The sequence below is a fragment of the Diabrotica virgifera genome, chromosome 4 (genome assembly GCF_917563875.1).
Source record: "Diabrotica virgifera virgifera chromosome 4, PGI_DIABVI_V3a".
NCBI classification, from domain to species: Eukaryota; Metazoa; Arthropoda; class Insecta; order Coleoptera; family Chrysomelidae; genus Diabrotica; species Diabrotica virgifera.
The window spans coordinates 203229139-203301227 of NC_065446.1; the positions used below are offsets into that span (position 1 = coordinate 203229139).

The 72089-nt window shown below is 33.1% G+C and overlaps 1 protein-coding gene across 1 annotated transcript; it reads right to left on the reverse strand.

Annotated features, from left to right (window-relative positions):
- Nucleotides 1–19642: 19642 nt before the first annotated feature.
- Nucleotides 19643–51909, reverse strand: LOC114345982 (uncharacterized). Its single transcript, XM_028296786.2, has 3 exons — nucleotides 51779–51909; nucleotides 35157–35362; nucleotides 19643–19804 (listed from the first exon to the last, which is right to left on the reverse strand). The coding sequence occupies exons 1-3, from the start codon at nucleotides 51782–51784 to the stop codon at nucleotides 19699–19701; spliced, it is 318 nt and encodes a 105-aa protein (XP_028152587.1). The 5' UTR covers nucleotides 51785–51909; the 3' UTR covers nucleotides 19643–19698.
- Nucleotides 51910–72089: the final 20180 nt, after the last annotated feature.

The following is a 72089-nucleotide window of genomic DNA, read 5'->3' on the forward strand; positions in this document are numbered from 1 at the left end:
TTGCTGGCGCCTGTGTGCGCCGCACACATTGCACACGTGGATGGCGCGGCCCTGCTACGGCACCAGAGTGCTGAAATCGGTTAGCCTTTGATATTATACACTATTACGCTACAAACCCTCATTGATTTAGGCACCTATTAAATTATAAGTCATCTGTTAAATGATGGTGCCTAGTTTTTGTTGCAATTAATAATACTTATAGTAAGTATTGTATATTTCACTTTATTGCTTGAAAAACAGTAATAGAAATGTCGAAACTGCAATAAACCCAGCATACTTAAGAATGTGTTTTTTGACCTTAACCCAAGAAACAAATAAAACAAAAATTATATAAAATTATAAAAACGCCAATAAATAAAAATGAATAAATATTTTTTTTTATTTATTTAATACAAATACAGATAATATTTAACAAGTACAGATATAATTATTACTCGTATACAGTGCGTCCATAAAGTAATACATAAATTCATTACTAGCTAAATAAACAACATTATTCAAAATTACCGAAACAGGTCGATTGTTTATTTTAATTGATGGTTTTTTGGCATATATATCATACGAGTAACGTTATCCGCCTGGACGTAATGACGATTTTTTTAATAAGAATAGGTATCGTGTGATAGCTTATTTGAAAGGAAATTCAATTCTCTATTCAGTAATATAAACCTTAACATAATAATTATTTATACAGCGTGTCCAATTTTTTTAAATTAAATTAATTGACACAAAAAGAAGAATGTGCGTAGTTTATTTATTTCAAAATACATTTTGCTGCTGTCAAGAAACAGAAATAAAAGTTTATTCCAAAAATTAACATTGTTTTTCGCTTAAATTCAATGTTAAAGCTGCTAACCACCTGTTTCTTGACAGTTGAAACACTAAATTTAAGCGAAAAGCAATGTTTATTTGTCAAATGAACATTTTATTTATGTTTTTTGACAGCAGTAAAATGTATTTTGAATTAAATAAATTATGCACATTGGTCTTTTTGTGTCAACTAATTTAATTAAAAAAAATGTTTTCGGACACAATGTATAAACCATTACCTATGTTAATGTTTATATTACTGGAAATATAATTACATTACCTTCCAAATGAGCTAGTACATGACCCCTATTCCCAATTAAAAAAAATCATCGATTACGTCATCACGTCCAGACGGATGACGTCACTAGTATAATATATATGCCAAAAAAGCATTAATTAAAATGAAAAATCGACCTGTTTCGGTAATTTCTAGTAATGTTGTTTTTTAGCTAATAATGAATTAATGCGTCACTTTATACTGCGAACTGTATACGAGTAATAATTATTATTATATGGTTCACTCCACCAACATACGTCTGTTTTGGATTATCGCGACAACGAATATTTCAGTGTGCAACATAAGAAGTACGAAAGTAAATGGCTCTAATTATTCCAGTAAACAGCAATGTAACTTGCAATTTATTTTCGTTCTTCATATTTTGCACAATAAAATATTCGTTATCGAAATAATCCAAAACAGAAGTATATTCGTGGAGTAGGTTATATCATCATCATCATCATCATCAGGGCTTTTCATTCCAGGTGAATGGCAGAATGTTTGCCGCTCTTACTTAGAGCTCTCAGATTCGCTTATTGCGGTGAATCACTGCGCATTCCACTTGTATGTTGTCAAAGTTTGTTGTATGACTTGGCTTTCGTTACTATTTTCTTCCACTCATTTCGATATGTGCATAGTTCCCTCCAGTTTCTCACTTCCAGAATTTTGATATCTCTCATGACCTGGTCCTCCCATCTCTCTCTGGGTCTTCTTCTTGGTCTTTCAGTTGCCGGTTTCCATTTGGTGATCTTCTTAATCAGTCGGTCGTTTTTCCTTCTTTCTATGTGTCCCAGCCATCTCAGCCTCTGTGATTTAATAAATCTAACTATATCTTCTCCCTTCATTATATCTCTTAGTTCATGGTTCATTCTTCTTCTCATTTCTCCGTTGTCCATTCTTATCGGGCCCATAATGCGTCTGAGGATTTTCCTTTCGAATATTCTCAATTTTTCTTCATCTTTTTCCGTGAGGCACATTGTCTCAGCTGCGTACTTAACTACTGGTCTGATTGCAACTCTGTATATTTTCAGTTTTGTATTTCTGGATAATTTCTTGTCCTTCATAAGCCTATGATATCTCCAGTATGTTTTGTTGCCTGTTAGTATTCGTTCCGTTACTTCTTCACTTCTCTTGTTTTGGTCATTCACTATTACTCCCAAATATTTAAATTGTTGGACTCTTTCAAAATTGCAATTTTCTATTTTGATTTCTCTCATCCTGTTATCTTCTCTTCTAGAGCAGAGTAGATATTTTGTTTTTCCTTCGTTAATTTCTAGACCTCTTTTCCGTGCTTCTTTTGCCAGGATTGTTACTGCTTCTTTTAATCTTTCCTTGTCTCTTCCCATAAGAACTAAATCATCTGCATATGCAACTATTTGTGTTGAGGAGTGGGCTATAGTTCCTTTAATTTTGCTGGCCTTGACTGTTCCTTCTACTGCTATGTTGAATAATGTGGTTGACAGGAAGTCGCCTTGTCGCACTCCTGTTTCTATTGCAATTGATTTTGTGCTACCTTCTTCTGTTGTTACTTTGGCTCGAGCTCCATCCATGGTCATTTTTGTTAATCTGATTAATTTTGCTGCTATATCTTGATTTTTCATTTCAATAAATAATTTATTTCTTCCAATACAGTCAAAGGCTTGTCTGAAGTCTACGAAGAGGATGTTCTATGTTGTGTTCGTGGCATTTTTCGATTTTTTGTGTAACTATGTGGATCGCATCTGTAGTGGATCTGCCTTCTCTGAATCCTTGCTGGTAGTCTCCAATTTTTTTCTCTGTGAATTTTATAACCTCTGTGAAGGTTATATCGGTACTTATAAATAAATAAAAATAAAAACTATTTATTTGTTTTTATTCATTGGCGTTTTTTATAATTTTTGTTTTATTTGTTACTTGGGTTAGGGTCAAAAAATACATTCTTAAGTATGCTCTGTTTATTGCAGTTTCGACATTTCTATTCCTTCTTTTTCAAGCAATAAATTGAAATATAATACAATATTTACAATAATATCTATTAATTGCAATAAAAACTTAGGCACCATAACATAATAGATGTCTTATAATTTAATAGGTGCCTAAATCAATGAGGGTTTGTAGTGTTATAGTGTATATCAAAGGCTAACCGATTGCAGCACTATGGTGCCGTAGTAATGGGAGCATCTGTAAATATGCCTACCTGGTTTCCAAGGTCAATGAAAGGCGCTCCTGGAGTTTTGAGGATATTTGGTACTACATTAATGCAAACGGATTAGTTATAGGTTTTTGGGCTGGCTGAATACGAATACGTGATCAGCACAGACACAAGAGCATCTGGTGCCTAAGACAGGTTATCTTTTGGAGTTAAAAACCTAAGAGTAATCCATTTGATTCCTCCATTTGATTCTTCCGAAACTCCAGAAAATAACCTGTCATAGGCACCAGGTGCTCCTGTGTCTATGCTGATCACGTATTCGTGTTCAGCAACCCCAATAATCTATAATTAATCCGTTCGCATTACTGTAGTACCAAAGACCCTCGAAACTCCAGGAGCCCCTTTCACTGACCTTAGAAGCAAGGTGCTGCGGGAGTCGGTTTTGGTGGCATATTCGTGTTTAGCGACCTCAAAAAACCCTCCAGTAATTCATTTGCATCAATTAAATGCCGAAAACCGTCGTAACTCTAGAAGATGCCGTCCATTGCAGTGGCCTTGGTCACCACGTCCTCCGGAGGTCAATTCTGATGGCATATTCGTGTTTAGCGATCCCAAAAACCCATGAATAATCTGTTTATATCAATTTAATGCCGAAAACCCTCGAAACTCTAGAAGATGACGTCCGTTGAAGGTCAAGGTCAAAGTAAAGGGCGCCATTGGATAGCCAGGAAAAAATCTTAGGCTACTAGTACTTTTTATTGATCCAAACTTCTACATGTTGCCAGATAACCAGTAACTCAGGGAATTGGAATACCCAGTAAATCTGATAATTTTCAGAGTTTGTGCCTCTATATGCTGAAAATCCTTCGTACGATTGAGTTGTGCTCGTAAGAACTTTTTATCAGGATGATTCAAAGGGTATTTTCCCAAAGTATGAACGAAATACACTGGGACCTAATTTCCATAAGGTTTGTGCGGGGTACTTTTTCATTTTTTGGTATTCTTTTTGGTGTCTCTACAGCATTTCTACGTCTCTACAATAAAACTGGTTTTTAATGAAAAAGAGACCGAATTAATGTACGGCGATAGAAGAAGTCGCCGTACAGTATAACCGTATATATAGCCGTATAGTCTTCTTCTTCTTAGAGCAGGCAAGACTCGATAGCCTCTGGCACTTAGTGGTAAGGCGTTTATACCATACCTTGTTTTTTCCCCTAAACTCTAATAAGTTCTGTGGCGTCAACGAAGGCCAACAGTTTTCTTATTGGTAGTCTCTTTTAGAATCTCTTTAGATTTTGCCCTTGCGTGGCTCTCCATTTCTTCTGATGATTCCTTTTCAGTAATTTTTTCATATTTTACAATCTTTTTGACCATCTGCCAGTTAATTGTGAGGATCTCTGCAAAACCTTATTGCCTGCTAATTCCCAATCAATTGGTTATTCAACCATTTGTGAACCAGAAAAGTGCAATCTGAAGAGCTCTACATCCATATGCCTTCCTGGTGGTTTTAATATACTCACCCTTATCATTTGGAGTGAGTTAATTGGTTGAGAGCATCTATTAAAGTATAGCACAACATACGTGCTTTCAATTTCCTCACACTGCTACCCATGTGTTTTCCTTGGCGCTTCTATTACACCTGTATAATGTTCCGACCGTGTGGTTTTGTATTCTCTCCATTTCCAGGTTACTTTGGTTTTGATGAATAGATTCCTCGTCCTTTTCCTCTACATAGACAGTTGTTTATTTTACCACGACGTATCCTTGGTGTAACTCTTCTCTGTCATAGGACAGATTTCTAGGAATGGTTTAATTACACCGTCATTTAGAGAAATTTGGTAAGTTTAGTACAATTAGCACAAATTCTAAAATAGACAAAAGGGACTTAAGAATAATAACAAACCTTTACTAAAATAAAAGAGCACAAATTATAGGTAAAGAACCCAGTCCGGAAATTATTGTCTCCAGATGTATTATGTCTCCAGTACTATTTAATGTATAATAGTAAAGCCATTTTTGAAGAAGCCTTACTAGCTCAAAGTGAAAGATTGGAGGAATAATAATTAACGGATGATCTATTAACAACATAAGATATGCAGTTGACACCGTGATTATGGCAAGCTCTCAAATACTGAACAACTCCAATTACTACTAAACAAAACAAACAGGTTCTGTGAAGAATTTTGACTAAAAATTAATATAAAAAAGACCAAATACATTATAGTAACTAAGAAAACAAACATACAAACAAGCATATATTTGGGAAATGTACTGATAGAAAGGGATGATAAATACAAATACCTAGGAATCTGGATTTTAGACAATAATGATCAAACAACCGAAATAATGGTTTAGTCGAGGAAATAAAGCATTTTGGCTCGCAATTTTTTCGTCAAGCATGGATTTACTTCAAATTTTCACAGAAGGTAGGGAATAGTCCAAGGATCATTTTCTATATCATGCCGCTGTACGCTAAAACCTTGGGGGTGGTTGCCACCCCATCTCGGGGGCGGGAATTTTTTAATACATTTTAACCATGTAAATTGATGTAAAAAGTATTTCTTAGAAAAAAATGTGTTCCACATTTTCTTCGTAAAACTAATATTTTTCGAGTTATTCGCGCTTGAAAGTAACAGTTTTTCGATGAAAAAATCGACTTTTTTTAGAGGGTTTTTTAAGAATACCTCGAAAAGTATCGGTACATGCTTTTCTCTATGAAAAAATCAGTGAAAACAACCCCATAACTACCCTCCTAATTAAAAATTGGTCTTCACCTTTCTGTAATTCCTTTTATATTTGTATTATCAATACACCCAAGAAGTTTGACCTATTCAAAAGGCCTAGTTGTAGAAAAATGGGAGTTTAAATAAAAATTAATTTTAGGGAGTTTCCCATTTTTCACCATTTACTTCAGAATATCTCCGAAAATACTGGAGATACGAAAAAAATCATGGATTACTAAATTGCAGTTTTTTAATAGCTAAAATTTCTTTGAAAATAGATTTTCATTACAGTGGACAGTTAGCGAGATATAGCTGTTTAAAACCTGTATTTACGATCAAACAGTAAACACCCCCTTATTCGAGCCCTTTAAACCCACCCTAATTAAAAACTAAGGGATCTTACGGAATTTAGTTTACATAGTCTGATAACTCTTTAAAAATCCTACGAAGTTATTTTTGAAAAAAAATTTTATCGCCAAAAATGAAGGAGCTATATTTATAAAACCATTTTTTTTTCGAAAATTCGGATAGTCCGCTTATGGATAATTTTCAATGTAGGTATGTATAATACCCACAGAACCGGTTCGTATACTGGAAGATGACTAAAAAACTATTTGTATTTGTATTTGTACATATTTGTAATTTCGCATTTTTGTGTAAATAAATGTTTTTGTAATTCTTAAATTCTACTTTTTTTGCTGTATAGATCTATTAAAATATCTACATAAAAATTGTAATCTTATTATGGGTGGTTTTTAAGGGTTGAAATATTATGATATTATATCCTAAAGTATAAAACAATCATTATTTATTCAATTAAAACCAAATTTTACCCATATTAAAGTTTACAATGTTTTATATAATTTTTGACAACAAGGGGTAGTTTAGACTACTAAAAATAATCAACGCCCTTAAGCATGATATAGAATATGAAATACAGGGTGAAATGATCCTAATCCCAAATTTTTATGTAAATCGATGCAAGCCGAAATTATTCTTTTAGGATAAGTAAATTTTTTATATATAACTCCAACAAGGTTGGTTTTAAGGGTTGAAATATTAAGATAGTATATCTTAAAGCATAAAACAATCATTATGTAACTAATAAGAACCAAATGTTGACAATATTAAAGTTTAAAATGTTGATAGAAATAGCAAGAAATGCGTTTAAAAAATACCTTAAATTAGAACTGAGAGTAAGAGCTTTGATATGCTACGTGTTCTCGATACTGCAATATGGGATTTAAAGCTGTACATTAAACCAAGAACACACAAATAAACTACGGTCATTTGAAACGAGGTGTTACAGAAGAATGCTTAGACACATGCTCAGATGAGCATGAACACGGAAAAAAACGAACACGGCAGTATTGTGAGGAATGAGCAAAGAATACGAAATAATAAACACAATAAACATAAGAAAGTTAGAATATCTGGGGCACGTAAAGATGGGACAGCGATATGCAATACCAAGACTGACAATATATGGCCGAAGGAGTATAGGAAGAAGGAGAGTTTCATGGCTTAAGAATTTAAGGGACTGGTTTAAATGCAGCTCTATAGAACTCTTCAGATCAACGGTAGACAGAATAAAGATTTTTTTTATTACTCCATTTTATTTAACAATCTGTTCCGTTAGGAACAATCACTTAAAGATATGGCTTTCTTAGGTTATGACATGTAGGTGAGAATTCCAATGATTATTTCATTCGTAGGAGATTCTGACCAATAGAAAGCTACAGAAATCTGAATTAAAACGATAATTTTTAATAATCTCCCGTCGTTAAGTATATTACGTCAGATGCCCTTCGTTGCAACGAAAAAATACATTCAGTGACATTAATGACAATTAGGGCCGGTTGTTCGAACGCTAATCAACAATGATCACTATCAAATATTTGTCAACTTTTATTGGGTTGCTGAAAAATAATTGATTATAATTATGAGATTAGTTAATCAATTAACATAACAATTATTAACATAATTGATTAAGTAATTTCATAATTGTAATCAATAATTATGATTTCAGCAACCCAATCAAAGTTGATATTGACAGTTGGTGACAGTAATTAAATATTTGATAATGATCATTGTTGATTAGCTTTCGAACAACCGGCCCTAAGTGTTTTAAAAATTATAAAAGTGATGACTTTCAATCATCAAATATTTATAAAAACTGTGTGTTTAATGGTACTTACATAAATAAATTACAATAAAATTTTGGTTTTGAACAGTTTTATTCATGAAATAATCGCAACAAATTGCACTCGACCTCTGAAATTAATATAGAATTTCAGAGCTCTTGTGCAATTACTACTGAAAACTTTTCTTTCTAAATTATCAACTAATGTATAGATAGTACTACTAGTAAAATAAATTAATATATATAATATATAATAGTTGTAATTTTTCGAAAATCCATTTGGTAGGTCAGTTGGTTTATAACGCTTCAGTTTGCGAACTTCACCCTCCGTGTTTAATAATTCGTTCTCGAAATCATTTGGATGTGCACTAAGTTTTTTTTCATACTTTTCACTGTATTTGCTGATTTCTTCTTTGATGCCCGGAACTTTCAGGTCTCTCTCTATTATTGCGTTGGGGACACACCATGGAGCTTTTACCTTAGTTCTTGATGCCTTATTTTGAAAACGTTTTATGATTGCCAAGTAAGAGTTGCTGGCTGATCCCCATAGCTGTATGCCATAGGTCCATATGGTTTTAAATATGGCTTTGTATACCATTAATTTATTTTCAATTGACAGTCACGAATGTCTGCCCAAGATACAGTACATTTGTTGAAGTTTGAGTCCAAGTTGCTTTTTTTGTGAAGATGTGTTTTCTCCATGTTAGTCTTTTATCTAGATGTATGGCCAGGTATTTGGTTGTGTCTACTTATACTAATTATTTGTTGTTTATCTATACTGGTGGACAGCCCTCTCTTCGCATGGTAAATGTAATGTGGGTAGATTTTGTTTCATTATCTTTTAGTTTCCATTTTTTTAACCATTTTTTTATTTTATTGAACTGGGAATGTTGTGAGAAGCTCTTTGGGGGTCTGTGTGAGATGCGATAATACCTGTGTCATCTGCGAATATTGCGACTGTTGTCAACTAGTTGTAAGTAGGTCAGCAGTAAATAACATGATTGTATAATAAGGGACCCAGTACACTACCTTGTTGGACACCGGATTATCTTTTAAATAGTTCTGATCGAGCATCTTGTTGTTTCTCTAATGAAAAGCGTAGCTGTCAGATACGATTTTATAATAAAATAATATTGATTCGGAAGTTTTTTCTTGAGCTTATGGAGGAGTCCTGTATGCCACACTTTGTGGAATACTTGGCTTATATCTTAGTCGAGGCATTGAATGATTGAGTTGTGGATTTTTTTGCGGTAAGACGGATTTTACTGCGGATTGGTGCGTTGGATTCGTGAGAATGTCAGGAAATTTTGTGAACGAATGCAATGAATAAGAAATCTCAAATTACATTTGTGCATAAGAAAAATGCATTTCAAAAGTGCATTTTGAAATAGGCAATTATTATGTGCAGGCACCTACCTACATGATTTTGTGTTTACGAATGTTTTGTATAAATGAACCTATTCAAGAATGTTTCTTCTAAAACTTAGGAATATATTAATTTTATAATACATTTGTTTATGTAGTAATTTTTTTTACAATTTTTACTTACCTATTTGTTTTTGTATACCCACTATCGCCCGCGTATAGCAAGTGTCTGCGTAGGCTAGCGATATGTGTATCTAGTTACGGACGGGTTAGTACTTGGTTCCATTCCCCATAAGGAAAATTTTTTTGTTTATTGGCCTTTTTTTGTGCTTCAATGCCTCGACTATCTAGAAAAACTGCACTACAGTTAGGAGGAATGGCGGTTTTTGACAAAACACCGGTTTTCGGTTATACCGGTTTTTTTTTGCTTACGGTTTAACCTGGTGATTATAACCGGCCTAAAAAACCGGTTTTTCCAAAAACCGGTTTTTGGTTTTTTAATCCAATAGGTTACAATGTTACATTTACAATGCACTTTAGTTTGCGATACTCCACTCGACTCGATACTCGATATCAATAATATGATCAAAATTAGTACTATCGAAAGAATATCAATATCAATATAAATAAAACACAATTTTAAATAAAACCATGTTATTCTATTAATTATTATATTTATTTATTATTTTATTATTTGGTTATTATTAAATATAATATAGCGTAAGATTAATATATACATATTGCAATAATATACAATTTAACCCAACCATTTCAACTTATACAAAATTTCCCAGACTCTTTCAAATGGGATTTAAAAAAAATAATATCAACATAAATATTTTACTTAAAAATAAATTGGATAATGCAATCTATCTTTTATTTTTACTACCATCAAAAAAAATTTATGATGTATTTCTTTTAACACGTTTGTATATTTGTATAATAGGTACATTTTAACTCATTTAATACTTCCTGTATGGGTGTATCGTTTGGAAAAAGTAGGGAAATCCTTGGACATTCCTATTCGTAATCGGTAATTCGATATTCATAGTCAGACATTATTTTTGGTAATCAGAAAAAGTCATTCACCCACTTTCAATATCAAGAGTTAAGTATGAAAAATAGATGATGTTTGCCTCTACTTCACCAGATCACTTCTTATAGTTCTTATGTAAATATTATGATTACAAGTACCTTTTCAACGAAATATTATAATAAAACTAAATTGTTCCTGGCTGATCTGAGTTTGCGCTTTCAGTTTGCTTCTGTATTTATAAAATAAAATTTGAATTATGGTTTTGTTTGGAATAATTACTTGAGAATAATAATTATGATTGGGATCCAAAATAACACCTAACCTAACCTTATCACCGTAAAAACCTAATAACCGGTTTTTACTTTAAAAAGAAAAAACCGGTTATAACCGGGACAAAAAAACAACCGGTAAAACCGGTTATTGCGAAGTAAAAAAACCGGTGTTCGGTTAAAACCGGTAGGTTTTTCTCATCCCTAACAGTTAGTACCTTTTGGTTTCTAGATCATTACTGATTTGTTTGACCACACGATATGCTTGTTCTAATGTTCCATGTTTGCTACGAAAACCAAATTGGTGTTTTGAAATTAATCTTGTTTCTTCTATTATTGGTTCTAATTGACGTAGAAACAGTTTTTCAAATAGCTTAGATAATATAGGTAAGAGACTAATTGGTCTATATGAATTCAGTTCTTTAGGGTGTTTTCCTGGTTTTTGTAACATTATGATCTCTGCTACTTTCCACTTACTGGAAAAATGTGCATACGTAAATATTGCCTTAAATATAAATATATGTATTATTGCCATGATTGTTTTCTCAGTTAGGTTTTGCATGGATTTTTCCAATGACGAGGTCATATCCACGAGCCTTTTTTTGGATTGATTTTATTCACGATTACCATTCGTATTTCTTTAGGCTTAAATTTTTTGATTGGAGAGTAAAGATAGTGATAATGATATTCAACCTCCGATTGGGAGATGGCACTTAAAGAAATTTAATGAGTACTTATACAGGGTGGGGTATTAGTGAGGCAAAGTCCAATTACTCGATTGTCGTAAGAGATACGAAAAAAGTTATTCATGTAAAAGTTGGGGCACGTATAGTACCCTAATTTAAAAATATTTTCAAATATACAGGTACGGCCGTACTGACAGGGTGACACAAACTTATTTTTTTTTAAACGGAAAACCCTGTATATTTTAACATTTTTGGATTCCCCTCAATGTTTTTTTTTTCTTAAAATATAGGGTTTTATCCTATTATACGAGGTGGTTTAAAAGATAATTACGAATTTTTTGTTAATTTCGTAGCAATATTTACACCCTGTAGAATTGTATTGATTCGACATCAAATTTTTATTCTATGTTCAAACAATTTTTAATACAGTCAAACCCGCTTATTGGAATAGTCTTCGTGCCGAGTAAAATTATTCCTATAACCGGGATATTCTAATAACCGGTCACTGATGGCTAGTAGAAAAGTTTTGGGACCTTAAATTTCTATTCCTTAAACCTGGACATTCCTTTAACCGGTATTCTAATAAGCGGGTTCGACTATATAGTATACTATTGTTAAATATATAGCGAAATGTTTAATTTTAGTATGCAGGGTGGGTCGAAACTCGGAATGAGTATTCTCTGAGTTTTCTTAAATGGAACACCCTGTATTTAAGTATTGTAATGAAATGATATTTTATGGTACTTTTTTATTTCTTAAGCATTTCCTATACATAAGTGCTTTAATTTGTAAGTTATTCGTGATTCTTTAAGCCAAACATTAATTGCAGCAAAAATTACGTGAAATTTTATTAGGTGGCCGTGAAAATATCCAATCAAAAATAAATTTTTGAGAAAAATTAGATAATAATCTAGCCTGATGCTTAATTTATTAATATTGGATGAGATATCCAAATACATTCGTAGTTAAGGTTGTTGGTGCTTAAAATATTAATCAAACATACAAAATTCTCCCTAGTTGACTATGACACAAAATTTGCTTAGAAAATTGACATTATACTATTTATATATTTTCTGTTGATTTGTTTCCATTACTAATATTAATTTTTCTAATGAGGAACTGATTAAAATGGCTTTGTGTTAGTTGAGTCTAACAAAAATTAGCTACTTGCAATAAAAATTTATCATCAGAAATTCCCTGATAGACGACAACCAAGAAGAGAAACTTTGAAAGTATACTAAAACGGTCTCAACAGACTAGATATTTGATTGTAAGAACGGTTGTACTAATATGTAGATCCTCAGTGGCACTAAGGATTACATTTAATACCTGTTTTCTTCATTTACAATAGTTTTTGTTTTATCAGATTTATCATAATTTAAGTGTCGAGTTCGTTGAAACCGTTCTAGTATATTTTCAAACGTTTCTCTTCTTGGTTGTCGTCGCACATTGCTAGTAACACATTTTTTCATTTCATATAGAATATTTTCACGGCCACCTAATAAAATTTCACGTAATTTTTGTTGCAATTAATGTTTAGTATAAATAATCACGAATAACTTACAAATTAAAGCACTTGGGTAAAGGGAATGCTCAGAAATAAAAAAGTACAATAAAATATCATTTTATTATAATACTAAAATACAGGATGTTTCATTAAAAAAAACTCAGAAAATACAAATTCCTAGTTTCGACCAACCCTGTATGCAAAAATTCAACATTTCGCTATACTGCTAATGTTTAACAATAGTAAACTATATTAAAAATCGTTTAAATATAAAACAAAAATTTGATGTCAACTCACTACAATTCCACAGGGTGTGAATATTGCTACGAAATTAACAAAAAAGTGTAATTATCTTTTAATCTACCTTGTATAATATTACAAACTCCTATATTTTAAGAAAGGAAACATTGAGGAGAATCCAAAAATGTAAAGATATACATGGTGTTCCATTTAAAAAAACATAAGTTTGTGTCACCCCGTCAATACGCACGCCCCTGCATATTTGAAAATATTTTAAATTATGGTCCTATCTGTGCCCCAACGTTTAACTACATAACTTTTTTTCGTACCTCTTACGACAAACAAGTAATTGGAGTTTGTCACACTAATGCCCCACCCTGTATATAATATTTATGTAGCTGAGACATGGGTTAAAAAAACTAAACCGAACTACGTAATTTACCTGGAAAAGTCTATGAATACAGAGCAGTTTCATAAAGATTTGCCATGGAAGATGTAGTACAAAAATTTTGGTTATACAAGTTATATTTATATCAATTTGAAATTCAGGATCTCTCCCAAGTCAGGTTATTAATAAGACATTATTTGAACGAAAAATCGTTATATAAACTGTGTATTTTTTCTTGGTAAATTTCTCCTAACTGTCATCTCCCAAGTCAGGTTATTAATAAGGCATTATATGAACGAAAAATCGTTATGTATTTGTTCTTAGTAAAGTTCTCTTAACTGTCAACTACGCCCTTTTAAACAACCCTTTTCATATGGCACTAATAGAGCCTTTTTACTTTCATCCAAATATTATGATTATCTTCCAGGATGCTCACTAATGTATAAAGTCGGTAAGTATAATTAAACATGCAACGGGAAGGTGGTGCAGGATGGATTACATGGTTATTTTCTATTTTAATAAAATTCCGAGGTTTGACTTTGGCAAGAAAATGTAAAATCGTGCAGCTTTAATGTAAATTTTTCCATGAACATGGCAACGTAAAAATTGATGATGCGTCTGCGGAGTAACTTCCATTAAAGTTGTAAAATAGGAAAAATAAGTTACAAAAAACTAATAGCCCTTTCAGAAACTAGAAGCAGAAGATAGATTTTTCTTATTATAAATATTTAATAAGGGGTCTATATTTGTAATAAAGAATTTTGTCGCCAATGGTAGAATATTCTCAATATTTCTTCTTCTTTTTTTCTTAATGTTTTTGTGTAGATTACATGTCTACTTTTCAATGTTCAGTAAGTCGTTGTTTTCGTAGTCTTCCTACTCATCGTCTTCCTATTGGGGACTGTCTCTGGCCTTCTTTACTAACGTATTTATTGTCATTCAGCATACATGATCATTCCATTCTACTCTTTCTTACCCTGTCCTTGCTTTTCTCCACATTCGTACCATAGCTTTTTCTAAAGGTTTTCGTCTCTGGCTGTTTCTAGCATTCTTTTTTGTTCTTTTTGTGTCAGGTTGTATTTCTGCCGCATATTATGTCATTATTGGTCTGATGAGTTTTTTGTAAATTCTGCCATTCATTTCTTTCCCGACATTTTTATTGATCCATTTTTTGACGAATTGCAAGTAGTAGACCAGAATTATAAGTAGTAGACCAAGTCAGAGGGAAAATGATAATACATGGGGGATTTTAACGCTCAAGTAGGCCACCAAGAAATAACGGAAATAAAGCAAAAACGAGAATGATAAAAACGAAAATAGAGAATTGATGATAACGTGCACGAATAAGGAACTTAGAATAAACAGCACATATTTTGACTACACAGCCTTACACCTAACGATAGAAAGGCTTAGGATTAAATATTAAATAAGTAAGTAATTTTGACTACAAAGGCCAAAATAAACAGGTAATTGGACTTCGTAAGTCCTAGGTTTTCACCCAAAGTAATCTAAAGTAGAACTGAAAGTCGATATTTGAACGCTTCGTGTAACTTTGCGTCGATCGATATACGATTTTGCTAATTTTGAGTCATTTTGACCAAACTTTGGGTCATCATTGTTTAAACAGAAATGACTTCAAACCAGGAATTAAATATTTAAACTCAACATTTCAATACGCTTCGATTGATGTGTTACATGTACTATTTCTGCGACTATAACGGCACTTCGAGTTAGAAATTTTTAAGCGGAAAAACCAAAATCAAAATTCATTCTCATCTTGCTAAGGCATGTCGAATGATATATCGCTTATACTATTTCGGTGACTTTAGAACAGTTTATACGGTTGCAACTCTAAAACCGAAAGTCCGATGTCAAATTTCTCATCTTTAATACCATCCTTGGGTTACAAGCTTTCATTCGACACCTTATTTGTCATTCTATCTGTATTAATAATGGAGGAGTTGTATTCGCGGAGGGAAAGACAGATGAACAGACAGTCATGAAATCGGAAGTATATATTTGTTCTCTTCTTGCGAAGTAGCGTCGAATAATATATCACGTGTACTATTCCGGTGTCCTAGGTCAAATATCTCACCTTCAGTACCATTCTTGGATTATAAGCTTTCATTTGATACCTCATTTGTCATTCTACCTGGTATAATGACGGAAGAGTTATTCGCGATCGGGCAGACCGACGGACAGACAGACTAGATCAAATTTATCACCATAAGTACCATCCTTGGATTATAAGCTTTCATTTGACACCTCATTTGTCATTCTATCTGGTATAATGACGGATTAGTTATATTCGCGGTCGGACAGACCGACGGAAAGACAGCCTAGGTCAAATATCTCACCTTCAGTACCATTCTTGGATTATAAGCTTTCATTTGACACCTCATTTGTCATTCTAGCTGGTATATTGACGGAGGAGTTGTGATTACAGACAAACAGACGGACAGACGGACGTGGATAATTCAAAGTTTTCACATTTTTTCAAAATTGGGTGAAAACAATATACATTCAGTAACACTCGTGGACAAAGACCAATGATATTATGTTAAAATCAATAGACAAATAAATATGTACACCCATCAAAAATAATCGCCGTAAGAGATGCCTCAACTCAATAGATGAATGTAGTTAGCGACTATAGCCTAGTATTATGTAAAATAAGAATTTTCATGAAATAAATTACACCCAAGAGAGCGACGCTAACACCCATAAAAATCAAAATCAAGGGACTAAATAAATAATTCACTGAATATTTTTATAGAAAAATAATATCACATAAGATTGCTGAGAATGAGATATTTTAAAATGAAAACATCGAGGAAAGCTGGGAAAAACTGAAAAATAACATATCTAATGCAGCGATGGGGGCACTTGAAGAGAGGAAAGTAACAAACACTAAAATATCAAAAAAGAAAACTACAGGGTTTAGAGGGGAAGTGAAGACAAAAACCCGAAGAAAAGAAGAAAGACGTTTTACAATAAGGAGCACGATAAACACAACAGGCATACAAGCAAACACTATACACGAATGCGAAAAGAAACGAAAACATTAGCCAGAAAAGTAAAATGGGAATACTGGCAGACCTTCTCAAAACATATTGAACACAACGTAAAACGAAGATATTGTTCTGAAGCTATTTTCTTGTGGCATTCAATGTATGTATGTGTCTTGACGAAATATATTTTATTTGGGAATAAGCCACAATTTTACTTTAAAATTAAGTTTATTTTCATAAATTTTATTTTAAAGTAAAATTGTGGCTTATTTCCAACAAAAATAGCAAAGAAGACAGAGATAAATATGGGATCAGAGGACAAAGGGAAGAGATGAGCGAACTAAAAACGAGACACATTTATAAGAAAACATGGGTAGACTACTTTCGATTTCGATGTGCTGAAGGTGATTCTAATGAACCACCAATACGACCAATAAAAACGTAAAAATAAATATTGAGGAGAGAGAGGTGAAGGAAGCACTAAGAACAGTGTGAAGAGTCATTCCGTAGTTGATGTAAAAAATAAATACAGTGATATAAGACAAATTCGTATTGAGAACAAACGAGAATAGGCAACGGTATGACATACCGCATGTCAGTGTCTACGTTCTGAAACATCTAACTCAGTAGCTAAGGGTTAAAAACGTAGCTCAGAGAAACAAAGTGAGGACTCTTTAAAATCAATATAGTGGATCTGGGACAATTGCCCGAAAACATTTTCCCGACAGACAATTCCCCGAAAGCAATTCCCCGAATGTACAATTTCCCGAGACACGAATGGATCGAATGGACAATTGTGCGAATAGGCAATTGACAGAAAAACAATTGCTGGAAAAGAGAATTTACCGAAAAATATTTTTAAATAGATATTGCTTTACTTATAATGTATTTTCTATATACTAATACGGTAACTTACTTGCTATTTAAATAGTTATTAGTTATTACTGCTTAGATTGTGTATAAGGCAAGACTATCCCGACTCAAGACATCGTGGGTGCTTTTTTCATTTCACGCAATGTCTCTTTAGAAGAATCCAGTCAGATGGTTTAAAAAGAAAGTATGAAACCGATTCAAATTTTGCTTTAAAACTCCGATTATTGGCGGCCGTAGCATTCGTTCCTACTTCAGACATAGTGGAGGCATTGTGTGAAACGATTTGCGAGCAAGATGTGTTGCCAGCAGAAGCCCAGTCAGTAATTGATTATTTTGAAGATACCAGGATCAGGCGTCCACAAAGATGTGACAACGTCGTTTGGCCTTATTTTCACATGATCTGTGGAATTGTTATGGTGGGGTCCAAGAAAGTTTACCGAAAACAAACAATTCCATAGAAGGATTGCATCGAGGGTTTGAACAACAGATTTCCGCAAATCATCCAAACGTTTGGAGATTTATTAAAGGCATTCAGCTGGAGCAGAGCTTACATGAACTTCATATTGAACAGTATATAGGAGCCGTGGAAGGCCCACCTACACGTAAAAATACAGAGATTGTGCAGAGTGGATTGCAAGTCTGGTAAACAATTACGACCCTGCGAGCACTTACGAATTTTTGCGGGAATAGCACATAATTTATCGTATTTAGTATAGGAAATACATATAGAAATCATAGCATACCTACCTAAATTTTAAAAATTAATAAAAATTAAAATAAACTGTAAAAAAATTCAAAATAATAAACAATTTAAAAAAATTAATAAAAAATAAAATAAACTGTAAAAAGAATTCAAAAAAATAAAAATTATCAAAAAAGTGACAAATTGGATGTTTATTCAAAGTTGTTAATACTCGAGCAGTACCATGCCAGTCCTAAGCCTGAGTCAAGTGTGAAGGGAACATGGAATAAATAATATATTATAATAATAAATTAATTAACGGGATAGCTAGGTCGAACACAATCTAAGCAGTAATAACTATTTAAATAGCACGTAAGTTACCTATGAATATATAAGAAGTACATATAAAGCATAATCATTTAAATATATTTTCGTTCAATTCTTTTTCGGGTAATTGTTTACCTGCCAATTGTCTATTCGGGAAATTGTCCATTCGGGGAATTGTCCATTCGGGGAATTGCTTTCGGGGAATTGTCTTTCGGGAGTTTATAATTGAAATATCACGTTTTGTAAATGATTTTTGGTCTTAAGGGGGGGAGGGTATAGTATTTTTGATTTTTTTTTTCGATTTTTTTATTGGCTTATTCGATTTTAAATATTTTCAAGAGTATACCATTAAAATTTCAAGTTAATTTGAGCAAAATTAACGGAGATATGGATATATACAAAAATTTTCTTAGTATTATTGACAAAACTACATTTTTTTAAAACTCGTTTTCTGAAAAACATGTTTTTTTGAGGCGGTGTACATCATAACTCAAAAAAAGTAATGCACCGATCTTTCTGAAATTTTGCACACTTCTTTTTTAGATATTTTACTAGGTAGTGACGTCGAGTTTTTGCTTATGTTAACAATTTTTTTGTCTATATTACCATTTTTCTCTTTACCAAACACACTTTTTTTTGTTTTTTTCGAATTTTTCACTTTAAAGTTATACCAATATAATCATAAAAAGTCGACGTCACTACCTCAAGAAACCTAACCTAAAATAATCTTTTTGGTTTATATGTTTCAAATGATTCTGTCCGAAGGTATAGTGTACACCGCAAATCATCTTCTTTTTTGGATCGTCTACTTAAAAATGACGCCACTGCTTCATTGTTTAATATTTTTGAATAAAAATTCCACTGAATCATCTTCAAGTGTTTTCTTCAAGATATCCTTTTACCCATTACATTTAACCCCACCACTTTCAAGGGAAAACGCTTTAAATTTATGCAAAAAGACGCATAATTAACTATACCCCCCTTAAAGGCAAAAGGTTACCAAATATAGAGTTTAATTAATGACGTGTGATACTATTATATATGACATTGTCATCTATATATTATTATCTATACATTATTATCTATACTATATCCGAGAAAAAATCTTGGCAGGAACAATTGATTTAATCTTACAATTAAGATTTTAAAAGGAGTGAAAATTGATAATAACGAATATTTAAAATTTAATTTATTATTTTCATTTACTTCACATCGAGACAAGAATGTATCTTAAATGGTTCCTGGAGCTGGAGCCGTATTGATGTGGTGACTAAAAGCGAGAGGTCCTTCTGGTAGAGGAGCTGTGTGGATGGAGCCTCGTGTGGCAGCAACATAACTAAAACACACAAAACATATTGTAAAAATAAGAGAAGTTAATGTCTAATGAAACACATACATGGTATAACACCCACTCGATACAAAACAATAAACAAAAAGCAAACTTTAGTAAATAGAATCCCTGAAGATTCAATTTTTTTCTAATAAAAGGGGAAAAGCTTGCGTTTATTTGTATCACATTAATAATCTTATCTTATAAAATCCTAATTTAATAAACGTCATTTTGTGGGGTATTCCCATCTCGGCTCACTATAGTCCTTTAGTCCTTTATGATACCCCAGGTACATTTTGAAAACCCCCCAGGTCGGCTCGAAGATTAACAGGTAGGTATTAGTACCTCACTAGTAGGTATAATATACTGTGGTATAATCATAATTTTATTTTGGAATTACAGATTAGGGAAAAGTTATTACTGTTATTAGTAACATAGAAAAACACCCTACACTCAATACAACTTTCTTCAATATTGTACAAAAATTTTGGGTTCTTTGCGAATTTAAGAAAGAGTTTCTCTTGGTTGGAAATGTTGGCCGTGGAATTGATTTCGCTACTGATACATAGGATAAAGCTTGGTTAGATGTTTGAGATATTTTGACTGTTTGGGTATCTGCTACGCCACTGCTTATGTAGTCAAAAGCAATTACGTTTTTATCTTGAAATTACACCTACCTAATTTAGCTTCTATATATTATGGTAAAGGTTCAGCTTTTTATCCATTTAAAAATAAAAATATATTGCCGATTTGAAGGCAATCTTGTTTTTCTTCTGTGTTTTTAACAGTTGAAACAAAAAATAAACCTCAACTAATAATGAGTGATTTATACATACATCTATTTCTAGTTGAAGGTACACTAATGTCAACAAGGTGAAGGTAGTAACAATTAATATCCCATGAGCCGAGCTGGTATATTTTATATCGGGCAGTTTTAATCTTTGCGCCGACTTGGGACATTTTTAAGAGACCTACCTGTTTCTTGGGTCGAGATAGGTACTGCTCCATTTTGTTCTGTTTTATCTTTTTTATAACAGCTCCAGAATGACTGAATCGAATTAGCTAATTTCGATTTTAAAACATATGTGGAAGTCCAAGGAATGTTTATACGGTGAGAAAATGTGATAAAATTTTAAAGAAAATACTAAAAACAACAACGTTATTCTCATATACACACAGTTATAATATTACACTCCTTTAGATTTACGTCACTAAAACTGCGGCTAACGCCTCCCGTCAAATCCGTGCCTCTGGCACTTTGTTTGATCTAAATACTAGTGCGGCAGATTCGTGCAATATATTATAAGAATTGCACATTTAATGATACAAGCGTATAATTTGGTCCACATATACTGCACAAATAAAGGTTCAAATTTAGATATGAGACCATCTCAGATTTTGCCTTTTACAAAAATGGCGGTCATTCAAAATGGGCGACTATACATATATGAATAATAGCACGATACCTTTTGAATGAAAAGTCCGATTTCAACCAAATTTGATACGTAGGTTCGTTTTGTGATTTACAAGATCGATGCCATAAACTGGAAGAATCGTGTTACCAGTAGTTTTGTTTTTCCTGGTTTTTTATGTAAAACTATTTTATATTATGTAAATAATATATTTTCAATTTTTTCACCCTGTATATATTAATTTTTCAAAATGGTAATACCACTAGTGAAAAGAGCGTAAGAATATGTTTTAGGAAATATTTTGAACTTTGTAGTTATATTAATTATAATTACCATTTAATAAATGCATAACGTATCTTCACATGTACCTATATGTGGCAGATTCGTGCAAATATTATAAGAATTATTGTAGAGTCATATAATTTGGACAACATTTACTATACATACAAAAGTTCAAATTTAGATATGAGGCCATCTCAGATTTTGCCTTTTACAAAAATGGCGAACATTCAAAATGGCGGCTATACATATGTGACTAATAGCACGATAACTTTTGAACGAAAAGTCCGATTTTAGCCAAATTTGGCATCAAGTTTCTTTTTTTAATGAATAAGATCGAGGTCTTGAACCGGAAGGATCGGTTTACCAGAAGTTGTGTTTTTACTGTTTTTTATGTAAAAATATGTTATTGTTGTTTTCAATTCTTTCACCGTGTATATATTAATTTTTCAAAAAGGTAATACCGCCATTGAAAATAGTGTAAAAATATTTTTAGGGAAGATTTTGAACTTTTTAGTTATGTTAATTACCATTAATAAATGCATAACGTATCTTCACATGTACCTATGTGCGGTAGATTCAGTTTGAATGCCTGCCATTTTTGTAAAAGACGAAATCTGAGATGGCCTCATATCTAAATTTGAATCTTTTTATGTGTAGTGTGTGTGGTCCAAATTATATGCTTTTACCATTAAATGTACAATAATTCTTATATTATTTGCACGAATGCTCCGCACATAGGTTCATAGGTACATGTTAAGATACGTTATGCGTTTATTAATTGGTAATTAATATAACCAAAGAGTTCAAAATATTTCCTAGAAAATATTTTTACGCTCTTTCCAACATCGGTATTAACTTTTTTAAAAATTAATATATACAGGGTGAAAGAATTGGTAAAAAACCAACATGTTTTTACATAAAAATCAGGAAAAATACAACTTCTGGTAAATCGATCCTTCCGGTTCAAGAAATTGGTCTAACACATCAAAATCAAAATTAGAATCTATATAACAAATTTGGTTGAAATCGGACTTTTCGTTCAAAAGTTATCGTGCTATAAGTCACATATGTATAGTCGCCATTTTGCATGCCCGCCATTTTTGTAAAAGGTAAAATCTGAGATGGCCTTATATCTAAATTTGAACCTTGATGTGTGTAGTATATGTGGTCCAAATTATATGCTTCTACCATTAAATGCACAATAATTCTTATAATGTTTGCCCGAATTTGCCACACATAGGTACTTGTGATGATACGTTATGCATTTATTAAATGATAATTAACATAACTAAAAAGTTCAAAATATTTTCTACAAAATATTTTTACGCTCTTTTCAACTGCGGTATTACCTTTTTGAAAAATTAATATATACAGAGGAAAAAAATTGAAAAGAAAACATATTTTTACATAAAAAACAAGTAAAAACACAACTTCTGGTAAACTCATATCTAAATTTGAACCTTTATATGTGTAGTATATGTGGTGCAAATTATATGCTTGTATCATTATATGTGCAATTGTTTCACATATCGGCCGCACTATAATGATCTTTAGGATTGTTTCATTAAATGTATAATTATTAAAAATAATATATATATTGCATTAATGCACAAACTTGAATTTCGCGATCTTAACTTTATCTAAGAGGAAATGTTGAAAAATGGTTTTCATTATTGTAAGCAAACTATGTTTTAATAGTTATTTATGAAACAGTTCGTGAAGTAGGCTTTTTGCGAACGCACGCGATGTTTAGAGCACGAGCGACAACGGAGCGAGTGCTATACATCTCGTAAGTTCGGCAAAAATTACTTCACGCACAGCTTCATACGATATTTTATCTACGATAAACAAATAAAAAAACTGTAACTCTTCGCCACTGGAATTTATTTCTATTCTACAATTTTTAGAACCTTTGACATTTAAAAATTGTAACTTCTTTCAAACCACAAAACTGTCAAATCTTTTGTCGTAATTTATTGCTCATTAGGTCATCACCATGACAACGCGAAAGTTAAGGATATTTGATTATACGAAAGTGTGTCAAAAACAGTGCGAAAAAGTAAGTCCTATTAAAAATTCATTGTTACTTCACGCACACTTTAAACACTTCACGCACTGCTATCTATATGACAGTTTTCACAAACTAAAAATTTATACATAATATGACATAGAGTAGATAAAATTATTTTTAATTGTAAACATATTTTCTGTATATGAATTTTTGATAGTGTTAAAAATAGAGATATTCTTGAGCAAGGAGTATTTTTTTTACACACTTCCTATACAGCTTATAAAATTTGATATCTGATGGGTTATTGTAAACATCTTCTTCCTTAGACTTCTAAAAATATTATTTCAAAATCAAAAGTAGCCAAATCAATTAAGTCCTTCTGGAGTTATAATATGTACAAAAAAATATAAAAAAATCAGAGTAAAAAAAATGGAGGATGTCAGATAAAATTGGAGGGTGCCAGAGAAAATTGAGGGAATCAGAAAAAAATGGAGGGTGTCAGAAAAGTATAAAATTGCAATTAGACACTAGATACTATAAAATAAGATGATATCACAAAAATTTGAGTGCGGTAATGGGCAATATCACTAGTAATGCAATAAATAATTGTCCAACAAATCAGGAATATTCTTCTTATTCAGAAGAACAAGAACTTATTATTCAGAAGAATAAGAAGGTTATTCTTCTGTGAATAATTTAGCAACGCAAAAAGCCTGAGGCAATGCCACATATGTTAATGGTGCAAATAGCTGAGAAATCTATAGTACATCCTTATCTCATGGTACTCACCGGAGGGACCGCAGACGGAAATTATTATTGTGGTACCATTACACAATGTTTTAAAACTTTTTTCCTCTTAGCTCTTTTTCGATAAGCCAGTTTTTATAGAGGTATTTTGAACATTTGTAAAATCCACCACATTTAAGTAATCTTTTCAAAGATTATAGAGACCTGATAATAATACTATGAAAATAATCTTCTATAATCTTACTTAACCATTAACATAAATGTGATGGATTTTACAAATACAGTGGAATCTCGATAAGTCGGATTAATTGGGACCGCGGCCGATCCGGGTTATCGAAAATCCGGGTTAGCCAGAGAATATGGTAAAAATTAATAAAACACGGTGTAGTAGTAGTCTCCCGTTTTATACCGCTCACGTGTCTTTGAGAGTACAGCAGGGTAGTCTGCTACATCTAGGGCCTACGCTATATAAGGTAGGTAACAGGGCCAGTGCGCTATGCTTCAACCTACTATTATTACCCCCGGTTTTACCCAAGGTATTCATCTTATTCAGGCTGAGTCGACCTGGAGTCTATAAACATTTTAAAAAATTTCTAGTTGTTCTTGCCGGCGCGGCGGTAGGATTTGAACTCCGGACCACCGGCACGCGAGCAAAGCACACTACCGCTTAGCTACGCACCGCCCTAAAACACGGTATACTTACAGATAAACTCCATTATAATTATTGCAAAAACATGAAATACAGTTGTATACAGTATTGTTTATTTCTTGGTAAAAAAACTTGGTCAAAGTAAAAAAATGTTTGTTTTGTCTGATGAAAATCGGTCCGGATTAGCCGGACTTCCGGGGTATCGGAGGCCGACTTATCGGCCCCCAATGATTGGGGTATGATTTAATTTATGCCTGCCTTTTTGTTAAACCCTGTATAACTTGCAAAAGCTTTCAAAGACAAATTTAAATTATTTGCTATATAACTAATTATCACTAAATGATATGATATATCATTATATGTATATAGTCCTGTCGCCAGGGGGGGTACAACGGCCTCGTTAATTCAGATGGACTTACTCAAGTTTTTTTTATGTATTTTGACCCGTAGAACACGAATTTTTTGGGTAACAGTTGATCCGGATGTCGATAAGATTGTTATAGACCAAGAACTTGAGGAATCAAATAACAGCGATTTTTGGCAAAACAAAACAATATTTTGTATTTTTTGGGCCATTTTAAGTAAAAAATATTTCTACAAGTTTTTTCGTAGGATGCACAGTTTTCGAGATAAACGCGGTTGAACTTTAAAAAAATCGAAAAATTGCAATTTTTGAACCCGAATAACTTTTGATTAAAAAATAAAATAGCAAGTCTGCTTACCGCATTTGAAAGTTTAAGTCAAATTATATCGGTTTTGATTATTTGCATTGGTAAAAATTTATTTTTTTATTGTTTAACAAAGCTATAAACACGTAGGGTTTCCCGTGCTTTTACATGCGTTTTAACGCATGCAACGTAGAAATAGTCTTGATTGCACTAGTACCTATTCTACCTACTCGTTCGATTTTAAATGAGAAATCATAGAAACATCACTCACGCACTAGTTGTTTGTAGCTTTGTTTAGCAATAACACAATAAATTTTTAGCAATGCAAATAATCAAAACCGACATAATTTGACTTGAACTTTCAAAGGCGCTAAGCAGAATTGCTATTTTATTTTTTAATCAAAAGTTATTCGGGTTTAAAAATTGCAGTTTTTCGATTTTTTGAAAGTTCAACCGCGTTTATCTCGAAAACTGTGCATCCTACTAAAAAACTTGTAGAAATATTTTTTGCTTAAAATGACCCAAAAAATACAAAATATTGTTTTGTTTTGCCAAAAATCGCTGTTATTTGATTCCTCAAGTTCTTGGTCTATAACAATCTTATCGACATCCGGATCAACTGTTACCCAAAAAATTCGTGTTCTACGGGTCAAAATACATAAAAAAAATTTGGGTAAGTCCATCTGAATTAACGAGGCCGTTGTACCCCCCCTGGCGACAGGACTAATATTTCAATATATCAATATATATTATATGAAGTTGTATTATTTATTATTTGCTTTCCATATTCTGCCCTTAATTTATTTACATAGATATTTAATATTAATTTAATTAACAGAGGACTATTCATAGTTCGTATGCTCCTTTCAAAATATCTATTTACAAAAAGCACTGAATATTACATACATTAATCAGTTCATAAAATGGATCACTACCTAATGGTTAAAAATGTATGAATTTATGTTTTTTGCATTATATTCTGCAAATCCGGAAGCATTTTGATAGGTCGACACTTGAATGACGTTATCCGATAAACTGCAAACCTTTTAATACTCCGATGATATTTTCAATTTTATGAAATAACTTTCAACAAATCAACATTCGAGTGCTTATGTAAATGTTTTGATAATATTTGTAAAACGAAGAGGTGAAATATTTTTTTATGGAAATGGCTCTTTCCATAGGAATTGCTAATTGACGAGATCAAATTTTAATTAATATATTTACTAAAATAGAGTTTGCGTTAAATCAAACTTCTGTTTTTATACGTAAAGCCTCTGTACATTCAAAAAGTGATAAAGCGGGTTAAAATTTTGGTTCATTTATTCATTTTGACTTTGCAACCCTGTATGGTCCCTGTGTGAGTCCTAGCCTTCTCAAAAATTTCTCGCCCGTCCGCCTGATTGAACCCCAAACAGCATCTGCTGGTCGTACAAATTCTGTGGCCTATCGATGTAGTAGTGCAATTTTCAGTGATAGTGATGTCATTTTCTATAACAAATGCATGTTGTATATATATGGTTGCATGCTTATTTTCATGTATTTGGTTTGGTTGGTGTATATTATTAAGCCCATTTTTGTAGCCACCAAGACAGTCGCTAGCATCTACTTTGAACACAAGAATAAACACAATATAAACTGGACCTCCACTGATGGAAGAACCAGTTATATTGATCACATTATCATGGATTCAAGACACCTATCAAAAATAATGAACTGCAGAAATTATAGACGCGCAAACATAGACTCAGATCATTAATTGGTGACCTTAACATTTAGAGCTCAATTTGTAAATGTCATCAAAAAAAATATAATGGCTGGAAAGCAATGTGTAAAAGATGGAAAATCCAATAGTTGCATGATAGTTATTGGAAAACCATCGGTACTCCATGACCAATACGCTTAGGCATTAAAATGTAAACTAGGAATCCCAAAATCATATACAGAGTTGGGATAAAGTATGGAACCAAGCAAATATCTTTGAAACGAAAAAACCAATATTTATGAAACTTTGCTGTACATGCAAGTACAGGTGTGCAAAAGGCATCTGATGCCATATTTCTTATTACTACTCCAGTTCCGGTTTCACCGGAACTACCCTTAACTTATTTACTTTTAATGGGACACCCTCTATATTTTTGAAGGTTTAAAAAAAACTTATTATTTTTAATTCATGCATACCAACTTTGGAGGAAAAAATTATTAAAGCAAGAAATAAATCTTTTTACAGTTAAAAAATAGGTTTATTTATTTACGTTAGACCAATAATACTAAAAATTTTAAAAAAATCATTTAAAATGTTGAAAATGTCCGCCGTTCACCTCCTGACAACGTGCAAGCCTATAAATAAATTAAATCCACGAGGAAAAATTTCCTGTACTTGGCTGTATACCATTACAAAAACATAAAATTCTTTATAAAAGGTATATTTGTTAAAATCCCTATACAGGGCTACATCAAAGACAGAACTAGTTTTCGATCGGTTGACCGATCATCATCAGTGCAATCCTAAAATGTGTACAACCAGATAAAATGATGCAAAGTATTTAAAATGTTGACTAAGGTTATAAAAAGTTATAGGTTATACTCACTTAGAATCTACATGCAAGCCACCAAAGTAAAAATAACAGGGTAAAAACCCTTTACAATTGATCCGTCATCGGAACATATGACAAAGATGTTATAATTCACATCTTTGTCATATGTTCCGATGACGGATCAATTGTAAAGGGTTTTTACCCTGTTATTTTTACTTTGGTGGCTTGCATGTAGATTGTAAGTGAGTATTAACTATAACTTTTTATAACCTGAGTCAACATTTTAAATACTTTGCAACATTTTATCTGGTTGTACACATTTTAGGATTGCACTGATGATGATCCGTCAACCGATCGAAAACTAGTTCTGTCTTTGATGTAGCCCTGTATAGGGATTTTAACAAATATACCTTTTATAAAGGATTTTATTTATAAATAAATTCGTGAGTCACTCTGCAAAATTTCTCGTCGTATTAGTTCACATTCATCAATTATTATTCTGTCTCAAATCTTGCAAGCATGTTGGTCGTCTAACGTAAACACGTGATTTTAGATAACCCCAAAGAAAAAAATCTAACAGGTTGAGGTACGGAGAACGAGCGGGCCGCTTTATGCTACTTCCAATCCATTGATTTGGAAAATTCACCTCCAAAAAATGAAAATTCACCATAACCGATTATCATTAATATTTCAATACGATCTTTTTCACTTATAGGTCTGGATCCCGCGTATGAAAAAAAAGTTGATTAATAGCAAGCTGAAAATTTGTTATTAGCTTAAGGGTGTCTAGTGGGATAAACTTTGATATATGGGAACACTGGAACAGGGGCAGTTTTAATTGTGGTACAGGTTAAAAATTTGGAACCGTCAAACCACGAAAACGGCACATTTATTTTGTCCGACAGAACAGACTTAAACTCTCCGAACAGAGATTAAACTCTCATGCAAAAATTAGACTGCTATTTATCACCTGTCATAATTCCTGTCATTTGACATATTCTGCATGTTCCACTCATTAAAACGCCCATTTGGTGATAAATAGCAGTCTGATTTTTGCATGAGAGTTTAATCTCTGTTCGGAGAGTTTAAGTCTGTTTTGTCGGACAAAATACATGTGCCGTTTTCGTGGTCTGACCGTTCCAAATTTTTAACCTGTTCCACAATTAAAACTTCCCCTGTTCCAGTGTTCCCATATATCAAAGTTTGTCCGACTAGACACCCTTAAGCTATTAACAAATTTTCAGCTTGCTATTAATCGACTTTTTTTTTCATACACGGGATCCAGACCTATTAAAGGAACCATTTTGAATACAACTTATGTCTGTCAATTAGTTCAGTAACAGTTGCCTACTATACAAATTCAAAGAATTCATGCAGTGCATGTAAACAACAATTTTAGTCGACAGTATAGATGGTACTCGTTGATTTCCTACTACGTTTTATTGATACAAAAAATTCTCTACAGACACTTTTTAACAATTATTTTCTTTCAAACTTGGTATGTATGAATAAAAAATATCAAGTTCTTTTCAAATCACCAAAAATATACACGGTATCCCATTTAAATTAAATAAGTTAAGGGTATTTCCGGTGAAACCGGAAGTGGAGCAGTAAAAAAATATGTCATCAGATGCCTTTTGCGTCACTGTACTTGCATGAAAAGTTTCATAAATATTGTTCGTTTCGTTTCAAAGATATTTGCTTGGTTCCATACTTAATCCCAACGCAGTATATACTCCTAGGATCAGAATAAAGAAAAATATTAAAGTAACAGGAAATAATATATGTAGTAGGAACATAAAACGATATAACTATGATATCAGAATGATATACAAAAAAAATTGTATTTGAAAAAGCCAACTACTAATAACATCAGGAGTGGCTGATGCTGTAGAGAGCATAGAAATAATGAAATGGAATTGGGCAGTTCACGTGGCTCAAATGACAGTTAACAGATGGACAAAGCGGATACTGAAATGGGGACCAAGAGATGATGCCTACCGAAGCAGAGGCTGTCCACCAACACGTTGGAATGACGATCTAAAACGTTGCCATAGAAATTGGATGCAAGAAGTACAAGATCGAATAAGGTGGGAAATTATGAGGAAGATCTATGTCCAGTGATGGACAAGTGAAGACTGTTAATATGAAAAACTATTAAATTATTCATGCTTTGAAGTCAAAACATATTTGCCTTAGGCTCTAGAGAGATTTGTGTTCTCTGATTTGCCTTTTACAGTAGTAGACCAATCAAGTTAGTAAAAAATAAGCCGTTTTTCGACATAATTGAAAAGACGAGGTTTGACAGTTGAAATGTGTAGTATGGGATATTACAAAAAGGCTACCATCTTGGGATTCATCAATTTTTTAGTGGAACAATTTTTAAATAAACAATCAAAACGTCAAACTTAGTTTTTTGCTCATAACTTAAAAACTTGTTTATTTAGAAATTTGACGTCCACAGGTAACTTTTTCAGAAAAAAAAGATACATCGAATGGGATACACCAAATTAAAATCGGTTAATAAACAAAAAAGTTATTGCAAAACGGACGACAAAATCACTGTTTTGAATATTGTTAATATCAATTTTATTGTTTATTAAAATATGTTTAAATATAACTAAACTTGGGGGCATTATGGTGTTTGAATGGTGTGCAAAAAATGGTCCAGATCTGTTGAATAGTTCTTGCAAAATATAATTTGTTTATAAAATTTTTTGAAAAACGAGCTAAGTTCTGAGGCTGGTCCAGTTAATATGGCTGAATGTATCTCAATAATCAGGGACTCATTTCCTTCGTTAAGATGTACACTAATACCCTATGAAAAAAAAGTAAAAAAAAATACATGTACGTACACAAAATTATTTGTTAATAAATAGCAGTTTTTAAGCTTATAAACAATTACAATAATTTCGCAGAAATTAGATCAAATTAAATGGCAATAAACAATACTGAGAGCTGGTTAAAATACACAACTTAAAAAAAAAATTCTTAGGTCCTACGACCCTTGGGGTCTGAGATAGCCCCTTTTTTGAAAAAATCACTGTTACGTTAATTAACAACACTAAGATCGGAAATTAACCAGTCTTTTATAAGAAAAGTCAAAGTTTTTAACAAAGTTTTTTGCAAGAAAAAATGTTAAAAATTGTTTAAACAGTGTTGTTATAAAGAAAGAGTATTTTGCGTTCCGACTAAAGTAAAAAAAATGATGGGCGCAGCCGAATGAGAATAAATTCGCGGACTAGCATTCGCTAGCGCTAGACAGTTGCAGCCCATTTTTAACATTGACAGTATACCGGATTTGAAGCTTAATATTATATTTATATATTTTGGTAGAAACATGAATTTTATGAATATTATTATGTTGCACATTTATTTAGTAAAATTATATTTTAAATAAATAAATTTAAAAAATAACAATAAAAATGCCACAAAGTCAAAATATGCAACACAAAAAAAGTTACGCGACCTTATAGACGAGTGGTACGTGGTACTCCCCCCCCCCCTCCCCAAAAAACGCTCATTTCTCGAGATATCAACCACGGTGTGGTGAATGGCTACTTTTGGTCTTACTTTATACTTTTTATGGTGCTGAAAACGAAAATGACTTTTATTTTGAATTTTAGATGGGAAAACATTGTCAAAATCGCAATTTTACCCTAAAAATAAAAAAAGATGAAATCACGTTTTTCTTAAAATTAAAAGTTACACCACTTTTTTTTCTATAAAACATTTTGTTCTCTGTACTCTAGATTTTAACTTAAAATTAATTAAACAGCTAAATTTCAAATTTTGTTACTCAACTTTTGCGATTAAACTTTGCCTTTCAAGAATCTGCACCTTTTACTTCAAACAATTTATAACTTTCTTTATGGCAAGACAGAAATATTGAAGCAGGTCCCATTGTCTTCAGAAAGGTGAGAAATATATACTATAAAAATATCAGAAAAAAATATTACAATGGAACAGAGTTGTAGCAAATTAAACTCAAAAAAACGTGATTTTTTTTTTATTTTTAGGGTAAAGTTGCGATTTTGATAATGTTCCCCCACGTAAAATTCAAAACAACCCTAATTTTAGTTTTTAGCACCATCAAAAATATAAAGTATGAACAAAATTAGTATCAGTATCTCGAGAAATAAGCTTTTTTTGGGGTGTGCCGCTCGTCTATAAAGTCACATAACATTTTTCCTATTGCATATTTTAAATTAAATTTTTTTGGAAATCTTCTTCATAAATTATATTTTATTTCTGTGCTAATTAAAATTATAAACTAAAAAGTTTGTCACTCAACTTTTTTTAAGTAAACATGAAACTAACGAAATCTGACGACAAAATGTTTAAAAATTAACAACTTCTCTTTTAACGTGTTGAGTCATTTTCGACAAATCTCATTGTTATCTAAATGCTTCAAAGATAACACAGTAAAATTTTCAAAAGAAAATATTTACAGCGACCAAAAATACAGTGAGTTTAAATTGAAAAATCATCAAAATTGATTTTTCGCATTTTTGCATAAAATTTGATTTTTGAACATGTTCCACTAATTCTAGAAAAAAATTAACTCCATATTCGGATTCAGAGACCTCGAAAATATAAGGAATGACGAAAATTTGTCATTCACCTTAAAGTGGATTTTTGTGGTCGGGATAACGTAATTTTAATAGTTGCTGCCGCATGCCGGTCCCCAACCGCGCCCACTATTCAGTCAGTCGACTACGCCCGCTATTTTTTACTTTAGTCGAAACGCAAAATACTCTGTGTTTATAACACTCCTATTTAAACAATTTTTAACATTTTTTCTTACTAAAAACTTTGTTAAAAACTTTGACTTTTCTTATAAAAGATTGGTTAGTTTCAGCTCTTAGTGTTGTTAATTAACGTAAAAGTGATTTTTTCAAAAAAAAGGGGCTATCTCAGACCCCAAGGGTCGTAGGACCTAAAATTTTTTTTTGAAAGTTGTGTATTTTAACCAGCTTTCCGTATTTTTTATTGCCATTTAATTTGGTCTAATTTCTACGAAATTATTGTAATTGTTTATAAGCTTAAAAACTGCTATTTATTAACAAATAATTTTGTGTACGTATATGTAATTTTTTTTACTTTTTTTTTTCATAAGCTGTTGGTATACATCTTAACGAAGGAAATGAGCCCCGGATTATTGAGATAAATTCAGCCATATTAACTGGACCAGCCTCAGAAATTTGCTCGTTTTTCAAAAAATTTTATAAACAAATTCAATTTTACGAAAACTATTTAACAGATCTGGACTATTTTTTGCACACCGTTCAAACACCATAGTGCCCTCAATTTTGGGTATATTAAAACGTATTTTAACAAACAATAAAATTGTTATTAACTATATTCAAAAACAGTGATTTTGTCATCCGTTTTGCAATAATTTTTTTGTTTATTAACCGATTTTTATTTAGCGTATCTCATTCGATGTATCTTTTTTCTGAGAAAGTTACCTGTGGACGTCAAATTTCTAAATTAACCAGTTTTTAAGTTATAAGTAAAAAACTAAGTTTGACGTTTTGATTGTTTATTTAAAAAATGTTCCACTAAAAAATTGATGAATCCAAAGATGGCAGTCTTTTTGTAATATCTCATACTACACATTTCAACTGTCAAACCTCGTCTTTTCCTTTATGTCTAGTAAAAACCTAACTTGATTGGCCTATAGGTATTTATTTTATTGATTAGTTTAGACTAAAGTTTCAGTTTTGTTTTTCTGCTCCTGCTTTTAAGAAATGTAACAAGAAATATTTTAGCCGCAAATTAATATTGAGGGACAACGAAAGAGAAGTAACCAATATTATAAATAAAACTTTAGTGGTCGATGCCTAATTGCTCTAGATAAAAGCACTGTTTTTATAAACGACTATTTTTAACAGTAAATTGATATCCTAATATATTATATCCTGATAATATTTTATCGAATTTCTCTGATCGTTTGCCTGTATGTTTTTAAATTTTCATATTAATTTTAATGATTTATATGTTGTTTCAGGTAAGAAATATTATTTATGAAACATCTAACTGGTAAGAAATTTTTGTCTATTTAACGACGTTCCCGACAATTCTTAAGTCAGTTCTCTTTATTGTTATATAAGTTGTTTCGTTTAAAATATTTTTTCTACAACCGTGTTAAAAATGCAATTTTTCTACAACCGTGTTAAAAATGCAATTAATAGCACTCCATACGAGCGTTAAATATGCTACTTTAAGGCACTAGTGCTTTAAAAAATTTTTAAGGAACTGCAGTTCGTAATAACCGTATATGCAATTTTGATGTAATGTCAAAAAAATATAAAATTGGAATGTCAGTCAAGTTCAAGTAAAAGTTTTTGTAGATATTGTCCTGTAATTACGTTTGTAGAAAAAAATATTGTATGATATGCGTGTTAAAAAGTACATTTTTAAAGCACTCATGTGAATTACAGAACTCGCTTCCGCTCATTCTGCAAACTTTCACATGCGTGTCTTAAACGTGTACTTTTAACACTTATATCATAAATAGCTATTTTAGCACTCCATACGAGCGTTAAAAATGCTACTTTAAGGCACTAGTGCTTTAAAAGTTTTATGTCACTGCAATTCGTATTGACCGTATTGACAATTTTGATGTAATGTCAAAAAAATATAAAAATGGAATATCAGACAAGTTCAAGTAAAATTTTTTGTAGATATTGTCCTGTAATTACGTTTGTAGAAAAAATATTATATGATATGCGTGTTAAAAAGTACATTTTTAAGGCACTCATGTGAATTGCAGAACTCGTTATCGCTCATTCTGCAAACTTTCAGATGCGTGCCTTAAACTTGTACTTTTAACACTTATATCATAAATAACTATCCCCTCAAGGTTTAACTACAAAAATGTGAGCATTGCTCTTATTTGGGTGTTATAAATTCCGAACTCTCTGAACATTTATTTTGTTGTATATTATCTTAAATATGCAAAGTGTAGTAGTAACATGCAAAACTTAATGACGTTTATGCATGTTTTTGAAAAATATGTTAAAAGTATATCAGGAAATAGCACTTACCCTGACTGTACCGCTGCTGGGGCAGCAGCATAACTTACGGGTGCAGCTACATATGAATATGCTGATGGTACCGAGTAAGCCAAAGGTGCCGAATATGCTAAAGGTGCCGAATATGCTAAGGGTTGATAAGAATAACCGAGGCTTGGAGAAAGCACTACTCCTGCTGAAGCCATAGCCAAGATGGAGAATAGGGCAGCAATGACAGCCTAAAACAAAATACAATTTAAACACTGAAATTCTGTATATTATTTTCATTTTCAATTATAAAGGCAATTATTTCCGACATAATTGCTATTGCCAAGCTAGGATCAAGAAGGGCGGTTTTCATCGTAAGGCTAAAGTCGTGATAAAAGAGAATGAACAATAATAATTAAACAGGCGAGAAAAAAAATTGAAAGGAATTTCATTACGCCAGCACCCTGGAATATCAAGTCGTTGACCAACAAGGGTGGAGATCTGAGCCAGGAATTAACATACAGAATAGATACATGCCCACATAAAAACAGGAGAAATATAGAAATGACTAGAAGGGTATTTATCGGTTTGTACAAGAGTCCCTAACAACACAAGTTGAAAGGCAAACGTAACTCTAATGGTACACAAAAACTGAGATAATACATAAGGTTGTAGAATGTTTTTGAAGAACACTGATAGTAGAATTATTAGAAGTTACACTGATTCAAAATCAAATGGGATCAAAATTACAGTGAGAAAACAAAGGCACATACACGTAATAACAGACTTGAATCGTATAATTCTCACGGAGATGAAGTAATAACTAAATAGTCCACTGAAATATTCTCAACTGCTCAAAATTGGCAAAGAAGACGAAAGCCTTTTGCAAATATGTTTTCGACCCTCAGGAATCCGAATCTGAAATTAGTTTTGCGAGAAAATGCCGGGAAATCCGGAAAAATCGTAAAATAGAGCTTTTCTGCAGTTTTCTTGAAAACTACAATAGCTAGCGGAAAAATAATCAAACCATCGTGTTTATTGGACGATTTTACATAAAAATAGATGTGCTTTTTTGCGAGAAAATGCCGGGAAATCCGGAAAAACCGTAAAATAGAGATTTTCCGCAATTTTCTCGAAAACTACAGTGGCTAGCGGTAAAATAATCAAACCATGGTGTTTATTGGACGATTTTACATAAAAATAGATGTGCTTTTTTGCGAGAAAATGCAAGGAAATCTGGAAAATTGTAAAATAGGAGATTTTACGCAATTTTCTCGAAAACTACAGTAGCTAGCGGAAAAATAGTTAAACCATCGTGTTTATTGGACGATTTTACATAAGAATAGATGTTTACTAAAAAATAAAAGTAATCCCAACGATAAGGAATTAAATTCTTGTGTAAAGTGATAAAAACTTGTGTGATATCGAATGTAAACAAAGCAGGTTTTACAGTAGGTGGAAACAAAACAATATAATATTATTGTGAATGGTGTATTTCTACAGGAAAATAAAGCATATTAATAAACAGAATCAGCTGAAAGTAGAAAACTTTATTATAATATAATTAATGTTATTATAAACAGATAACCAGGGCCGGATTTTGATTTTTACCTAGGAATAAAAGTGCTGGAAAATTAGTAACGGCCAGCGCGGGCGCGGGTGGGAATTTGAACTGTGAGTAGAGTTCTCCACGAAACTTCACCCGTGACGCATTGACTAATAACTCTAGCACCAAAAATAACTAGGAATTAAGAACAATGAGTTCAGATAACGAATTAGCTGATGAAATGAAAAGGAGGAACATCCCAGCAAAAAATCAAAAAGAACAGCTATATCATTACAAAAAACAGGTAAAGCAGAGCTTCCCAAACTGTGCGTCGCGACGCCTTGGGGCGTCGCGGCGTTGTCCCAGGGGCGTCGCATGTCAGCAAGGACTTTTAATACAGAAAATATATTTATTTGGTTTTAAATGAGTATAAAATATATTATGTATTAATAAATAAATCAAATAAAAAATATAATATCACGTCGATAGACCCTTGAATTATCCAAAATTATTTAAAAAAGTGTTCAATCCAAAAATTATCCGATGGTCTACGAAATTATCCGAATATCAAAAACTTTGTAAAAAAAATGGGGACCGAGCACACACCTCCTTAATTTGTTGTTGCAATGCTCGTTGGATGTCCAAAGGCAACGTATTCGCATGTGTATACGAATGAATAAATGAATTTTACACGTAGGTATCTACACACAGAATCACATAATGATGCGCAAAACTTCATTAATAATTCAGGGTTTATAATAAAATTAGCATACATCTGTGACATATTAAACAAATTAAATGAATAAGTTTTTTTTTTTTTTTTTTTTTTTTTTTTTATTATCAGCATCAACCACTTTGGGTTATTAGCTGTACTGTCATTGATACATGGTTACTTAAATCTAATAGCATTTTGATTAGGTATTACATAAGTTCACATTTAGGTAACAATATCATAATTTACAAATTAAGAATGGGGTTTATAAAATGTTAACAGTGGTTATAGTTTGTTTAAAACATTAATGTCTTTCAAATAATTAAACAAATGCGTAAGCTTACAGTGTGATCCTAAGGCTGCTTTTATATTGAGAGGTATGGAGTGTTTTTGTCTTCCATTAAGATATTTAGGACACTCTATTAATATATGTGTTACATTGATGTCGCAATTACACAGGTCACAATTAGGGCGATTTGACTTGGAGATTAGGTAGCTGTGAGTAAGTCTGCTATGCCCTATGCGTAAACGATTTAGCTTCACAAACAGCTGGCGATTTAGGTCTATCTCACACCAAGGTTCAATTGAGGGCTTTATTGTGTGTAGAGATGATTGTGAAAGATTCCATTCGTTTTCCCATTTGTTTAACACTTTTTCTTTAAGGAATGGTTTGTAATCGGAAACAGGCACTAAGTTCACTAACACTGAAGACGCACTGTGTATTGCTTCTCTGGCATGGAAATCTGCTTTTTCGTTTCCTTGAAGTCCAATGTGTGATGGAACCCATATAAAGCTTACTTGCTGCATCGTGTTCTTCAGTAAATGTAATTGTTCTTTTATTAAAATACTTATAGGATTACTTGTATATAACTGTTCTATCGTATGTAATGCACTGAGAGAGTCGGTAATTATGACAGATTTTTGAATTTTTTGAGTACGAATGTGAATGAGGGCTTGCAGAATTGAATATAGTTCTCCAGAGTAAATACTGCAAGTGGAAGATAATTTAAATTGTAATATAGTGTTTGAATCTACAACTGCCGATCCCACACCATCAGCAGTCTTAGATGAATCTGTATAAATATAACAATGATCTGGGAAAGAAGCAAGTATGTTGAGAAAATATTGATTAATTGTTGCATAAGGGGTATCAAGCTTATTGTATTTAGAAAGAGTTAGATCACATATTGCGGGAGGAAAGGTCCAGGGCGGAGGAGTTTGTAGTATCGGTTCGAAGATTTTAGTTTATTTCTGGAGCTGAATTTGTCGAACAATCACTATCTTGATAAGCGGGATCGTCTAGCATTTTTTCGATTTTGTTTATTAATTTAGTGCATTTGGTTTTCATGCTTTTTTCTGTAAAATATGGCTTAATTGTTGTTAGCATGTAAATAAAGTTGGGTATATCCGTTGTGTATGTTTGTAATAAACTAATGGGATCAGTCGAGCTAGTATAATTTTCAAAAAAGTCAAGTGTTTGTTCATATGTTAAGTTAAAATTATTTGACGTATCGTGAAATACTGTTTTTGTTGGCATCATTATTTCCTGAATTGATCTGGTAGATTCAGTTTGCTTTTTTTGTTTCTTTTTGGTTTGTGTTGGTACTTTAAATTCTTTATTTAATTCTTCAGTGGGAGATGGAGTAGTATTAATTTCCGAAATTGTTCTCTTATTGGTCGTTGACTGATCCTTAGATATACAATTAGTTTCCATAATTAATACGGGGGGCATTAAATTAGTATCTGTTTGTTGGTTAAGTGAAGGTTCGGCATTAGAATTACCGACTGGATGATTTGGTTCCATTTCTAGGGGTGATGGAATAGACTTGGGGGATTCTTGTGGTTGTTGTTGTATTGGTTGTTGTTGTATTGGTTGTTGTTGTATTGGTTGTTGTTGTTGTATTGGTTGTTGTTGTATTGGTTGTTGTTGCATTGGTTGTTGTTGTATTGGTTGTTGTTGTATTGGTTGTTGCGGTTGGTGTTGGATATGAGAGGAATCGTTTTGTTGATTATGATTTGAACAATTTGCTGCAATGTGACCTGTGTTCTTACAGATAAAACATGAAGGTTTATCTAAACTTAAATATATGCGATACGAAGTTTGATCATATGTCATTAAGAAAGAAGAGGGAAGGTCTATATCTGCAAGTGGTTGAATATAAGTTTGTCTTCTAAAACTGAGGACGTGTTGAAATTCTGGAAGTTGACTACCGATTCTAAGGAAGGTTAAAGGTGACATTAATTTAAGACCGAATTTGGTTAACTCATTCTCTATTAGAATATGTGGAATAGAAGGGCAAACACCCGATAGTAACAGTCTTTCGTTTGGAGTTATCAATTTTCGTGCTTTTAGATTTTCGCCTTTAATTGTTATTTCTGCTGGACCGGACATAAATTTTTCCACCAGGGATTCGCTGGAGAGATAAATACATATTCTGTTATTTGATAGCCTTGATGAAAATAAAATATTCCGTGGATGAACAACTTCACCAAGTGCTATTAAGTACTCTTCTATTTTAGTATCAGGTAGCGAATTAAATAAAATTCCTTGCAGCTTTGAAGGAAATTGAATTGAAGAAGCATTGTTAAGCACAGTTGAATATGAGGTTTTGTTTTGAGGTTGTTGATGATCTTCAGTCATGATTGTTGACAAATTAATTAGGTCGGATCTGGTATCATTTGGTATACTCATTAGTAATATTATGAACCAGTTTCAGAACCAGAACTAGTTCCGAGAACTGGCCTTTCGGCCGTCTCTTAACCTTACAAACGGTATGCTTTGTAATGTTTTGAATAAATAAATAATAAAAACTCACTGGTTTATTCCGTAAGGTAACTGCACTATATACTATTACTTTTTGCTTATTTTCAAGTTTATTTGGATATAAACTACTTGAAAAAAGATGATTTTTTGGGACTGAAATGTAAACACAGTTTGTGTTACCATGTTCAGGACCGGACCGCCGAATAAGTTTTTGCAGGGAAACAATACTCATATCCTGCAATTGGCATATCAAATTACTGGGTTTCAGAAGAAGTTGCTCTTATTGAAGAGAAAATTAGAAGATCAAGAAATTAGACTGTTTTCCTGCTTTACAAGATATTCTACAAGAAAAATCGATAGAAATCCTCGATCCCTCTTTAAAAAATATGTTTACACCGTACATGTTATCATTGAGCGAACACTTTGAGAAATATTTTCCCGAAGATCTAGAGCAATATGACTGGGTCAGAAACCCTTTCCAGTCATCTACACCATCGACACTTACAACAGAGGAAGAAGAACAACTGACAGAATTGTCCTGTGATTCCAGCCTAAAGCTTCAATACGACAAGGACAAACTGTTTGAATGTTGGAGCTCAGCTTCTCATAAATATCATGCCATCACCACTGTGCATTAAAGGTTTTATTATCAGTTGCGACTTCGTATTTATGCGAAACAGGCTTTTCTGCAGTTGCAGTACCTAACTAAAAACAAGTACAGGTCAAACATAAACTTAAAAAAGAAATGAGAGTGACAATTTCCAAACTGGATGTGCTCAAAAAAGCAAACACATCCCTCACACTAACCAGGCAGTTACATAAATAAATATCACTTTTTATTTTTGTGTCTAGATTTTGATTTCGTTCTTAGTTTCTAATAAAAATGATAAAAAATGTTCAAATTGTGTAATTGTTATAACTATAACCTCTTACTCATCTAGTACTAAAATTGGTAAGTATTATTGGGGGTTGGGTTGAGGGGCGTCGCAAAAAAATAGCAAAGTCCCAAGGGCGTCACAGTGCGAATAAGTTTGGGAAGCCCTGAGGTAAAGAAAACATAAGCGAAATGGAACAAATGATGAAAATGATGAGAGAATTAGCAATGGATATAAAAGACATAAAAAAACAATATAGATCTGGAGACGAAATCACACAAATAAAGAATGAAATTAAAGAACTGAAAGATCAACAAAGCGGCTACAAAGATGGCATAAAAAAGCTGCGAGAAACAAACGAAAAAGCTATAAAACAAATAGGTCAATTAGAAAAAGAAATTAGTAAAGCAAATGAAAAAATAGAGAAATTAGAAAATGAAAGAAAGAGGAAAAATGTAATAATCATCATCATCAATGGTGCTACAGCCCTATGAAAGAGCCTCGACCTTCTCAAGTCTATTACGCCAGTCAATCCTATCCATTGCCAACCGTTGCCAGTTTGCTGCGCCTATTTTTCTCATATCCTCATCTACGCCATCGTTTCATCTAAGTTTTGGCCTACCCCTATTTCTACTTCCCACCGGTTGTGACATAAGGATTCTTCTAGGAGGGTTGTTATGCTGTGATCTTTCTAGATGTCCTGCCCATCTTAGTCTTCCTATTCTTATAAGAGGTACTACGTCTTAAAAAATATACTAATACAAGGAATAAAAATTGATACAAATGATCAGAAAGTTTTACGAGGGGATATGGAGAATTTTATAGAAATATATATATATATATATATATATATATATGAAACAACGAATGAAAATGGTCACCTCTTAATAGATTTTGCAAAAGAAATAAACATGATCGTTATGAGCACGTACTTTCAACACAAAAGAATATAGCAAGGAACATGGAGATCACCACATGGGAAAACCATAAACCAAATAGATGCTCGTCGAAAAAGACATGGAGAAATGTATAAAGAACATAAGAACATATAGAGGACCAGATGCAGACACAGATCACTTTATAGTCGGAATACAACTGAAACAGGTTATACCAGTTCTTCGAAACCAACAGAAAAAAAGGTACAAAGTAACTAAACCTATTAGACTACTGTCAGAAGAAGAACAAAGTAAATATGAAAGACTAGTCACTAGAGAACTGGAAAATATTGCAGAAAATGGAAACATCGAACAAAAATGGACGCAAATAAAAGTATGTATGACCAAAGTCAGTAATAGAAATATAAAAGATGGATTCAAAGAATGGTTTGATAAGGAATGTAAAATAGAACTGGATGAAAGAAATAGAAAGTTAAGACTCAAAATGATGCAAGTGAAAACACCAGAGATGAAGATAAAGTACAAAGAACAAAGAAAACGAACTAAAAGAATCGTAAGACCAAAGAAAAGAAAGTACAACGAAGATAAATTGAAATGCATAGACGAAAACTATAAAAATGAAGAAGTCAGAAACTTGTCTTTTTTAACATCTTTCTTCTATCTGGTTTTCGGTTTACCTTTCTTCTTCTTTCCTCCTATTCCTTGTCGTACCCCTCGCACCGACCCTAAACTTATCTGTTTCCTTTCGATTTATTTGAACCCTGTTCTCTGTTTCTCTGAGTGTAACTTTTACCATCTTTATTAATTTTTCACTAATTCCAATTTCACATAGTGCTTTGTATATTTCTTTTCGTTTAACTATGTCAAAAGCTTGTTTAAAGTCAATGAATAGGGCCATTGTAGATTTCCCGTATTCGTAGCTTTCCGCTTGTATCTCATGCAGTAGGAAAATTTGATCCACCGTGCTGCTTCCTCTTCTGAATGCACATTGATATTCTCCTATGTCATTATCTATCTTTTGTGTTATCTTGTCTTTTATATAAACTGCAAGTATTTTATATGCAACGTTTAGTAGGACTATTCCCCTGTAATTATGGCATAAACTTTAGTCGCCTTTTTTGTGAATTGGACACAGTGTGGCTTCAGTCAATTCTTTTGGTATGTGTTCTTGTTCCCAAATTTCTTTTATCAGCTTTTCCAAATGCTTAATTAATACTGGTCCTCCATATCTAAACATTTCGCTGTTATTTCATCCTTACCTGGGCTTTTGTTTTTCTTTAGTTTCCCTATTATTTCTTTTTCATTAGGCGGTCTTTCCCGTATTTCTTCCTGATCAATATTTTCATTCGGTTCTGCTTCTTCTTCTTCTTCTTCTTCTTCTTCTTCTTCTTCTTCTTCTTCTTCTGCATATTCTGTTATGGCAATTTCATTTAGAAGCTCTTCGAAGTATTCTCTCCCTCTGTTCAGTATTTCTTCGTCGCTTACTAAATTCCTTACATTTTTGCTTTTTTAGTGTACAGGTTTTCTTTGGAACACCCTTTTCTCATTTTTTTACTCCTTGATATAAGTTTCTGGCTTCTTCATTTTTATAGTTTTCGTCTATGCATTTCAATTTATCTTCCTTGTACTTTCTTTTCTTTGCTCTTATGATTCTTTTAGTTCGTTTTCTTTGTTCTTTGTATTTTATCTCCATCTCTGGTGTTTTCACTTGCATCATTTTGAGTCTTAACTTATTTCTTTCATCCAGTTCTATTTTGCATTCCTTATCAAACCATTCCTTGAATCCATCTTTTATATTTCTATTACTGACTTGCGCTACTTTGGTCATACATACTTTTATTTGCGTCCATTTTTGTTCGATGTTTCCATTTTCTGCAATATTTTCCAGTTCTCTAGTGACTAGTCTTTCATATTTACTTTGTTCTTCTTCTGACAGTAGTCTAATAGGTTTAGTTACTCTGTACCTTTTTTTCTGCTGGTTTCTAAAAACTGGTATAACCCGTTTCAGTTGTATTCCGACTATAAAGTGATATGTGTCTGCATCTGGTCCTCTATATGTTCTTATGTTCTTTATACATTTTTCCATGTCTTTTTCGACGAGCACATGATCTATTTGGTTTATGGTTTTCCCATGTGGTGATCTCCATGTTACTTGGTATATTCTTTTCTGTTGAAAGTACGTGCTCATAACGATCATGTTTCTTTCTTTTGCAAAATCTATTAAGAGGTGACCATTTTCATTCGTTGTTTCATCCAGACTTTATTTTCCTATGGTGGGTGTATATATTTCTTCTTTTCCTATTTTGGCATTAGCATCACCTAGTACTATTTTTATATCGTATTTGGGAATATTTTCGAATACTGTATCTATTTGACTGTAGAAGTCTTCCTTTACCTCTATGTTTTTCTCTTCAGTCGGTGCATCTCTCTCTCTCCCTCTTGTCGTTTCCCCATTACTGAGGATCGTGATTTCTTCCAATATTCCTAAAAATCTTTCTCCATTGGTCTCTATTTTCAGCTACTCTAAGAGCTCCGCAGAATGAGTTTCCATCTGAATTCTTTATTTGATCGGACCATCTAGTTGGTGAGCGTCCTCTTGATCTTCTCCCCGGAACGTTTCCAGAGACTATTAATCTCTCCAAACTGTCGTCACCTCTGCGAACCACGTGACCAAAGAATTGCAGAATTCGTTGCAGACATATTGTGGACAGCCTTTTTTTAATATTGAGTTGGTTTAGAATGGAAACGTTTGTTCTATGAGCTGTCTATGGTATGCGCAGCATTCTTCTCCAGCACCACATCTCACAGGCATCAATTTTTTGGTGCTCGCATGCGCAAAGAGTCCAAGTCTCTGCTCCGTATAGAAATATTGAGAATACAAGGGCATTCACCAGTCTCATCTTGATATTTTGAGAAATAGATCTGTCTTTTCAAACTTTAGTTAGGCGACTCATTGCATTTTTTGCCATACCAATACGTCTCCGAACTTCTGCTTCACAGTTGCCATCGTTAGTTATACTAGACCCGAGATAGACAAAGGTGTTTACTATCTGGTATTCCTGTAACATGTTAGTCAGTTGAATAGTGTCGAATCTGTCGACCACCATTATTTTTGTCTTAGCTTTATTGATTTTCAGACCATCTTTATTGCTTTCGTGCTCAACTCTTCGCAGAAGATCAAACATTTCTTGCTCATTTGCTGCTATAAGTGAAGTGTTATTAGCAAATCTCAAGTTGGAGATTTTCCTATCCTTCTAAAGGCTCATCCTTCTAAAACCATCCTCATGACATGTTCACCATAAATGTTAAATAAGTCAGGTGACAACACGCATCCTTGTCTAACACCTCTCTCGGTCTTGAATTGGTTTGAGAACTTCTGATCTAGTCGTAATGTCGCTATATTAGACTGGTACAGATTTTTAATAAGTGTCAACAGGTGCATTGGTGCGCCCATCTCTATTAAAATTGACCACATATTTATCCAGCTTACACAATCAAATGCCTTTTGGTAGTAAACGAAGCATATAATCATAGGTACTTGAAATTCTCTAGACTTTTCAATAAGTTGTCTCAGGTTCAGGATTTGTTCCCTTGTACCTTTACCCTTTAGAAATCCCGCTTGTTCCTGGGGTATTTGGTAATGTAGACAGGTTTTTAATCTGTTTTTGATGATATGCAACAAGATTTTACTAGCATGTGTTATTAGTGACAGTGTGCGGTAGTTTTCACATCTGGTAGTATTACCTTTTTTGTGTAACGGGATATAAATTGAGGTGCACCAATCAGATGGCCATTTTCCTGAATTCCAAACAGCGACACAGATAGAATGGATGACATGTAGTACTTTGTCACCTAGTAACTGTAGTATTTCATATGGTATTGAATCAATGCCTGGGGATTTATTTCTCTTTAGTGATTCAATTGTATCTTTGACTTCAGCGAGTAAGACAGTAGGTTCTCTAGGGTAGTTAGAGGGCCACTGATTTTCTGCTGATACCTCGTTATTTTTATATAGCTCGTCACAGTAGTTTCGCCATTTTTCCAATATTTCGTCAGTATCGGTCTTTAGATTACCTTCCTTATCTATTACAGACCACGTTTGACGTTTAAATTCTCTGGTAAGGAGTGTGATCTTCTGGAATAAATCCCTCAGTTTATTTCGACAGCCATGTTCCTCTATCTCTCTGCATATTTGAGAGATGTAATCAGCTTTGTCTTTGCGGCACTGTTTTTTGATTTCTTTCGATAACTCTCTGTATTCATCGTTTGTTCCGTGTCTAGCTTTGTGTTATTTTCTGCGTTGAATAACAGTCCACGTATTATCGGATATCCATGGCTTACGGCCAGTGGAAACCGCTGTCTCACAGTCTTTTGCAGCCTCGATTACCTTATCTTTGAAATAAATCCAAGTGCTTTCAGGGTCACTATCTACTTGGTCTAAAGAGAGAGCTTCTTCTAGGTTGTGTTGGAAGTCATTGATTTTTGATGGATTTAGAGACATGACTTTTCTCTGGGGTCTTCTTTTGGGAACTTTAAAAACGAAGTCGAACGTTCAGTACCAGGAGTTGATGATCGCTTTCACAGTCTGCGCCAGGATATGTTTTACAGTTGATGGCCGACGACTTCCATCTTGATCTTATTAGGATGCAGTCTATTTGATTCCTTGCTGTTTCTACATTCTAGGTCTATGATGTTGATCTACAAGATGTTGTTCTACACAGAACTCCACTAGACGGTCGCCATTCTCATTTCTCTGTCCCAGTCCATTTTTGCCCAGCACTCCTTCAATATTTTCATTAGATGACCCCACTTTGGCGTTAAAATCTCCAAAAATTATGATGAGTTCACGTTTCGGAATAGCGCGAACAGTTTCTTCTAGACGACCATAGAACCTGTTGATGTCTTCTTCTTGTGCAGCTGTTGTAGGAGCGTATACCTAGACAAGGTGTAGGGTATTGGTGGATATTCTCATTTTAAGGGATATTCTGCCATCAATAGTATTATATCCAATTACGCAGTCGTTAAGTTTAGAGGGTACAATTATTGCGACTCCATTTGTACTTTTGTTATCTGGGCCTGAAAAATAGACGACGTTGCCAGCAGTTGTTTTAAAATGCTCTTTACCTCTCCAGTGAGTTTCAGAGAGTCCCAGTACCGAAAGATTGTGGTCTGCCATTTCTTTTTCAATTATGTGTAACTTTCCTGGGTTTTGGATCAGTTCCTGGACGTTCCATGTACCAATTCGCTGACATTTTCTTAAATTAAATGAAAATTTGGATTCAGTCTCACAATTTCTGCCAGGTGCCTGGTCCCTCACACCTTGGCAGCCGGTAGCAAATTTCACACCATCCGACCCGGAACCGAGATGGCGTGAGTCGGATCGCTACACATTCCATCTTCACTTACTGAAATTGTCATCGTCATGGGAAGAAATTCTCTTGGGAAAATAGTGCAGCGGTTTCCCTTTGAATTCTGCAACGCTGTATATGTGCCGTTTCTGTGGCTATGATTCTCGCAGCATGGTCAGTTTTGTAACAACCAGCTGCCACTGTCCAACCTATCACCATGTCTGGCTACCCTCACTTAGTTTAGCCTGCAGACCAATGCAGTTGCCCGGGATGTGGCACGTGGAGCCATAAGTGGTGAGAGTTGAGTGCCTTATGAGGACCAGTTATCAAAAACAATCTCCCGTCGATGACGTTTCATGTGGTCGTTCCAATAAAAGGTGCTACCTCTATAACACATTCCTACACCCCACATCGGTGCATGTATGTTTAAAAATGTTATTTTTTGGTATTTTCCTCTTATTCTTAGTATGCATATTCTCTCTGAAATTGGTTTAAAATCAACGATTAGATCTTTCAACTTTTTGTTTACTACAAATCCTGTGCCTAACATTATATTTTCCCCTCCGCTATTAAAAAATAAATAGTCATTTATTTCCATTGAGTTTTGGCCTAGTTGTTCCGTTTCTTGTATTGCTACTATTTCGAATTTATATTTTTTGCATTCATCTACTAGGTGTTTCAGTTTTCCTTCTTCGTATGTTCCTCTTCGTCGATCGGATAGCTCAGTGCGACTAGCGGCTGACCCGCACTTCACTTCGCCGTGAGGTACGAGAGTTCAAGCCCAGCCCAGGCCATCGGAAAACAAAAAGGGTAACGCGTCAGTATAAAATTCTAAATACGAATCTGGCGCTTAGACCTGAATATGCGGGCATCTGATCGACCTATGAAGGAGCAGTACGGCAAGGGATAAGGGCTTGCGGCTCGGTGATACTCCCCCATAGATCCCTACCGAAGGGCGTTGACGCCTAATAACGGTGTATATACATATGTTCCTCTTACATTCCATGTTCCTACTAATATATGTTCGTTTACGGGCTTCTTTTCATTAATAATCTGTACATTTTGTCTATTTCGTGTACCTTTACTTTGCCATGTCATCTCCGTTATTTCAGTCTGCTTTAGTTGTATTGCTAAGTTTTTTGGTTGTATATTTTTCTCTTTTATGAGTTGTTGTTGACTGCTATTCCATGTCCATATTTCACCATTAATGATTAGCTTCTGGTATCCTATTTTTACATTTTTTTATTAGTATATTTTTTAAGATCACAGCATAGCAACCCTCCTAGAAGAATTTTTATGTCACAACCGGTGGGAAGTAGAAATAGGGGTAGGCCAAAACTTAGATGGAAAGATGGAGTAGATGAGGATGGGAGAAAAATAGGCGCAGCAAACTGGCAACGGTTGGCAATGGATAGGACTGACTGGCGTAATAGACTTGGGAAGGTCGAGGCTCTTTCATAGGGCTGTAGCATCATTGATGATGATGATTATTACATTTTTCCTCTTTCTTTCATTTTCCAATTTCTCTATTTTTCATTTGCTTTACTAATTTCTTTTTCTTATCGATCTATTTGTTTTATAGCTTTTTCGTTTGTTTCTCGCACTTTTTTATTTCATCTTTGTAGCCGCTTTGTTGATCTTTCAGTTCTTTAATTTCATTCTTTAGTTGTGTGATTTCGTCTCCAGATCTATATTGTTCTTTTTTTATGTCTTTTATATCCATTGCTAATTCTCACATCATTTTCATCATGTTCCTCCTCTTCCCTTCTCCTTTTCATTTCATCAGCTAATTCGCTATCTGAACTCATTGTTCTTAATTCCTAGCTATTTTTCGTGCTAGAGTTATTAGTCAATGCGTCACGGGTGAAGTTTCGTGGAGAACTATACTCACAGTTCAAATTCCCACCGGCGCCCGCGCTGGCCGTTACTAATTTTCCAGCACTTTTATTCCTAGGTAAAAATCAAAATCCGGCCCTGGTTATCTGTGTATAATAACATTAATAATTATATTATAATAAAGTTTTCTACTTTCAGCTGATTCTGTTTATTAATATGCTTTATTTTCCTGTAGAAATACACCATTCACAATAATATTATATTGTTTTGTTTCCACCTACTGTAAAACCTGCTTTGTTTACATTCGATATCACACAAGTTTTTATCACTTTACACAAGAATTTAATTCCTTATCGTTGGGATTACTTTTATTTTTTACTAAACATCTATTCCTATGTAAAACCATCCAATAAACACGATGGTTTAATTATTTTTCCGCTAGCTACTGTAGTTTTCGAGAAAATTGCGTAAAATCTCCTATTTAACAATTTTCCGGATTTCCTTGCATTTTCTCGCAAAAAAGCACATCTATTTTTATGTAAAATCGTCCAATAAACACCATGGTTTGATTATTTTTCCGCTAGCCACTGTAGTTTTCGAGAAAATTGCGAAAAATCTCTATTTTACGGTTTTTCCGGATTTTCCGGAATTTTCTCGCAAAAAAGCACCTCTATTTTTATGTAAAATCGTCCAATAAACACGATGGTTTAATTATTTTTCCGCTAGCTGCTGTAGTTGCCGAGAAAATTGCGAAAAATCTCTATTTTACGATTTTTCCGGATTTCCCGGCATTTTATCGCAAAAAAGAACATCTATTTTTATGTAAAATCGTCCAATGAACACGATGGTTTGATTATTTTTCTGCTAGCTATTGTAGTTTTCAAGAAAACTGCAGAAAAGCTCTATTTTACGATTTTTCCGGATTTCCCGGCATTTTCTCGCAAAACTAATTTCAGATTCGGATTCCTGAGGGTCGAAAACATATTTGCAAAAGGTTTTCGTCTTCTTTGCCAATTTTGAGCAGTTGAGAATATTTCAGTGGACTATAAACATGTAGTCGCAATATGTCAAAGAACTGTTCAAAAATGAGTGGCAACAAATACTAGTAGACATTTTGGTAGATATATACAATATTTATAGTACAAGCACATTACCAAAAAAATTATTAGTAACACCATTCATAAACATTCCTAAAAAGCATAAGCAAAAGAGTTCTCAGAAAACCGGACAATAACCATGCGCTGAAGGTGTTCCTGAGGATATTTATTCATAAAAGAATTTATATAAAGTTCAATGATGAAATTAGCGACAACCAACGTGGCTTTATGTCTTATGATAAGTCTAATGAATCACGCAGTAAAGGTCCTATTAAAAGTCTTACACAATCGAATTTATATAAAATGCGAAGCCATCATTGGAGACGATCAGTTTGGATTCCAGGCCGGCATGGGAACGAGAGAAGCCCTCTTCAGTTTAGTTGTTATCGCCCAAAAATGGTACGACCAACAAAAAGATATATGTATATATGCTTTATAGACTTAAAAAAAATATTTTTTAGAGTAAGACATGACCTACTATTAGACTTTTGTAAGAAGTCGGTTAAAAGATGGGCACATTTTAGAACAGACGAATAGATTTAAATACCTGGGATGTTGGATCGATAGCAGCCTAAATCCTGATCTAGAAAAAAGATCGAGAATAGAACAGGCCAGAAATTTTTTTTTGAAAAAATCAAAGCCTGCTTTGTGATTCTCGAATAAAATTCGACTACGTTTATCAAAATGCTACGTCTGGTCGACTCTTCCCTATGCAGTTGAGACATGGACCCTTACAACATCAACCGTAAATAAATCATAGAGAATCATCAAAATTTCATGGACATCGCATACCTCAAACTAAAAAGTGCTGTATAGAATAGGCTAGGAAAACAACTTTTCTGAGAAATAATAAGTACCAATATGCTCAACTTATAGTGAAAGGAAAGGTCGAGGGAAAGAAGGTACTAGGAAGAAAAATACTATCGTGACTCAAAAATATCCGACAATGGACAGGGCTAAATTTTGAACAGATAATAAGAACAGCTGAAGACAGAGAAGAGTTTGCAATTGTAGTAGCCAACCACCATTGAGGAGAGGACACTTTAAAAAAGCAACTAGTATTTACAAACAACATGGGCACTAAAGAAGTTCTTTTACCTCTATTATCAAGAACAGAAAAAATCAAATTGGAAAGTTACAGTATTCCATTGCCTCCAAATAGAGAAAAATACCAAAGTAAATTATTAGCTGGAAAGTGATCAACGGTCGGACGACGAAAATATTCCTCCGACACTTTTTGAAACCAAGAATCTTAAAAACGAGCGAAAATTGTAAAATGTATACATTAAGCATATATAATTCTGACAAAGCAACATAAAGAAATGAAACAATATATTGTATACATCAAAAATATCGATGTAGTTAGATAACGCTTGAAAAAAACTAAAGCGATTGAAATTCTCAAGCCAAAATGCACAAGGAACATATTTTGCTACTATTTGTAGAACCATATACAAACAGAAATCATAATAGTAACTAAAAATTACTACAAAATTGATCAAAAGTTAAAAATGTAATAAACTTAACATAATATAAGCAGATCGAAAACCCAAATGTAAAAAATTAAAAAATTGTAAATAAAACAATCCTTACCTTCATTTTGTTTATATAAATACCTATTTCGATCAGACGAAAAACTGTATCTGTGTTAAAATAAGTTCAAATTCGCTTTTTATACAGAATTCACGATCAAGTTTTGGCCGTAACCGGTAGAAATACCGCGTACTTAAAGAACAGGAAGAAGCCTTGAAGAGCGCATGTTGAATTATTTTGTTTGGGTGTGGTGCTTAAGATAGCAAGTAGATCAACTTATTGGCAATGAACCTTACAATTAATTATAAAAAGCAGCCTACACAAAACGTAAAATATTTCTTCTTGGTTAAAGTTGAACTAAATTAAAAGGAATTAAAGCACATTTAAAACAAAGATTTATACAGGGTGTTAGTAAATAAGTATGAAAAATTTTAAGGGTTTATTCTACATGAAAAATAATGCCGGTTTGCTCTATAAGCATATATCCGCAAATGCTTCGTTTGCGAGATACGGGGTGTTGAAATTTTTATTTCAAACTGCCAATTTATTTATTGCTCAAAAACCAGTTGAGCTATGGAAATAAAATTTGGTGAGTTTTAGGAGGTAGTTATTGCGCATTTTTTGACATACAATTAAGAGTCTTGTATTCATGATTGGCGCGCATACGGGTAATAGTCTGAATTTTTTAAAGAAAAAAATAGTACGCCACTGAGATATTTCAAATTAAAAATTATTTTTAAATTTCACGTTTAATTTTTGATAAAAAACCTGACTTGCCTTTTTTCATATATGATGCACCGTTTTTATGCAGAAAAATAAAACATCTTGGGGCGTATTTTTTATTTCTTAATACATCATCAAGAACTATCCAATATAATACGAAACTAGAATAATAACAGCAAATATTACTAATAAGATTTCAACTAGGTGCAATGCTGCAAAAAATGTTTAAAATGATCTCCTTTACAGGTAACAGAAGAATTTTATATTCATCATTGGCGCGCGTACGGGTAATGGTCTGAATTTTTTGAAGAAAAAAAATAGTACGCCACTGAGATATGTCAAACGAAAAAGCATTTTTAAATTCCTCGTTCAATTTGCGACAAAAAATCTTTCTTGCGTTTTTTCCATACGAGGCGTCGTTTTTATACAAAAAAATAAAACATCTTAGAGCTTACAAAGTATTTGAGGTGGTTTCAATATGCATAGAAACTTAGTTCAAATATTTTGTAAACGTTAAGATGTTTTATTTTTTAAAACGGCGCCGCATATGAAAAAAAATGCAAGAAAAATTTTTTGTCATAAATTGAACCAGCAATTCAAAAATGATTTTTAATTTGACATATCTGAGTGGCGTACTATTTTTCTCTTAAAAAATTCAGACCATTGCCCGTACGCGCGCCAATGATGAATATAAAATTCTTCTATAACCTCTAAAGGAGGTCATTTTTAACATTTGTTGTAGCTCTGCACCTAGTTAAAATCTTATTAGTAATATTTTCTGTTATTGTTCCAGTTTAGTATTATTATATTGGATATTTTTTGATAATGTATTAAAAATGAAAAATACGCTCAAGATGTTTTATTTTTCTGCATAAAAACGGTGCACCATATGAAAAAAGGTAAGAAAGGTTTTTTATCATAAATTAGACGTGGAATTTAAAAATAATTTTTAATTCGAAATATCTCAGTGGCGTACTATTTGTTTCTTTAAAAAAATTCAAATCATTACCCGTAGGCGCACCAATGATGAATACAGAATTCTTAAGTGTATGTCAAAAAATGCGTAATAACTACCTCCTAAAACTCACCAAATTTCATTTGCATAGCTCAACTGGTCTTAGAGCAATAAATAAATTGGCAGTTTGAAATAAATATTTCAACACCCCGTATCTCGGAAATTAAGCATTTGCAGACATATGTTTATAGAGCAAACCGGCATTAATTTTTCATGTAGAATTAGCTAAATTTACTAACACCCTGTATATTTTTCAAACAAAAAGGGCAACAAAAGTTCTTGGCGAATAGAAAAAACAATAAAATTTTTTAAAACATTGTTTTTTTTAAGAATATGTGTGAGGAGAGAGATGAAAATCTCACTTGAGGTTATCAGTCGAGGAGAAATTAGAAATTGAAATGAGTATTAAACTAAGTAAAGGAGTATTAAGTATTAATATATTTTGTAGGAGTATTAAGGAATCTTTCTTGTTGGAACTTTTACCACGCTGAGCAGATGAGTTGTGAATTATTTAAAATTCTCTCATCTTAATTTCCTCGGTATCCTGTATGATTTGTAAATTTTGAAAATCTCAGGAGGTGTAACCAAAGAAAGTATTCAACCTGTTGTCAATCTGGTGGTAGGGAACGACATTTATTGTCGTTTTTATACTACTTCGATTGATAACTTACTTTGTTTTTCGGTAGATGGCTCTAATTCATACGTGACATTTCATTCTTTGCAATACGGAAAGGCCCAAAGTGTGATGCCTGGGGAAATCGAAGATAAGAGGATATGGGACTACTGATGAAGGGGAAAAGACCTCCGAAACCGGTATAGACTCTTCCTGCACTCTCCGATTTAACCAGAGCATTATGCAGCTGCTGCATTTTCCTGTTTCAAAGAAATTGAAAATGTTTATAAATTTTTTGAGTATTAAACTGTTTCAATTTAAATATATTATGTTTATATCGCATTGTACCACAATTGTTGGTTTATTGAAAATTATATTTTAAATTAACTAATCTTTAGCAATTGGATTTATACTCTGGAAATGTTTCTCAAAGAAAAAAATTTTAAAAATTTCTGTCAAGACAGTATGACCTAGTTTTACTAGGTGATGTTTTTTCTTTTCAAAAATTGACTTGACTTGGCCCAGATCGTATAGGCCACAGCAAGTGTATATAGCCTGAACAGTTATATTATGTATTTGGATTTGCAATTTTTTAGTTTGTCAATGTAGCATGTAGTCTGACGTTTCTAAAGTATTAGTTATGTTAAAGTTTTAAGCGTAATTTCTAATAAGTATTTCAAAAATTGTACATAATGAGTAAAAAAAATTCAAGTTTGAATTTTTTCGTTTTTTTTTTGCAGTTTCTAAGAAAACTGGCCATAGTAATGTATATTTTGTTTACACCGTCAGAAAAAAGACATTGTAAAAACATAAAAGGCACCGACTTTTTTTTTAAAGCAGACATTTTGTCTTGAGAATTTTCGCGAGAATTAAGGTTTTTTTTCAATATTAAATCAAAATAAGGGGAAAATAAATATTTTAAATCATAAAAATTACGGTGCGGTTGAAATAAAAAAAAAGGTAAATTCGCACCAAATTCCATTAAAAAAGTGTTTTATTGAAAAATAAAAATAAAAAACCAAAAGCTCGATTCTTTTAATCTTTCGCATATATTTTGAGGTTATCTAAAAAAAGTGTAAATACAAAAGGTATTTAACAATAAAACATTGAAAACGTTTGTTTTCTATACTTCCACAAAGTTTATTACAACTATGTAACTACAGCTGTTTCGGCAGAGTGCCTTTCTCAAGTGATTTAGATTATTATGGGTTTGCCTTTTTAAAGTCTTTATCAACCTCAACCTCAACCTCTTCAGTTAAAAACTTTAAAAAGGCAAACCCATAGTCATCTAAATCACTTCAGAAAGGCACTTTGCCGAAACAGCTGTAGTCACATAGTTGTGGAAGTATAGAAAACAAAGGTTTTCAGTGTTTTATTGTTAGATAGAATGAACTTCCATCAAGGAACGGTCGAATCCATCAATTACAAAAGGTATTAACAACTTTGCTATTTAACTTTTTTTCATCGGACTTATAGTTTTTGCCGGAAATCGTGATAAACCCTTAAAACCTGTTATTACCTTTAAAAATCACCCTTCACGATTTTTTTCACTTTTCATCATTTTCAAAGATTTCCGAAATGTTGTATGGATACATCTAGTTCTATTAGATTTACATATATACTGATTAGAAATTAATGTTTACCAAATACTTATTAAATTCGATATTTTTTTTTTAATTAAACAAAATATATCTTTGGATATTAACTGACATGGCAATTTAAGAAGCCGCTGTAAAAAAATTCATGGAGAAGTTAATTGAATTTTGAAATGAAATTTTCTTTCTAACAAATTTCTAACAATATCTCAAGTGGTTTTTTAAAAAGTAAACGGGTATTGGACGGGCGTCACCAAGAACGTAACTGGTTCAAACATAATTTAGTTCTTAGCAAACAAGTCTCCGCAGTCTTGACAATAATGACGTTATCTGTAATAGCTTGACGTCCTTTGTTGTTCATTTATCACTGGTGACTGACATAAAGTAGATGAACGTAATAATTAAACGACGAACAACCAGCCCTGCATAAAATTATTACTATTGTATTGATATTAAAATGAAAGATATTTTAGAACAAATTAAATGTTTAGTTTATGTAGGCTATTGGTTACGTCCAATAAAAGAGGGCTAAAAGGATCTATAACGATAAAGGTGTTTCATTGTTTCATAATATGTTCAATAGACCTCAAAATATTAAAAAACCGCTAAATACAAAAAACGTTATTTTAAAGTTTTGAGAAATGAGTGAATTTTTTTTTATTTAAATTAACGTGTCTCAGCAACGCAGCCCATTGGCACGGTTACAAAAGTAAGGTTTACAGTATGTTTAAATTACAATAATTAAGAAAATAAAGAATTTAAATTGAGAAATTACAATATCAGCAAAATGATAAAAAACAACATTTATATAGCGTAGTATAACCGAGAGTCTTTGAGAAACATTATCAGATTATTAAAGTTACTACAGTAAAACCTCGATATATCGGACTAATTGGGGGGAAGGGATGTCCGTTAAAGCCGAAAGTCCGTTGTATAAAAATAGGTTTACAATCGATCATTTTTTTTTTAATTATGTAAATACCTATCTACTGTATTTAAAAACAGTGTACGAATCTGTAAGTTAAAAAAGGAATAAAGGTTTGTTCGCTACTTTTTTACTTTTCTACTTCATCTAAAAACTTTCTGCAATATACTCATTTGGTTGACAAAATTATTCACTGATTCATGGGTTAAATAAGCGGTGTATTTTTTGGCAAAATATACAATTAAAGTTGCCATCTTCTGAATTTAGCATACCCTCAGGGGGATTAGCAGAAGCTTTGTCTAAAGTCAATAAACATTTCACCTCTTAAGCGGTATTATCAGTTTCTTCTCTCGAAATTTTTTCACTGCAGGTACAAATCCTTTAAAAACCAATTTTTGAAAATATCTCTGGTGAACCATGCCCAGATGATGCCTTATTATAGTTGTTGTCAATGCATGCGAACCATCGGCGTTAGCACATAGCAGTGCCGAGATGTTTGCTTCTAGAATTCGATTTTTCATATTTTTTTGCATTCAATTTTTTTTTAAATTTGATCCGATTTTTTGTCCGTTATATCAGAAGTCCGTTAAATAGAGGTCCGTTCTATCGAGGTTTTACTGTATTATCACTAAGAGTGGCGGTTTGGTCTTCATCCAGTTTATGTTGTCTTCGGGTGTTCGTGTATAGCTGGCACACAACTAGTATGTGTTTGACGGTGACACGAGTGTTGCAGGTATGACACCAAGGAGGATTTCTCTGGCTCATCAGGTAACCATGTGTAAGATGGCAATGTCCAACTCTTAGTCTTCTCATGACAACTTTGTCCATTCTACAAAGTGCTGGTATTTTTAAGGCAGGTATTCTGGGTTGAATACTATGGAGTTTTGAGTTTGTTCTATTCCAGAGGTATTGCCAGACTCTCAAGCACATTTGGTTTACTGTATGTTGTAAATCTACACCAAGTTGTATACTCTCCATTGGAATGTCAGAACGGGATGCCTCTTTGGCCGCTTGATCGGCGTTTTCGTTTCCTGTAATACCCACGTGCGATGGAGTCCAAATAATGCTAACCGATACGTTCTTATCTAATAATAGGTGGCATGCATTGTGGATAAATTAGTGGGTTTTGGGAGTAAAAGTATTTGATAAATAGTATGGAAGATAGCGAATCAGTGCAGATTGCAAGGTTTTTGCTTTTGTTGGTTGGACAACTAAGTGCTTTCATTGACAGCATATAGTTCGGCTGTGAAGATGTTACAGTAATATGGAAGGCGGTAGGTAGCTATAACTTCATTGGTGGTAGTTACAGACGAACCAACTTGATATTCGAGTTTAAAAGCATCTGTGTAGATGATTGAGTCATACTGTTTGGTGTGGATGAGTTCAAGGAAGGATGACTTTAGGGCGGAACTAGGGGTTTTTTTTGTTATAATGTATTGATAGACTGGTGCTTATAGTGGGTAATGTTATTGTCCATGGTGGCATGTTAGAATATGGAATTGGATTAGTAGTTCGTAAGTCTATATTACCTACTAGTTTTTTAAGAATTTGAGAAGCTGCTATGACTGTTCTGGGTTTGTTTACTATCGTTGGTTTGGTAGAGTTGATTAATCCATTGACTGGATTATTTGGATTAGCTGATGCTTTGACAAAGTATGACAAAATAGGTCGCTGACGGCGAATATGACTAGGTGGTTCGTTAGCTTCGATTTGAATACTTTCAATGGGACTAGATCTAAACGCACCACGACATATTCGAAGAGCGGTGTTTTGGATGATATTGAGGTAATTTAGTTGTGAATTGGGAGCTGACATATATAATATACTTTCATAGTCCATTTTTGAACGAATTAAGACAGGTATTTACCCTTTAATTATTGAATATGATATCTCCAAGATAACTTTTTATCAAAGATTACACCTAAAAATATTTGTTGATGAACTACTTGTAGTGGGGTGCCATTTAAGGTTAAATTAATTAAGTTGGGATTATGTTTTTTACTAAAATGAACTAAGTATTTTAGATTTTTTTGATGAAAATTTAAATCCTGTCCTTTTGAACAACTGTGGATATCATTTAAAGCAATTCGAATTAAGGCGCAAGTGGATGATGTGGTTTTGCCTTGAGAGAAAATTACTAGATCATCTGCGTATATTGTATATTTGATTGGGGGTCGAATCAGTGTGCCAATATTATTTATACTCATCAAGAATAGAATAGTACTTAGAACCGATCCTTGTGGTATACCATTTTCAGTAAAATGTATTTCCGAGAATTTTCCGTTGGTAGAGACTCTGCAGGTCCTATTAGACAAAAAGTTCTCGAGAAAGTAATATACATTACCATATAATTTCATTTTATGAAGTGTTTCTAGAACTACCGATTTCTGAACTGTATCAAATGCGCTCTCTATGTCGAGAGATACAGCAATTAAATCTCTGTTGCTGGCTTAGGCATGTGCAATTTCATTTTGTAAGATAATTAGGTTGTCTAGTGTACAGCGATTTTTCCTAAATCCTGATTGGGCTTTATCAAAAAACATTGCTTTTCAAGATACCAGATAAGTCGAAAATTTAACATCTTTTCTAAGAGTTTGCACAGTATGCACGTCAAAGAAATTGGTCTGAAAGAGTTTACTGTGAAGTTGTTTACTACAACAAACGATTGTTGCCAAAGACAAGGAAATTCTTGGCTTGTCCATATAATGTTATATAGCTCAAGTAGTTTCGATTGTGTACTTGGATGTAGATTTTTAAGGAAAATGGAGGGGGTCATGTCGGGTCCTGCTGCCGAATTTTTTAAAGTGGAAATGGCAAATTCGAGTTCTGAAAAAGAAAAAGGAAGATTTATACACTCTTTATGACTGGAATTTGTTGCGTAAGTTTTTGTGGATGTTTGTTGTTCTAAGGATATATTTTTACCTTTCGTTTTGTTGCTAAAATATTCAGCAATTATTTCTGAAATTTCCTGGTCATCAGTAATAATTTTATTTTCTTGGATGAGTGCGAGGGGTTTGTGTTAGAGTTAATAAAGCTAACGTATTTTTTCCACGAATCCATTTCATTGCGTGTTCGTCGATATTTATTTAAAGCTTTTTTATATTCTCTTACAGCAGTTTGGCATGTATTATTCCACCATGGAACAGCTCTTTTTCTTGTGAAATTTGTATTGTATGTGCCAATGCATTGTTCAGCTGAAGAGAGTAAACAATTAGTAAAAACATCTACGTTTTTGTTTACATCATATTCAAACAAGATCTGATCGGTTTTTCCTCTATAGTTTCGCTAAAAGTATTCCAGTTCGCTTTTGAAATTTTCCATTTAATTTTAGTTTGATTGGGTTGAGAAGTATTATTAGAGATGATGATTGGGTAGTGGTTACTATTTTATAGGTCGTCCAATGTGTACCAGGAGAGGAGAGGAGCAGAACCCCGGTCACAAATACTTAGATCAATAGATGATGTGCTGCCAGATTGGACATGAAAATATGTGCTGCTACCTGTATTTAGAACATTTATATTTAAATGATTTATCACCTTTTTAATTAGTTTGCCACGCGCAGGTGTATATTTGGACCACCACATAGGACTATGGGAGTTAAAGTCACCAACTAGAATAAATGGAGTTGGAAACTGATTAATTAAATTTGTGATTTCAGTTGGAGATAGTTTGTAATTTGGAGGGATGTATAAGTTGCATATTACGATTTTTTGTGGACACCAAGCGGTTATTGCTGTAGCTTCAAAATCGGTGTCTAGATGGAATTGTTGATGGTATACATCAGAGGAAACGAAGATTGATGTCCCGCCACTTGCTCGTAGGTGCCAACTTCTGATAAAATGGTAGCCAATGTAGTTTTTTAGAAAAGGTGTGTGAGAATGGGTAAAGTTTGTTTCTTGGAGACAGAAAAACTCTGGGGAGAATTCAGAGGTGAGATGTTGAAGGTGTTCTAAGCGTGGATAAAATCCATCGCAGTTCCACTGGATTAGAGTGAAGGATAAAGTAAAGTGAAAGACATTATTTATTTTTGTGTTGGGAGGCAATAGAAGTATCGGAGAATGACTCGTCATCACTATGATCTGTTTGTAAAAGACACGGTATTGTTGATGTATCATTATTTTTTGCAGATTTATCATTGCATTGTTGTTTGATTTTTTTTAATAATCTTGTGAGTCTGTTTTTTAATGTTCTTTCAAAAAGGTGTGTATACATAGAATGTCAATTAGTAAGAAGTGTGTTGATGTCGTTTGAAAACTCTAATGCTTCATGGTAAGGGTCATTGCTACCTTTGCTATTTTCTAAAAACGCAAAAAGTTCGTTTAGATAGAGGATATTTTGTGGATTTTTGTTGTAGTATTCAGTTATGTCAAGTCTAGTGATATCGGTGATAATAGTATCATCCGTTTTTCGCCTCTTCTTCTTGGATTTCTTATTACTTTTTAATTCATTGGGAATATCATTCGATAGATTTTTGGACTGACTCAGCGTCTGACTCAGAATGAGCGGCTGACAACAGCGTCTGACCCAGAATGGGCGGCTGAATGAAAACTCGCCAACCCGCCTGACAAGCGTGGCGTTTTAATGTCAAAAAACCCTCTTCAAAGAAAAACATGTCGAATCACAAAACAAACGGAATATTATCCCAGGTGGGTAGAGATAACAACTCACAGTCCCACACGGACAAACCGGTCCGCCTCAAGGATTCTGGGGGAGGCAAACATTCGACTAAACTAAACGTAGGTACATATAACATCAGATCCATGAATGAAGGCACTAAACTCCACGAATTAGAAGAAGAACTAACTCATATACAATGGGATGTCATTGGTCTGTCAGAGATAAGAAGAAAAGGAGAACAAAAAATACTATTAAACTCGGGAAACATGATGTACTACAAAGGTAATGAAGATAACACAAACAACGGAGTTGGTTTTATAATAAACAAGAGAATCGTTAGATACATACAATCCACCAAGGGTATATCAGACAGAGTAGCCTACATTATGCTTAAATTAAAAAGAACGTCGTTGAAAATTATACAGGTATACGCACCAACAAGCACATATAAAGATGAAGATATTGAAAACTTCTACGAAGAAATAACACTCGCTGTGGAAGAAAAGAAAACTAAATTGACGCTAATATTTGGAGACTTCAATGCCAAATTAGGGGTAAGAATAGACGAAGACGAACACAGAATAGGACAATATGGATACGGCGAAAGAAATAATAGAGGACATACATTAATGAACTACTTGGAGGAAAGACAACTTTTTGCTATGAACTCGTTTTTTAACAAAAAACCGCAAAGAAAATGGACATGGATAAGTCCCAACGGCAATACTAAAAACGAAATAGATTACATCCTTACAACAGAAAAAGCCATCATCAAAGATGTTACAGTGCTGAATCGTTTCTCAACCGGTAGTGATCATAGACTTGTCAGAGCCAAACTCAGCATTAATAGCCAATTCGAAACAAAAAAGAAAATGGAAAATAGATCGAAACTAGATACGGGAAAACTTAAGAAAGCAAAAGAGGAATATAAACAAAAAATAAGGGAAAGTACACCGGCCACTAGAGATTCGGAAAACAAAAATATCGATGAAATAAATCAGCTATTAACCGATACATTAGCAAATGCGGCAAAAGAGGTAGCACAAACAAGAATAAAAAAGGAAAACTATATATCCCAGGAAACAAAAAACCTCATGAGCAAAACAAAAACATTAATAGAACAAGATAAGAGAAACACAGTAGATTACAAAGAGGTAAACAAAGCTATCAGAAGGAACATCAAGGAAAGTCAAAGGAGAGTACAGGAAGAAAAAATAGAAAAAACCATTGAACAAAATAAAAATATGAAGTGCTTAAAACCACAGCTTGGAAGCATACAGATTAATAGTATAAAGAACAAAGAAGGCATAGAGACCAATAATATAGAAGAAATTATACAAATAACACAAGAATATTATAAAAACCTCTACAATACAAAACAGAAACCAACACAAAAAATCCTTAAGCAATTAAAAATAAAAATAAAAAATGTCAATTCCGACTTACAACCAGAAATCAGTAAGAATGAGATAAAAAGAGTACTCAAGGAGATGAAGAATAATAAATCGCCAGGAAAAGATGGGATAACTGTAGAAATGCTAAAAAATGGTGGGAAAACAACTAGAGAAGTTTTGTACACACTTATGAATAAAATATTAATGACAAAACAAATACCCAACACTTGGAACGAAGCAGTAACATTGTTACTATTTAAGAAAGGAGATAAAAAGGATCTAAAGAATTACAGACCCATAACTTTACTAAATGTGATGTACAAACTATTAACCAAGATATTAACAAACATGTTAACAACTAAATTAGATGGATACCAGGCAAGAGAACAAGCCGGATTTAGAAAAAGCTTCAGTACAAGTGACCACCTTTAACAATGAAGATATTAATCGAAAAAGCTAACGAATATCATATCCCGCTATACATGGCATTTATTGACTTCGAAAAAGCATTTGATAGTGTGGAACACTGGGCAGTAAAGAATTCCCTACAAAACAGCAGAATAGACTACAGATATACCGACTTAATTACAAATATATATGATAAGGCAACAACAACTATCAAGCTAATGAAACAAACGGAGCCTATTAAAATAAACAGAGGAGTAAGACAAGGAGATACCATCTCGCCCAAGCTATTCAACCAAGCGCTAGAAGATGTGTTCAAACAGCTGCACTGGGATGGTTTGGGTATAAACATAAACGGGCAATATCTGAATCACTTACGATATGCTGATGATATTGTATTAATAGCAGAAAGAAGTGAAGAATTACAAAGAATGATGGAAGTAGTAGATAGAGAATCGACAAAGATAGGACTGAAGATGAATTACAGTAAAACAAAAACCATGACCAATCAACAAGAAGAACTAGTAATTACAGTGGCACAAACAAGAATAGAACAAGTAAAAGAATATATATATCTAGGATAAATCACTAGATTAAATAAAGAAAATCAGACCGAAGAAATAAAGAGAAGAATAAGGTTGGCCTGGGCATCATTCGGAAAACTGTCTTATATTCTAAAGAAGAGAGAGAAAATACCCGCAATACCTAAAAACAAAAGTCTTCAATCAATGTATACTCCCTGTTTTAATATATGGCTCTCAGACATGGACGTTTACAAAAGAGAATATGGAAAAAATAGCAAAGACAGAAAGAGCCATGGAAAGACAAATGCTGAATATTAAATTATCAGACAAGAAAAGAAACGAATGGATCCGTAACAAAACAAAAGTGAAAGACGTCTCTACCCAAGTAGCAAAGCTTAAATGGAAGTTCGCCGGACACACCCTACGGCAGAAGGATGAAAGATGGACTAAGATGGTAATACATTGGAGACCATGGAACCACAAACGAAAAAGGGGAAGGCTACAGATGCGATGGTCAGATGACCTGAAGAAACACACTGGGTCAAAATGGATGCAAATTGCCCAAGATAGAGAGGCATGGAAGAAGGAAGAGGAGGCCTATATCCAAGGATGGATGTTTAGGGCTGATTAGATAGATAGATTTTTGGAAAATATTGAGTACGTATTTTTGAGTTTTTCGATCGGTCATTCATTTCGCGAAATATTCGGTTTTTTCTTGTGAAACTTTGGGACTCACCCATTCCCTTACGCTCCGCTCAAATCGTCAGATTTTTGAAATATACACTGTTATGCATGTACTTATCTTATCTTAATCTGACGATTTAGCGTTTTGCAAAACTGCAAAAATCCCCGCTTGGGCTCCCCTACCATTGTATATTTAAGTATATCGATTGATAAATAAGAAAGTTCATTTTCTGAACTTTCCAATCGTCTGTTGTAAAAGATTCTAGCATTAACGGCAACCAAGGTATGGTTAAACAAAATATAATTCTTGCAACGATTATTACTTTTACAAATATTTTTTGTTGAACCGTATCTTGGTTATGGTTAGTTCTATAATATTTTATAATAGACGCTTTTAAAATAATGAAAATAAGCTTTCCTTGGTGTTAAGCAATGTATATATTGTATCTACCTAAATATACAAGAAAATGAGAAATTAACAAAAAATAGCCGCAAAATAAAGAAAAAGTAGAAAATTTGCAGAACCATACCTTAATTAACATTAGTCCTAGAACCTTCTACAGTATAGTATTTTAGTAGTACTTAAGTGATTTTTCTTTATATTAAATTCACCATAATTTAATCTAAGGAAAACTGCATAGAAAAAAGTTATGGAACAATGTTTGTGAAAAAATAGGAAAAATTTTCCCCAAAAATAGTGTGAGTGGCGAACTTTAAAAAATAGTATCTCGGATACTACAAACCCTAAAGACTTATTCCGAACGCCATTTTGAAAAAGGGAATATATTTTTTTACGAAACAATTGTAGTACCTATATCCCCGTGGAAGAAAATTATGTGGCAATAAACAAAATCACGTTTTTTTCTTGTTGCTTTTTGGTTCGTGTTTTTTTAATGTTCTCATACAAAAAAAAATTTTTGTGCCTTTAGAAGGTGATATTTCGGTAAGAAATTTAATTGTGAACAACCTTTCTGTAGATTTACGTAATGCACTATAGTGAATTCATCTTTAGGGGGTTCATTGACGACATGAAACAATAAAACACCTCTAGCGTTATATTTTCTTTCTAAAATACATACTCAATATCCCCTGCCTGTACGAGCAAATAAAAAGTAGCGAAGTTTTAACTGTTCCTTTTATGGTAACAAAATTTTGGTCTTGTTTAATTGATCGATCTTTACAGCACTTGAGCACAGAATAACTAACCACACAGAAGCGAATCTGATTGTCGTTTCCATTGATTTTGTTGGGACCGAAATATTTGACCTGACCTTGTGCACCACTTACAGAATAGAACTTGATGTTCTAAGGAATAGACCATTCAAATGATGTAATATTTTTGACAAGTAGTTATTAAATAAATATGAAATATAAAATTTAATTATAAAATATATATAAGAGATTAAGCACACTGAAATTTAGTCTCGAAGTTTTCCATTGTTTTACTATAGTAAATCTTTAAATTAATTATAAGAAACATAATCAGTAGTTTGGTTATTAGTGGTGATTTGATTGCCGTAAGTACTTTTATCAATATTTTTACGGTTTCATCAAAATCTTACAGAATAACAAATTTCAATACAGCCATACAGTTTTGTAAATTCAAAGGTGATTAACAAAAACTTGTTTTTGCCTTTAATATCTTCGATAAGTTAAAGACTTTGTAATTAACAGAGTCGTACTGACCCATTAAAATATAATGAAACGAAACAAGAAAATTAAAAATTAAAAGTATTTAACAATTTTACCGATGGCTGGTACTTCTGACTACAGGGGTCCTCCAATGTTACCCGATCAACAAACACCATCTTATTCTACAATTACCAAACAAAAATCAGCTACATTCCCTTTGAAAGACCAAGCCGTTATTATCCCAGCAGTAGACACACTAAAATTAGAAGACTACGTTACAGCAGTAGGATCACTAGTACAGCCCAAAAATGTACTTTTTTCGTCAAGAATTTCTAACGCCAGAATCTGCATCTACCTCTCCAGCAAAGAAGTTGTTGATACTTTTTTAACAGACCACGGAGGTATAAAAATAGGAGATAATGTTATTAGAGCGAGAAGACTAGTCACTCCTGCTAAAAGGTTACTGTTATCTAGTGTCTGTCCGTCTATCCCTCATCACATCGTTGAAAAATATCTTGCTGAAAATGGCTTTCATCTTATTTCACCGATGACTTTCTTAAGAGCGGGAATTCAAGACCCTCAATATAGTCACGTATTAAGCTTCCGTAGACAGGTGTACTATACACCTGACGACAATCTTGTTATTCCTGAATCAATTCTCATTGACTTCGATAATACATCGTACCGAATCTATCTTGCTGATGGACTCACCTGCTATCTCTGTCATCAATCTGGTTATATCGCCTCAACATGTACCAATATGGCCATCCAACCAAACCCGTCCATACCTACATCCCAAACTGACCAAGACTCTATTTCTTCCTTTAATGCAACAGCTGAAAACAACAATGACTCTGTTCAGAATCAAACAGAAAACACTCGTGAAGTAATGGATTCCCAAGAACTCCCTACAGAAAACTACTATACCGAAACGTTCTCATTCTGAAATATCGTCTCCACTTAGTGGAAACACAGAAATAGATTTTCCAAAACCTAAAGCAAGATCAACAAAAAAGCCAAGAGTCACTAAATCTGATACAAAAAGTGGAGAAACAGTTTCTACTGAATCACTTATCCAACCTGCAAAGGAATTTATTGATGAAGCTTCAACCCAGTTTGAATTAAACTATACAGAGTTAGTAAGCTTTCTGGATGATGCACATGGTTCCCCCAATCCATTAAGTATCGCACAAGAATACACGAAAAACATAACAGGACTATTAGTAATGCTAACAGAAATCTACCCCAAACTCGAAGACAGACGCATTAAATCTAGAATTACACGAATAAGGAAGAAAATACGTCGTCAACTAAATCTAGACCAAACTGAAAATGATAACTCCGAAGATACAGATGTTTCCCAAGAAAACCTCAATTAAAAACAAAAATCAATAAAATAAATATTAACAATAAATGGATATTATTCAGTGGAATATACAAGGATTATTTACACACATCGAAACACTTCAACTCCTAATAAAAGAAACAAACCCACAAATTATATGCCTACAAGAAACAAATTTTAAAAACAACAAAAAATATAACTTAAAACATTTCGATTCCTACCACAAAATCAGAAACTACGCCAACAAAACAAGCGGTGGAGTATCAATATATGTTAATTCTAATTTAGAATCAGAGGAGTTTCCCTTACATTCTGCTTTAGAAGCCGTAGCAATAAAAGTTCAATGTCCAACACAGCTCTTTGTGTGCAATGTTTATATCCCATCGGATGTGGATTTTGTCTCGAGAGATCTGGAGCATTTAATAGAGCAAATTCCAAAACCTAGACTTATTCTAGGTGACTTCAACTCTCACAGCATTTCCTGGGGATGCCATTCCACAGATAAAAAAGGAGAACAAATAGAAAAATTTCTTAATGAAACAGATTTTGTACTATTAAATACAGGAGAAAAACTCGGTTTAACTCTGTTACAGGCAACCATTCTGCTATTGATCTGACTATATGTGAAAGTTCCCTAGCTCCTAGTCTAAACTGGGAAGTATTAAATCATACCTACGATAGCGACCACTGGCCTATAATAATAAGAAACAATCATACCACAAAAACAAACATAAATTTTTCAGAAACATGGAAAACTAAAGATGCAAATTGGATAGCTTACCAACAACTTATTGAAGACTACCTGCCTAATTTTGGAACAATAGGAGATAACATAAATTCCGTTACAGATAAATTTACCTCAATGTTAACAGAAGTAGCCACAATTATTATAGGCAAAACAGCAAAATCAAAACGTAAACATTCAGTACCTTGGTGGAACAAACAATGTGAAAAGGCACTTAAACAAAGTAAGCATGCATTTAATGTATTAAAAAAACATCATACACCGGAAAACTTATCTAATTTTAAAAAACACAGAGCCTACGCAAGGTACATAATTAAGAAAAGTAAACGTGAATCATGGCAAGATTATGTTTCCACGATAACCGACGACACTCCGGCATCAGAGATCTGGAATAAAATCCGTAGAATTAAAGGAATTTCATACAGCAACAAAATTAACTCTCTTGACATTGAGGGAAACCTAATTACAAATAACAGTCAAATAGCCAATGCTTTAGCGAACTCATTCCAGACATATTCAAGTGATTCCGTGCATGACCCATTATTTGTCAAAAACAAAAAGAAAATAGAAAAGGAGGTCAAGATTACAGATTCCGTGAGCCCGCTAAATGTTGCAATAAGTATGCAAGAGCTAAATGAAGCACTACAAGGACTTAAAAACTGTAGCCCTGGATCAGATGAAATTCCAAATTGTTTTTTAATTAATCTTCCTTTAGCTGCAAAGCATCTACTCTTAGATATATACAACTTTTTATTTTCCACCAAACAATTTCCTAAATCGTGGAGTACCGCTACAATAATTCCTCTTTTGAAACCTAATAAAAACAAGTCAAATCCAGAATCTTATAGACCAATATCTTTAACATCTTCCTTAAGCAAATTACTAGAAAAAATTATAAATAGACGGTTGCAATTTTTCTTAGAATCAAAAGATCTAATAGTTCATCAGCAAAGCGGCTTTAGGAAAAACAGAAGCACAACTGACAATTTAGTGTCACTAGAGTCTGCAGTTAATGAGGCATTTGCAACTAATCGACAAGTTATAGCTGTCTTCTTTGATATAATTAAAGCTTATGATACTTTATGGAAATGTGACATTATTGTTAAATTACAGCATTGGGGCATAGATGGAAATTTTCTAGCATTCGTCAAAAATTTTCTAGATGACAGAAATTTCAGAGTTAAATCAAACCAGGAATTTTCAGAATACCATACTCAAGAAAATGGCATACCCCAAGGATCTACACTAAGTGCAACACTCTTTCTGGTTGCAATTAACGATATCGTGAGCAGTGTCCGAAACCCTGTTAAAGCAATCCTATATGCAGATGACCTTGTAATTTATACTTCTCATAAGAATCTTAGTATGGCATCAAATATTATTCAACTTTCTATTAATTCCCTACAAGAATGGTCTAAAACAACAGGACTAAAATTTTCTACGGTTAAAACCAAAGTAATGTGCTTTTCTCGAAAACATCAAAATGTTGCAAATATTCCAAAATTAACACTGTATGATCAAGTTTTAGAAAATGTTGAGGAACTTAGATTCCTAGGTATGATTTTTGATTCAAAACTTACTTGGAACAAACACATCGAAGTACTTAAAAAATCATGTTTACAGCACATAAATATTCTTAAAGTACTAGCAAATCATAACTGGGGCGCAGACACGACACAGTTACTCAATATTTATAAATCCTTAATCCGCAGTAAATTAGATTATGGATCAATTATATATAATTCAGCTAAGGATTCAACATTAAAAAAATTAGATATTGTACAAAATACCGCACTAAGACTAGCTCTAGGAGCCTACAGGACCAGTCCAGTTGAAAGTCTTTATGTAGAAGCAAATGAGTCGCCACTCTCGATTAGAAGATTACGTCTAAGTCTACAATACGGAAGCAAGCTATCAACTAATCCAAACAACCCAGCCTACCCCTATGCCTTTTCCACACATTACCATTCTAATTACATTCAAAATCCTAATCTTCGACCATCATTTAGCAAAAGAATTAGCAACTTCACATTTCCGAGTATTATGCATACCAGCTTTGATTATACTCCCCCTTGGACTATACAAATTCCGTATTATAATACAGATCTGTCCACTTATACTAAGGACAACACCCCTTCATCTCTTTTTCTCCAATACTTCTACAATATTAAAAATAAATATCCATCCTGTCAACTAGTGTACACCGATGCATCAAAAACCCCCGAATTTGAAACAGTGGGATCTGCCATTGTCACAGATGATTCTGTGCACAAATTTCCACTACCTAAGGACTACTCAATATATTCCGCCGAACTTTTTGCAATATCCAAGGCAGTGCAACAAACTCTTAATCGACCTGAAGACATGGCAGTAATATTCACCGATTCCTTAAGTGCAGTTCAGGGCATTCAGAAAATATATCCGAATCATCCGTTCCTAGAACAAATTAAAAAAGACCTTGTGGCTCTACAAAATAACCATAAACAAGTACATATTGTGTGGATACCATCTCATGTGGGGATACCAGGAAATGAAATTGCAGATAAAATGGCTAAAGAACCTTGTAAAATGAAGAGATCCGAATATAGAATTAACCAAATTCCTCACTCTGATATGAAAAAATGCATCAATGAGTACACAAAGAACTTATGGTTACAAAGATGGCAACTCTTACCAAACAATAAATTGCGGCAAGTAAACCCAGATCTAACTGCGAAAACACCAAATTTAGTAAAACGAAGGGACCAGGTTGTACTACATCGTATCAGAATAGGGCATACCAGACTGACGCACGAACACCTACTAAGGAAGGAACCTCCTAGAATGTGCTACGCCTGTGACACCAATATAACTGTAAGTCACATTGTTATAGACTGTCCATTATATCATCTGGAAAAACAAACTTCTGGACTACCAAGTGACATAAAGTGTGCGTTAGACAGTGCGGAGTGTAACAAGATCATTAGGTTTTTAAAGGAAACTAAATTGTATAACCAAATATGAGTGCTACGTTATGAACAATTTAGAACCAACTTTGTAAAATCTCTATAGTTCATAGTTTATATCAATTTAATATGTATCGTAATTGTACCACCGCTAATAACCTTTTATGGTTGATGCGGGTTATTTCTAATAAAAAAAAAATATATATATAAAATATAAAATAAAACATATATAAATATAAAATTTAACTATAAACAACTGTCACTGTCAGTCGCAAAAGTGAGGTTGCACCACTTACGTGACGCATGAGCATGAACATTATGTTACCGTTTTCGGCAGATTCGCTTCTGTGCGGTTAGTTATTCTGTGCCTTGGGCTACTGATTTTGCATTTTCATACTATCTCTTGGATCTTTATCAGTTTGTGAATTTTACTCTAACGTTTAAATTAATCTCATCAAAACTTTCGCTTTTCTCAAAGTGCTTTTATTCGTTATAATGTTGGTAATATTTTATTAATTTGAGATTTTTTTACATTATCGCTGCAGCTAATATTTCAGTGTGAGAATTGACGGGTACGAAAATAAATTCCTGTATACTCGTCAGTATGCTTGTCAGGTTGTCTTTTCAACAGCATAATATTGTGTAAGCATCTGCGACGAAATATGAATGCAGTTTAAACGTGGCGTGTAAACTTTCATTCAGGAAAATCATTGTAAGAACTCGTCTGTGAAAAAATGATTCAATATGTATTTTTTAGTTACTGTAGATTCCGCAAAGGCAATATTTGTCATGAAAGAGTTATTCAGACATATTTTTTAACTAATTTACTATACATAATTTCACATTTCTTAGTTAAATCTGGACATAATTATTTTGAACCTTCTGATATTTTGAAATAATCGCCTTATACATACAAGAATAAAACACCGCTAAACGCGGTAAAAATGAGTGGTGCACACAATATTCCAGCTACAAAAGAGTTGATATAAGTACATACCGCAAAAATATATTTATTTTGCTAAGAATAAAATTATAGTTGTATTTTAAAAAGATTTTTCCATAGTATTTACTAAATTTGAAGTAAAACTTGCCCCAAAGGAGCCTTAAACTGCAACTTTATCAAAGTTACTCTTTACTGGTGCGTTTTAGTTCAAGTTTAGCAAATACCTGCCATAGAAAAATATTTAAAAATAAAAATATAATTTAATT

Bases quoted from the DNA above. Each gene is read 5' to 3' on its own strand.
- LOC114345982 (XM_028296786.2), bottom strand. The intron at 19,805-35,156 runs GTAAGTGCTATT...TGTGTGTTTTAG, and splicing joins CCAGCAGCGGTACAGTCAGG to TTATGTTGCTGCCACACGAG.